Raw genomic sequence first — 60783 nt, 5'->3', positions numbered from 1 at the left:
ATGTCCAAAAGTTTCAAAACTTTATAAAAACAGACATTTTAGAATAAATAAATATATAAGTGTAAAAATTACTAATATACACCTAATAAATTCGGGCCTCGGGATAATATTTATTAGCGTCTATACTACCCATCAAACCGAGGTCCATTGGTGCTCATATCAATTAATTCAAAGTACAAATCTTTACACCCGCACATATTTTTCAAGTTCAACTGCTTAGTACGGACGGACTTTCAAGAACACTCATGTAACAATTTGAGAGCAAGCTTTAAATTTGATTCATAACTCTAACCAGAAACACAGTAACAACCAACCATAATTGCACTCCATCATATGTATTTAAGAAATTCATACCTTAATCTGCTTTAAGGAAAAAAAAAAAAGAAAAAAGGAGGCCAGTGCAGCATTCATTATTTAATATATCAACTAAGCTTGCATTGGTGGTGAATGCACGGTAAATAATTGCCAAGCAACTCAAAAAGCATGTTTAAATGCAGTCACGAGACTCTTGTTGAAAGACATTGTGTTCTGTTTTCTTTTTTGGTGTCCATCATAAATGTAACTAACTAATGATTTTTCCCTTTGGCGGTTAACATAAATAGGGTATGGTTTTGACTCTTACTTCAAAGCCTTTTGACTAAATTCAATTCAACTACGCTTCTGAACAAATTAAACACTTAAATAGTACTAAAAACGTTATTACTTCAAAAAAAAAAAAAATTATTTAAAATTCAGCTCTTAATATATTCACTTAATTTTCAATTTTAATCAAACAGTACCTTATCATTCACATTAAAATTTGAAATAACTCTTGGCAATTAAATCCTAAAATATTAAACTTAAACAAAAATAATTTATCCATACGTCTCATCTGATAAATTCGACCTCAATTTTGACCTACACCTTTGCCAAACGCCAAAAAAAAATTTGAAAAAAATATTTTACCTGAAAAATAAAAATATTTTCTAAAAAAAAAATATTTTACTGCAAAAAAGAAGGGAGCAAAAATTGTCCTTTTTTTTTTTTTTTTTTTCGGAAGTTTTAGATACGAAGAGTGAGAGGCTAAGAGCGTACCCAATACATTTGTAAAAACCATTTTACCAACTCCTTTCCTCATAAAATGAGTTGGTTTCTAGTGTCTTTGTACCTTTTAAGTATAAATTTTTTTGTTAAAAAAAATTTTACTTAAAAGGTGATACTATCAGAAATGGTAGGTTCACTAAGGTTGACTCTTTCTTTAATTTTTAACAATAATTTTTTTCTTTTTTATTTTTTAAGGTAAGAATATTGAATTTAATGATTAGAGGAGAGGATTGGGTCCCCAAGGAGCAACCCAATCACTCAAGACACTTGCTTAACAATAAATGTTGATAGTTCTTAAATGAGGTTTTGAACACTTTTAGATAAATTAAGCTGATTTAAAAGAATATAGGATTATGTGATTTCTTCATAAGGATATTGCTAACTCCTCCTGTTGCTTCATGAGTCTTTGAAGGTTCTCATATCATATGAAAAGGAATGAATGTGAAGCCACATGCAATTTGTTTATCTGTACGTAGATATATTCCAAGTCAATAAATTGTAGCATATCATGATTGAATTTCACTTCATATCAGTATGTTGCAATTGTAATTAATTAAGACCTGCTATTGATTATATATATATATGTGTGTGTGTGTGTGTTTTTACTCGCCAAAGAAACTCCCACACTTGGGGAGACTCCAACCCTCTCTGGAAGGAGGAGTATTGGATAACCATTAATGTGATTGTCATTTTGGAGGTGGCCTTGACATGCTGGCAGTCCAGATAGAATTTGAATTTTTGTTACTTTCTGATAAGAAGCAAAAGGAGAAAACGAAGGGTGAAAGGGTGGCTGTTAGAGAGAGAATGTGTTTCCCGTACTTTTTGGCACTAGTGAAAAACCCAACCATTCATTCCTCAAAACAAACCCAAAAAACACTCTTTCATACCAACCACCCTTTTGTTTCAAAATCAGACATGCACCCACGTCCCTTTGCTCAAAAAAAAGAAGTAATACCTCAAAAACTACTCAAACTACCATTAATTGGGATAATCTTGAAAACCCTTTTCCATTTCAATCTCTATCCTCTCATTCCTGATACGTTTTCCTTTTATATTTTTAATTTTATTTTAATTTTTTCAGAAAAATAGGAACCTTTTTATTTTTTTATTTCTGAAAAGGGACTTAATTCAACATTGCCATGAAAACTCTTACTATGTTTGATACATGGTTCAAATACGTACAAAAAAAAAAATAGTCAAAATCCGTACCATGGTTAGAGAGGAACACAGCATTCAGAAGTTTCGGTCTTTCCATTTGAAGAGGATGTTTGAGATTCCAGGACGACAGGCTCATAGTATGATCCTTGAGGGTGAAAATGGTGGGGATGAAAAGATGCTGTCTAGAAGTCAACCTGCAAAGGCTGCAACATTGGAGCCCCAGCAAATAGGATCTGTGTTTAGTCGGTCTACTGATAAGGCTCCAATATCGCGATTGAGCAGGGAAGGGGTAATTACAGGAAGTCCCCGGAACCGGCCACATTCAGGTATATATATATATATATGGTGGTACTTCCATTCATGCGTTTATCATATATAATTACACGTATATTTGTTTATAATCACCATCTACACCAAGAGCTTAAACCACTCTTCATAATTTGACAAATACGTGCATCAATTAGCATGGATCATTAGTTATTAGGAAGTCTGATGACGTTGATGTAGGACAATTTTATTAGATTTTATATTATTTTTTTACCTTTTTTATAATTCTTAAGGAATTTAATTTTAGGTTTTTTTTTAAAATTTCCTTCTACAATTAGTTTCTTTATATTTTTAGTTTACTTAATCAATTAGTTTGTTTTTTGCTATTAATTTCCATTATAGTTTTAGAGTTTTATTTGTTACTATGTGCAGAAAAAAATTCGACCTTTTTTTTTTCCTAAATTAAAAAAAATAATAATAATATTTCAGAATTCTTTATGAATTTATCTCTTGTTTTATGGATTTAAAACACCCTACTTTGTGGATTCAAATTGTGAACGCTTTTATAGCTTCCGCTATGTCAGATGTTCATCAGTTTTGAATTTTGATATTTGTTGTTTGGGTTAGATTTGGAATTGATGAAGGAAAGGTTTGCTAAGCTGCTGTTGGGAGAAGATATGTCAGGTGGTGGGAAGGGTGTTTCATCAGCTTTAGCTTTGTCAAATGCCATAACAAATCTTGCTGGTGAGTTTGAATTTGTCCTTAATTAACTAGAGTTGATCATTTTCGGTACTACAGTCTTTTATCATAAGAACTAAAAAATGGTAAAAGACTACAAATCATGATATTTTCTCTTGATTATTTCTGATGTAATACAGCTTCTGTTTTTGGAGAACAAAGGAAGTTGGAACCCATGTCTCCAGATAGGAAAGCTAGGTGGAAAAAAGAGATGGATTGGCTTTTATCAGTAACAGATTACATTGTCGAATTGGTCCCTTCTCAACAAAAATCTAAGGATGGAACAAATATGGAGGTCAATATTCTCTCTCTGTCTCCCTCCCTCTATGTGTTTGTACTGATCTTCTTCTTGTTTCGTATTCTAAATCTTAAAAGATGTCATAAACTATCACTGCACCATCATGTTTGATCACGATGCTACCTTATTATATACTAAACACAGTTCCACATTCTGATCTACTTATAGATAATGGTGACACAACAAAGAATGGATCTGCTCCTGAACATCCCAGCCTTGCGCAAGCTCGACGCAATGCTTATTGTAAGAATCTGCAACACCTGCTGCCTTATATGTGTGTGTATTTACTAATCAGAGATGACCATAGTTCTTTATGATCTATATCATCTATCAATCTGATAAGATGAAATTGAACAGGGCTGTCTAGATAACTTCAAAGACCAGAATGAATTCTGGTATGTCTCGAGAGATGCTGATGAGTCTGAGCAAGGCAGCCAGAGAGATGACAAATGGTGGCTACCTACTGTGAAGGTTCCCCAAGATGGGCTATCAGATATGTCGCGAAAATGGATGCAATTTCAAAAGGACTCTGTGAACCAAGTACTCAAAGCCTCCATGGCCATAAATGCTCAAATACTATCAGAAATGGAGATCCCTGAGAACTACATTGAATCCCTCCCTAAGGTATAAGCTGAAAAGAAAATTTTCAAGAGACTAGTTCTAGGAAAGTTCACTAGTTCAGTACTAAAGATTGGCTGATTTTTTACCCCTCTAATATATATATATATATATATATATATATATTTTCTTTGGTAGAATGGTAGATCGAGCCTCGGAGAATCAATCTATAAGAGTATAACAGATGAATTCTTTGATCCTGAGGATTTTCTTTCAACCATGGACATGTCAACAGAGCACAAAGTTCTCGACTTAAAGAATAGAATCGAGGCTTCTATTGTGATTTGGACAAGGAAAATGCACCAGAAAGATGGAAAGTCTTCTTGGAGTTCAGCTGTGAGAATGGAGAAGAGAGAGCTCTTTGAAGAGAGAGCAGAGACCATTTTACTCCTACTCAAACAGCGGTTCCCTGGAATTCCTCAATCATCGTTAGACATAAGTAAAATTCAATATAACATGGTAAGAACAAGTAAGAATGCAAAAACATCTTGTTTTTAACGAATAGTAGTGTTTACTCTCTCTCTTTCTTTTTAAATTTTTTGTTTTGTTTTTGAATTACACAGGATGTGGGATATTCAATCCTAGAGAGCTATTCAAGGGTACTGGAAAGCTTGGCCAACACAGTCATGTCTCGTATTGAAGATGTTCTCTATGCTGACTCTCTTGCTCTAGATCCATCACTGGCAATGTCTGAAAGGAAATCTTCAATGGCATGCTCGCCAATGGCAGTACTGGGGAGTTCCCCGAGCCTTAGCGAAGAGCCAGAGAAGCTGGGTACTGCTGCAGAGACACCAACTTCAAAGACACTATCTGATTTCATGGGTTGGAATGCGGATAAGGGAGAGACGGAAATGAAAATGAATCAATCAACAGATGACTTGGATGATTCCGTTAAGGATGAACATGAGAAGTTCATGAGCAAACTTGCTAACATTGTGACCCACAAAAAAATGTCTTACATTGAGAAGCTCGAGAACTTCGGTGGCCTAAGAAGTCCAACCGCTCGCCATTAGCAGTGGTAACGTAGAAGCAGAATGAGCAAGGAGAAAATGAAAATTTTAAAATAGAGGAAAGCTGAGAGACAGATAAACAAGCAACTTAGTGTAGGTTTTGATTTTTGAATGTAAATATTCAGACCCACTGAAGCTGAAGTGAGTCATCTATTGGGTTAGAATCACTTTTGTTGTTCTTCCTTCCTGTTCTGGATAGGGAAGTATAACTAAATATTGGGTTTGATGCATATTAGATGTCCTTTCTAGCTTAATTGATTTTTAGCTTCTGTATATTGTTCAATGTTAAACATCCATATTAGGTCTCTTTCATTTGTTTTTCAAAGATTCATTGCCTTTTAACCCTTTTGACTTCATGTACCCCCAAGAAACAATTTAACCCTCACACCAGCACCATCTGCAAGGAGTTAAGGAGTTACTAAAATGCAACAACTTAATTCACATTATATCGCAAACTTGCCTCAGCATATACACGATGTTCATAATGCTGACAATCTTTCCACTTACACAAGGCATACTGACCTTCAACTAAGCTGATTTAATAAAAAACAGGATGAGAAAGCACTATTTCAATCACCAAACCTCAGAGAAATGATCAAATGGAACCTCAAAGAGACTTCAAATTAATATTTATGTTGTTCTTTTACTCCTCCGAATTAGTGATAAGATATCACTATTCTGCACTGTTTTCCAATTCAGCAAGTGACGTTTATGCTTATGGGTACCCTGCAACAAAAAATAAAATCAAGATATTGAGAATAAGAAGTGGATACATATGCATCTACATCTACGGAGCAATACCAACAGAACAGTTAATTCACCTCAAATTGAAAAGGAATTTGAGATTTTGGATTCAAACACAGGCCATCACGAACAGGCAATACTGCATAAAAGAAGAAAGAGTATGAAGATTAGAGAAGCAATTATGGTATTCCCAACCTCCTAAGGTTGGGAACGTGACCTCAAGTTTGATGATCAAAATAAACAAATTTATAGATGTTCACAATAGACAAATTTATAGCTTCTCACAGGCAAAATTGTATTACCTGAAGATGAACTAGGCTCTTTTTCATTGGCACCTATTTTTGCCGTTAAACCTTTAGCTAGAGACGACTTGTGATTATATGTGCATAAAAAAAGTGGCACTTCCTCATGTGATTCAAATCCATGCCTTTTTATAGTTTTAGCAGCAATTGGGCTATTATATTTCCTGCAACATAGCAAGTTTATTAACACCATGATAAAAACTCAAAACTCATATATCATTATTCATACATAATATATTTGTCATTATTTTTACTCCAAAGAAGCTTAGAAGTTTGATTACACTAGGTAGTTCTTTTCCATATTGACTCAATTTAAGTTATCATTGTTCCAACGTCGTGCAGGAAATATATTACATGTATAACAAATACATTGCAATCCCAATGAAAAGATTTGCTTTCTCAGGCACAATGTACTTAAACAAGCACCCTTTGTATAAGCATTAATGAGGACGAAAAGATCTTACCTCGAAACTTCATTTTGACCTGGGATTGCTGATCAAGGAAGGAAAAAAATAAATAAAGTGGCATTCAAATATATAAATATATATACACACACATATATAATATGTAGTAAATTATTATGCAGACAATCTATTAGCAGCAAACTCGTATGTTCAAATTACGTGGAGAGATATAACGTGGGTGATATCTTGGCACATCAGACCTCCAGCATAATTTGGTTATTGCAAGCTTGTGACCATATTGTTGGCATGTCGTGAGTCTCTATTGAAAAAAAAAAAAAAAAAAAGAAAAAGAAAAAGTGATTTGATAGCACTATGATAACAACAATTAAATTATGTCACGGGCTGTGCCGAAAATAGTGATTTGATACCACTACGATAATTAATCAACAGAGAGAAACTAACTTGTTTCAAGCAGTCCATTCGAAGCTCTGTTTGTGTGGCGACATCATTCTTAGAAAGCCCGTGGTCTAGATTAGCTGAGACATTCCCGAGATGATCAACAACTGTGACCATAGCCCTGCATATGTACTCTTTTGTGTTCTCCACAACACTGCATTATATACATGAATATATATTATCAAATGAGCATTGCCATAGAAATTGAAAATGACTAAACAAAGCCACTAGAATATGATCAATTAATTTGCTCTTATAGGGTTCACATGATGTTATTTTTGCATTGTTGAATTCGGGGAAAGAAACATTTCCATTAAATAACAATAATAGTACTATTTATAATATACTAGGTTGAGTTAACAGTTTATGCTCTTTTCAAAGCTCAACTTGAATTGAGGTATTGAACTGCATTTGGATTGAGTTAAATCCAAGTTGCATCCAAAATCTAAAGGAAAGTGGAGTACTGTTGGAGGCCGTTACAACTACTGATAAGCTTTTGAAAAAATTAGTATAATTTAATCGCTAAATTTAAAATAACACCACCAGTTTGTTCACTGAATTATGGTTTCAACGAGAAAAAAGATCCAATGGCTTTGAAAGAATTGAACGAGGAGCCGTATTAGGTGAAAATCTCATATATGATTCTCTAGATTTTTCTTTTCCCTGTTTTTGTACTTTATGCAACTTGAGAATCCCAAAATAGAAATGGAGTAGGACAAACGTAATATTTAACACAACCAGCAGCCCTAGCCTAGACCTAAATTTCATTTGTTATTCGTATAGTGAAAGCTTTTCACCAATCTTCATCCGTGAGCAAAACTGTGTATTTTATATGGTACGTGTGTGATTTACAATTTTCTGTTATTGGTCGTTGTTATATGTTGTAACAATGCCTGTATATGATAAGCTTTCTAACCGTTACTGTATGAACAAAATCTTTTATACATGTGGGTGTACACAGAGAGAAGAGTAGCTTAAGCTGTTAGTAGACTGTCATGGGACATAGAGGGTGTAGTACTCACATTTTCTTCTGTTTGGCATTTAAGAAAGTTGCTTCGCAGTAATCCGCAGCATAGTGAAGCTGAGAACGCAAGTTTCTGAGTTCCTACAATCAGTCAAAATCGAAATGAACTTAACGTGCAATTAAAAAGTAATTAATAAGCAAAGAGAAGCACATTGCTCTGAGTTTGGAGAAAGGATATATATATGTGTGTGTATATATATATATGGACACTAACTTGAAGAGACTTGTCGAATCGTGTGGCCTCATCCAGTTCAGCTTCTGGGTTTTGATAGACAGATAATTTGGAGTCCTGCATTCTCTCGCTCTACAATTGAAGATGGAACTAGATGACTAGTTGCGATATTTTTGTTGTGGCATGCCTATATAATATAGGTGTATATATATAGAGAGGGGGGGTTGGTGATTGGAGTCCCGTGAGTTTCTCTCTTTGACAATCTAGTGCCCAACCTAGTAGCATCAGAGAGAGAGACACACACAACCAAACACATTAAAGAGAGATTCTCTGTCCTGTTAACAGTGTGTGGGCACATCCAACAAACTCCAGAAGAACCATTGTCAGCCCCGTGATTTTGTCCTTGTTCCTTTTCCCACTCTCTGTGTGGAAAAAAAGAAGAGATTTTTTTCACTGATAATGATATATAGTAATACAATCATTAGTTAATATGACTCAAAACTAATTTCTTTTGAATCAACCACATAACTTGATTTTCATCCTATAATCAAATAGGGAAATAAAGAAGGACCATTTGTCACATGACTATAGCGAACTTCTGATATTTCAATAACAAAATGAAACCAATTAATATATAGTCAATTAAATGATTTTGATTATTTCTTTGAGTAATATCCATCATTCGTCGCCCTACAACAAAACAAATATATCTGTACATTCATAATGTTATGCTCACTAGGTGTATATATGTACAAGATATAAGGTGTATCTAACTAAATTATGATCTTATGCTATATGGTCTACATCACTATATACCCTCCATGCAATGTAAATCAAACCTCTTCAATCTTTTTGCAGGGCTTCCCCTGTTTCTAGCAAGCAATTTGCTTGACAATAGCTATAGATCTGTATATATCTTATGATGATTATCATAAATCTACGGACGATGTCTGAAAGAAAATGTACACGTATTACAAAACATGAATGCGTGCCAGCATTGTTTAGAAAAATAAATTTTACTGGAGCATGTAACGTCTTTGGCACAGGCATGTAAAGAATAATTGCATCTCAGAAATCTGACAATACATTCAAAAATCTTGGCAAAATTTATTATTTAAGTAAATGATAAGTTAAGGTAACATCAAACAAAAATATACAAAGACACAGTACAAGAATACTATTACTTGAGGAGTAGTTACGACAGTCCATTCCCTCCCCTCCAAGAGAGATTTTTCTCTACCTTTCAAAAATTAGATGGAAAAAGAGTTGATCTTTGACTGTTAATCCTGAGTGCACCAAACACCAACAGGGGAAGTTCATTCTTCTGCATTTGAAGGCCTCAGGGATTTCCAGCCAGACAATTTGCTGAATGGGCTTCATAACCAAGCAAGGAGAAATCAGTTCAGAATTCATCGTTCCACTGCAAGTCTTATTTGAGGTCCCGAAATATCACAGCTGTTCACATTATATTTGAAAATCAATTACACAGCTACCGTGCTCCTCTGCAGCCTCAATTTCTGATACGATTGTTGAATGATTTGAGAAGATGGATGTCGACAGAATATTTCTGAGATTCCTATAAATTTCCTGAGGCGGATGTTTAGTATTTTTGTGGTTGCCAATATTATGTGGTGGTAGTATATCCTGAGTTCTCGTTTCAGCGTCTGAGTTTGCATGTCCTTTCTCATGGTGAGGAAATTGCGATCCTACTTGTCACAAATGAATACAGATTACCAATATTTCTAATTAATATAGCTTTAAGAGAGAAAAAACAATAAATTAATATGGATGTCATAATTCATAGACATGTAATCAATCAAGCACCATGGTCTGACTATGTGATGTGCATAATGCATAGACGTGAAAACAGAAACCTGCCCAACACTTCCCAAGAAAACAATTGAGCAAATGGTATTTAAGTTGCGATGTAATATCACACATTATGCACAAATAAGCAAGCAGCATTGTGTGGTAATAAATCATGTTCTAGCAAGAACTATAGTATCAGAAATTTTACATCCGGAACATCAATCGTGAGTCAAACCCGCCAAGCACACAAAACCAAACAGAGAAAACAGGAAACTTTTGGAGGAACAATAATTTTGGGATGGAAGCCTCTATATTGTCCATGATTGGTGATAGGGAAAAATAAACCTAACCTATCTTGACCTAACGATAGAGGCAACTAAGTGTTGACCAGCCGCCACATCTCTTCTACTTTCGAAAGATAATATTTCGTTATCAAGGATAACGATTTCCATTGGATAAGTTCCATGGGATAATGACAAATCTTATCTAAGATTTCCATGGGATAAGGATTATTTTTTTTTTGATAAGTAAAATATATTGAAAAACGTTCAAAAGGGGAACGCGTCCCAAGCTATACAAAAACATAATGGAACCTATGAGCTCAAAGAGCCCATGAAGTCAACAATATCCTCAAGAGAAGAGTAGTCTCTCCTCTGACCTCAACAAAAAAGAGTACAAATAATAAAAAAAATTTAGCACTCCAATGGAGGACTCATTCCCATCAAAAGATCTACCATTCCTCTCTTTCCAAAGGCTCCACCAAATGCAAAAAGGGGTCACCCTCCAGAAAACTCTCGCCTGAGCCCCCACCCATTGGCTCCTCCAAACATCCAACAACTCCTGAGAGGTCCGAGGCATGATCCAATGAATACCAAACAAACCAAAGAGCAAACTCCAACAATCATGAGTCACAGGACAATGCAACAAAAGATGATCCACTGACTCCCCATTAGCTTTACAAAGACAACACCGATTAACAATGATATGTCTTCGCTTCCTCAAGTTGTCCAAAGTCAAAATCTTACTCCAGGCTGCAGTCCACACAAAAAAAGCCACCCTAAGAGGCGCCTTAGACAACCATACCGTCTTCTAAGGGAATGAGGTACCATGAAAACCAGAGTGGCACACAAAAAAGGATCGAACCTGGAACATCCCCTGAGGAGAAAGCACCCAAATCAAAGAGTCAGCACCAGTACCCTTTACCTCCTGTCTGTAGAGAAGAGCCAAAAACCCAGTGACATCATCCAGCTCCTAATCCTGAAAAGCTCGCCGGAAGCGCACATCCCAAGCCAACCTTCCGCTATCAAGGCAATAGCAATCAGCAACCATAGCATGTTTATCAACAGCGATCTTGAAGAGCCTGGGGAACAAAAGAGCCAATGGTCTATCCTCACACCATGAATCCTCCCAAAATCGGACATTCCTTCCATCCCGAACTTTGAATCTAATATATTTGGAAAAGACATCCTAACCCTTTCCAATGGCCCTCCACACCCCCAATCCACTAGCAAACCTGACTGGTCTAACTGACCACCCTCCTTTCTCTTCCCCAAAGCGACACGAAATAACCCTTCTCCATAGTCTGTGTCTTTCACTGCCAAATCTCCAAAGCCACTTACCAAGAAGAGCACTATTAAAAGGGGCCAATCTCCTAATTCCAAGCCCTCCCAACCGAAAAGGCCTGCAAACCTGCTCCCATTTGACAAGATGATACTTGAACTCCTCTCCGCGACCCCCCCACAGGAAGTTCCGTTGGAGCCTCTCAATTTTTCCAACAATAGAGACTGGAATCTGAAAAAGCGATAGATAGTACGTTGGGAGGCTTGACAGAGTACTCTTCACTAACGTAACTTTACCACCCTTTGACAGATATTGCTTTTTCCAACCCGCTAATCTTCTCTCAACTCGCTCAATCACCGGGTTCCAACTTCCCACCCTCCTGGCCGAGTCCCCTAGCGGCAAACCCAAATAAGAGATAGGAAAGCGTTGCGTCCCACACCCTAAAACAACAGCTAGAGTGTCCACCTCCTGAACCTCCCTGACAGGAACAATCACGCTCTTCCCTACATTAACTTTCAAGCCAGAAATAGCCTGAAAGCAAACCAAATCACATCTCAGACACCTTAACTGTGACACCTCTGCCTCACAAAAAACGACGGTGTCATCCGCAAAAAGTAAATAAGATATCTCCAACTGCTGAGCTGAGCCAGGGCCAATCTTGAAACCCCTGATAAAACCCAACTCTACCGCCCTTCTTATCAACCTACTAAGAGCCTCCATAACAATGATAAAAAGGAAAGGGGAAAGAGGGTCCCCCTGCCTCAACCCACGAGAATTGCCGAAGAAACCCGAAGGAGACCCATTCACCAACACCGAAAACCTGACAGTGGAAACGCATGAAATAATCCATTTCCTCCATTTCTCACCAAAGCCCATCCTCTCCAACAAATAGAACAAAAAATTCCAGCAGACATGATCATAGGCTTTCTCGATATCTAGCTTACAAAGAACACCAGGAGCCCCACTACAAAGTCTAGCATCCACACATTCGCTAGCAATAAGGACAGAATCCAGGATCTGTCTACCCCCAATGAAAGCATTCTGAGACTCAGAAATAACTCCATCCAGGACCTCCCTCAATCTAAAGGCAAGGACTTTTGCATTGAGTTTGTAAATGCACCCAATCAGACTAATAGGTTTAAAATCCTTGATATTAGAAGCGTCACCCTTCTTAGGAATAAGAGCAATAAAAGATGCGTTAAACGATTTCTCAAACCACCCCGTGGAATGGAACTTATGAAAAGTGCCCATAATCTCATACCGAACCACCTCCCAGCTCTCTAACAAAAATCTCATCGTGAAACCATCAGGGCCTGGAGACTTATCACCATTGTAACTCTTTTAAGCCTTCAGCACCTTCTCCTCCGAAAAGGGACTTTCCAACCCATCCCTTTCCAAAGTAGAAATGGAATCAAAGTGAAGACCATCAAGACGTGGCCTCCAATGAAGAGGCTCATAATACAGCCGTTGGTAGAAAGAGACAATACCTCTTCGCACCTCCTCCTCCGAAGTCAAGACCGAACCATCCACACACATCCGCCCAATATGATTACTCTTCCTATGAGCATTAGCAGTTCTATGAAAAAACTTTGTATTCCGGTCTCCCTCTTTAAGCCACAATGCCCGAGATTTCTGGCGCCACGAGATTTCCTCCAAAAGAGCAAGCTCCACACATTCTGCCTGACAAGCTGCTCTCATACTACGTTGAGAATCAGAAATGACACCCTCCCCTTCCAATCTATCAATCTTAGCAATATCAGTCAAAACCCTATTCTTCCTCCACACCAAGCTCTCAAACACCTCCTTATTCCACCTTTTAAGATTATTTTTCAGGAGTTGAAGCTTTCCTGCAAGAATATGGCTCGAGGTACCCACCACCAGGTTCTCCTCCCACCAAAAGTGCAAACATTCCTGGAAATTATCCACACGAAGCCACATGTTCTCGAATCTGAAAGGAGTGCTGGGAGATCTCAAGCCTCCACAGTCCAAAACTAAGGGAATATGATCCGATGTCACCCTAGCCAAACTGGCTTGAACAATGTACGGGAACTTCTCCTCCCATTCACTGGAAAAAAAATAAATCTGTCAAGGCGAGAGAAAGTTGGAGCTTCCCTTCCACTGGACCAAGTGAAGGAAGCTCCCTTAAGAGGGAGATCAATAAGCTGGTGTCCATCAATAAAGTCAGAAAAGTGCATCATAGCCTGAGTCCACGGACCATCAGTAGATCTCTCCGCCGGGGATCTAACCACATTAAAGTCTCCTGCTACACGCTAAGGAAGAGACCACCTCCCTTTCACCCCGCTCAACTCCTCCTACAAACCATCCCTCACACCATCGTCAACCGGCCCATACACCCCAGAAAAACCCTAAGAGAATCCATCCTCCTCCATCACAAAGGCACATGACAAAGAAAATCTCCCTCTGCAAACATCCACCTTTGCCAACCATCTCCTATCCCACATGATAAAGACACCTCCTGAGGTCCTGACAGCATCTAGCACCTCCCACTCGACAAACCGGTTGCCCCACAAGCTTTTCACCACATGATCAGACATAAAATCAACCTTTGTTTCTTGGAAACACACCAAGTGCACCCCCCATTTCCTCACCGCCATCTGCACCACCCTTCGCTTGCTCGGATCATTTAGACCACGGACATCCTATGATAAAATTCGAAGCTTCATAAGGAAGCAATCACCCCCTTTCCCCTCTTTCCTCTCCCTCCTCCCTTAGCATTACCTCTCCCTCCTCCCTTAGCATTACCTCTCCCCTTCACCCCCCCAATCACCCTATCATAATTCACCTCACAACACAGATTCCTTAACTCCCTTTCTCCTTTCCCCGGAGTTAGGTTCTTCTTCTTCCAACTCCTTCGTCTGGAAAATTGAATCATCTCCCTTTCTCTCCCCTCTGCCTTGGCCTGATGGATTGCTAAGGCCTGATCACGATTACCCTTGCAGGAGACTCCCAGCAGATCACTAGTAACCCCAATATTAGCCTTAACCCATTCCATTCCAGTGTCCTCACCTTCCTGCCGATGAACCCTGTTGTCCACCTCCTCTGGATGAACAACAGCCAAAGGGTCAACCACCCCCAAAATTACCAAGCCCCTTCTCCTCCCACAAAATCATACCAAAAGAGCTGCCCTGTTTCAACCTGCTCCCATCTGTCACATCTCCCTTGGCCTCCATTGCCTCCTCAACAGGTGACAGCCAGTCCTTTCCATAATCCAACACACCATTCTGGGTGAACGGGACCGGGTTACAATCAACAGTTTGATCATCATGCGAAAATCTGTGTTTCTGTAACTCCTTAACTAACAGAGAAGCTGATTCCTCATTGAGAGAAATTCTGATATCTTTACCCATATAAACAGTCACCACTTTAGGCACAGGACCCTTCAGACAAGCCACTGGGTCTCCTTTTAAGAAAGAACATAACCCTTTCGATCCACCCAAAAGAGACTTAATCGACCTGCCCATCTCCTCCCCTAAAGAATCATACTGAGAGGCTGAAGAAAACTCCGAACAAGTCTCAGCAATCCCGACACAAAATCGATCAAAATCCCTGTCACCAGACAAGTAAACCGTCCCATCCCTTTCTGACGACCCAACAATCCCAAACTCCGAGCCAACCGTAGAACTCAACCCTTCCACCGAATCAACCTCAGGAACAGGCGCCAACCTATGCTGTCTCCCATCAAAAATCTCCCCCCCCCCCACCCCTTCCTACTCAACAGCTCATAAGAAGGAGTAGAAGCAGAAATAGGAACAGATGAAGAATTCCGATCTTGAAAAGGAACTGACATACCTCGACATGGATGGGGATCCCTACGCGTAACCCACTTATGTTTGTCATTTCTAGTCCACTTCTTACCAGGTTGCTTTAAAAGGCTTCGAGAGGGACCATCCTTCTTCATGGAGGCACAATCGCCTTTCTCGTCATCACCTAAAAACCCCGACTGAAGAAGCTCAAATCTGTTACCCGAAAGCCGATTCTGACAACACGACCCATGCCGGAAAGTCTTCGGACAAGCCCCAGCCCCTTTCGTCATTTTTGAGCTTACCTTCACCCATTTCGCCTTCTCCTTCGTCGACCAAAAACATGAGGTCGAATCTCTCTGTGACAAGGCTTTGAACCACTTCTACAGATGGGTTAGGCTGCCCACCTTGAAGAGAGATTGAGAGTTGATTATTCGGGCCCCATTTAACCATCCTAGCCTTAACCAAGCTTGACTTCACCTGAGATGGTCCAGAAGAAAAGAGAGGCCCAGAACGCTTAGATCGTCCATCCCGCTTAATGGACTTAGTAAAAAGCCCCGTCCCAGAGGATGGCCCAGGCCCACCCCGTTCAAAAGGGTCCTTCCTAGTCACTTTCGACCCCGCAGCATGAGCCCCACGCAAGCTAGGCCCAACACTATCCGGCCCAACAAAACCTGAATTCAAAAAACCTTGAGAAGCATGTGACTCGGCACGAGGAAGGGCAGCTGTCATCCGCTTATAACGGGCATCATTTTTCCTCCAACCACGTGTCCCAAACGTAACCTTCCTACTACCACTCGCCTTGAGCGCGTGGCGATTCATTCGTCCCTGACCTTGAGCCCGACTGTTCAACACCTCTACCTTTTGGAAACCTGGTTTAGGACCAACCCCACCTCCATCCCTGAGAGACGAACGAGGGACGCTAGCGGACGCCGCCGGTGAACTCGAATCAGCTTTTCCAAAACGTGTTTCAGTCAGCGGAACCATGGTCGGATCAATTTCTTCAGATAACGAAATTCTGAATGCCCACCGTCCATCCTTCACAACGATACTCGCCGGAATCACACCGCCGCTAGCCACAGTGAGCACAATTCTTTCTGTGTCACTCATCTCAAAGGCCTCCACATCCCGAAATCCGCCACACGCATCGCTAATGGCAACGAAGAGCTTCTGACACCAAAGATGCAACGGCAGACCATACAAAATGACTCGCCGGAAGTTGTGCCTCAATCTCAATCCAGAGCACCTGACCCTATAGTACCAAGGATCGATAAGAAGTTGAGCCTCACCCCAAGTTTTCTTGCCCCAGTCCAGAACCTTAAAAGCCTCCAACACCGACGGGAATCTAAACAGCAAAAGCCCGTTCGGTAGAGAGTTAACCCTAACTCCTCCCGAAATCAGCCAAGTCTTCGTAGCCCAATCTTCAATATTTTCCAAAGACCCCACTTCTCTGTCAAATCTCCCAACAAGACAAGCCTTGAGAACACGTTCAAAAAGAAGAAGTACTGAGAGAATCCACCTTAAAAACATGATCCTTTGAGGAAGGAATCCGTTCCACCTCCCCTTTCAGATCCAGGCGAGGAAGACGACTTGGGAATAAGGTACGACGAAAAAACTATTATTAAATTCCTACCTTTTTTTTGGACCTCCGGTGACTAACTTGATCGTCGGAGAGCTCTTAGCAGGCACCACACCGGTTCCGTCAAGATTCATCGATCTTCTACTCCCTTCTTTGCAGGAAAACGGTGTCGTATCGGACCGCGTGAATTTCACCCTCAACAGTTGGCGCCGTCTGTGGGAACGATGATTCCCTTAAATCAATTACTCGGTTGGGTATATGCACTTGCAGTCCGGTATGGTAACTAGAACAGAAATATCGTTGCAGGGATCCAGTCAAAGAGAAAGGTCGGGTGAGCACCCAGACGTCCCGAATGACCAGGAACGGCTTGCAGCGTTAGAACTACAGGTCCAAACTCTGCATTAGAGTATGGACCGGTTGATCCAACAAAATGCAGAGATCCTGCGACATCTTATCCCAGCGGGACCACCACCTCAACAAGAATTGTCTGACCCATGTCTTCCCAATCTGAATGATGGGGAACAACACGAGGAGGACCGAGAAAACAATCCTTCTCACAAGTTCGAGGCAGAACAAAGCCAAGTCGGAAACTGACACAAAGAACCTCCTTCCCCGCCTCCGCGGAATCCCCAGTCTCAAACAGGCACAACCTTTTGTGTTAAGGAAAAGATAGAGAAAGTTACCTATTTCGACCTACAGATCGAGGATCTCAAGGCGAAAATGGAAGATGTAATGCAGGCTATGAAAGGGAAAGGTCCTGCCGCCATAGATGACCTGGTGCAGAGGACCAACCTGCCATTCAGCCCCGCCGTTATGAAATGCCCCCTGCTTAGCAAGTTCAGGATGCCCTCGTTCAAAAGCTTTGATGGGACCAAAGATCCCCTCGATCACCTGGAGACCTTTCAAGCTCTCATGCATTTGCACGTCGTGCCAGATGTAATCATGTGCCGAGCTTTTCCCACTACACTTAAGGGATCGGCAAGAGTTTGGTTCAACAAGCTGAAGCCAGGAACCATCAACACCTTCAAAGAACTGAATAAGCAATTTGTGAGCCACTTCATTACAGGTCAGAGGCATAGGAGGCCGGCCATCTACCTGCTTACCATGAAGCAACAGAAGGGCGAGTCGATCCGGGAATACATCACCCGATTCAACATAGATATGTTGCAAGCAGAAGAGGTGTACGACAAGGTGGCTTTGACCGCTTTCATAGGAGGACTCTAAACCTCCAGACTCTTGTTCAACTTATCCAAAGAACCTCCCACCAGCATGGCAGAATTGTTGATCAGAGTGTAGAAACACATGAACGCTGAAGATGCCATGAATGCACGGAAGAGAAAGGTAGGAGAGGACAAGAAGATGTCAGCCCCTCTCACCAGGGATGAAAAAGATACCAGCTATAAGAGATCATTCTTTAGCCAAAGCGATATGACATATAGTGAGGAGGACTCAGAGGAACCAAGGGCCAACAACACATTATTCCCTCATTAAAGGGACAAGAAACCGATTACTTATTCTACACAGAAGGGTGAGATAATTAAAGCTTCCTTCATTTACTAGAGAGACGAGACGACTACCTCTCGTATTAAATGGGTCACCCTCCTTCTGACTACACCTTTTTCCCTCATAAAGGAACGAAGGGTCAACTTCATCTTCTTCCCTCAGTAAAGAGACGGAGGGTTCACTACTCCCTTATTAAAGGGTGAGCTCACAACGCTCGAGCAAATCTACTTCCTTTATTAAAAGGGGCAAGAAAATAATCATCAAGCATGCTTAACTCAATAGGACTTGGCATTCCCGACGTTTGACAAAAATCTAATTCCCTTACTAAAGGGACGAGCTGAGTGAAGCTCGTAAAACCTAATTCCCTTACTAAAGGGACGAGCTGAGGGAAGCTCGTAAAATTTAATTCTCTTACTAAAGGGACGAGCTGAGTGAAGCTCGTTCACTTATTATAGGAGTGATGATCTAAGTAAAGCTCGTAAAATTTATTCCCTTGCCAAAGGGATGGGCTGACTGAAACCTATGAAGTTTACAACTAGTTTATTGGATTTTCAAAAGAAAAATCCAGTTTTACATCACTAAGAGTCATTGACCATAGGTTTGAATCCACGCCCTTCCAAAACAGAATCTTGATTTGGTATCTGTGTTAATTTCACCATTGGGAAGAATACCCAAGGGAACATTACCCAAGGGCAGAGTACCCACGGGAACATTACCCAAGGAAAGATTACCCGAGAGAAGATTACCCAAGTGAAGATTACCCAAGGGAACATTATCCAATGGCAGAGTACCAACATTACCCATGGGCAGAATATCCACGGGAACATTACCCAGGGGCAGAGTACCCAAGGGAAGATTACCCACGGGAACATTAGCCAAGGGAAGATTACCTAAGGGAAGAGTACCCAAGGAAAGATTATCCAAGGGAATATTACCCAATGGCAGCGTACCAACATTACCCAGGGGCAGAGTATCCACGGGAACATTACCCAGGGGCAGAGTACCCAAGGGAAGATTACACATGGGAACATCACCCAAGGGAAGAGTACCTAAGGGTTAAAAAAAAAAAAAAAAAATCTACTATTCAATGAACAGTACCCGCAGGCAAAAAAAAATCTATTGTTCAATGAACAGTCCCCGGGGGCACTGTTCCCTCGGGGGCAAAAAAAAAACAAAAAATTAAAAAAATTCTACTGTTCAATGAACAGTACCGCGCGGGCACTGTTCCGTTTACATTCCCAAAGCTAGACGAGCAAGCTTGGGAATGGAGGGCAACTGATAGGGAAATATAAACCTAACCTATCTTGACTTAACGATAGAGGCAACTAAGTGTTGACCAGCCGCCAGATCTCTTCTACTTTCGAAAGATAATATTTCGTTATCAAGGATAACGATTTCCATTGGATAAGTTCCATGGGATAATGACAAATCTTATCAAGGATAAGATTTCCATGGGATAAGTTCCATATGATAAGGATTATGATATTCCCTTATCAAGAATAAGGGAAGTGAGGATAAATAGGAAGACGACTCGAGAATAAGGTACGACGAAAAAACTATTATTAAATTCCTGCCTTTCTTTTGGACCACCGGTGACTAACTTGATCGTCGGAGAGCTCTTGGCAGACACCACATCAGTGCCATCAAGATTCATCGATCTTCTACTCTCTTCTTTGCAGGAAAACGGTATCGTATCGGACCGCGTGGATTTCATCCTCAACAATTGGCAAATACATATATGTATAAAATACTGATATGGACGCATGCCACATTTCTTGGCAAGTATGGACCAACAGAGAGTTCTGGCATGTTAAATATACTAATGATTTTAACAAGTACAACCTGGTTACTTGATCCAGGAATATTAAACTTGGAAGAAACAAGCAAAATGGAAGTGGGCCTGTTGAAATGGAAGAGAAGGTTCCATGTAACCAACTGTAATGTTAAGGATAAGAAATCTGTTTAATTGAAGTTGATAATTACCTTCATGTATGGTAGTGGAAGCTTGCATTGCCATGTGTGAGCTAGCACGTGTAACACATAACCATGTTCTTTCCCCTTCAGAGTCATGTTCAAATACAATTGGAATATGCCAGTGACCTTTCTCCGATTCCTGCTAGGGTTAGCAGATTAGGTCATACTACAAGTACATTTCTCTTTTGTCAGATTTAAAGGGTATATATATATATGTGCTCCTAGCCTCCTACATTTGAGCTCAGTTTAGTATATGCCCATATCTTCCTGTTATTTGTTTACACAAAGAACAAAGCAAGCCAGGAATAAAGAATATTGACCTGAATTACAACAGAGCAAGGAGGAGGCATGTGAAACACTGGGCCGGTATCTGAGAAACTGAAATGCACCTTCCATTAAGAAAAGAAAGATATCTTATTATGGAACTGCACGAGTAAAGCATTCAAGAATACAAAATATTATGGTGACAAGAACATTCAGAAAAATTCCAAATTTTTTTTTTTAATTTTTATTTTCAGATAAATGTGTTCTGAAGAGTTTTCAGTCAAAAATATAAGGATCAGTTTCAATGACTGACTAAAGAAAATCAACTGGTAAAATGGCTAGTGGTACTTCATTTTGTTTTAGTTGTCCCTCTGGTTATAGTTTGTGCTAATGCATATGACCCATCGAGAAAAAGGGGGTGTGCGTTTTATAGCACATGGTCTTGACAAATCAAAATGCTCAGAAGATAATATTGGAGCTAATTAGTTATTCAATATCTTTTCACTGGCAATCTCAATCAGTTTGAATCAACTCCTAGATATTAGAAACCAAAATATATGGTACTGCCAAGCCTATAATATAAACTACATAGCTTATTATAAATTTCTAGCACTAAAATATATTACTTACTTGATGCCTTTCTTTCCATTTGGGGAAGAAATCATTCCCTAGAAGTTGGAATAAATGATCTCTCATCTCGTCATTGGTCACAATTAGGCACTTGAACTTTATAGCTGCATACAACCAGTACCTGAAGGCACAGGTTATTACCCATGGCAATTCAAATGCAGATGAATCACAAAAAGTAAAATCAATTATGTGAATTGAGCCATTGAAATAAAAACTAATTAGCATGGACCAACAAACATAAATTTTGGGAGGAAAAGAAGTTACTGCACAGATACATAAAATGTATCTAACCAATCATCATTTGATCCAGTGGGCGTAGCATAAATTGCATCAGCATTTCTCCACTTCTCAATTAGTGCCTTATTTACTGGTTCATCCATCTTGTCGCCAGTAATACGTCTGTTATGCAAAATAATGAGCGGCCACTTTTTTGAAGGAAGCATCTGCCGTATTCCATTCACAACGGCATTGACCTACAGAGTCCTCCATTCATATAAGGAAAAAAATATAATAATAAGACTGATGGAACGAGTATTCAAATTTCTGCACATTACGTCCATATAACCCATTAAGTAACTTGCCTTAGAGGGTTTGAATTTCCTTTGGCTGTAAAGGCCAACATTTGCTGCATCTACAACTGCTTCAAATGGTCCATAATAGTCCAGCCATTTCTGCAAAGAACAAACTTATCTTTTTCACTTCACCAGACCGGCATATGGAAGTGCAAAAATGAGATCTATTAAGGGACGTATCATACTTGAAATTTCTGAAAGTTTGAATTTTTCTCTCTCTGTAGGGCTATCGATGCAACTGACTTGGCAAAATTTTCAGTTTCTGTAGGATCAAGGTCAATAATGGCTAATTTTTCACCACAGCATTTACATAGGCCATTAGCTCCAACAGATGTGCGTGAAACCGTCCATTTTCCTTTACCGAGCCAACCCTGCCCATGCCAGCCTCCACCTCCGTTTGCAATTGCTTCCCTTATTAATCTTTGATCCCAATTTCTTTTCCCCACTCTTGAAGCTTTCTTGCTCTTAAACCATTTCTCAATCAAATCTGCAGTAGAAGGTGACACTTTCCTTACATTTGTTCTAAGTTTATGCAGCAAGTAATAAACCTTGTCACTCCTACCAGCTTCTGTACTCACTCTTAAGAGTAAATCCAGTTCAGGTTCCTCTGGATAGACACCATACTCCAGCATGTGCTCTTCAACAGAGAACGCCTTCTCAACATCACCTCTATTGCAGAAAACAGAAAGAGCAGGACCATAAGACCGCAATCTAGGGTTTATCCCCAATGCCTTCATTTGCTTTACCATATCAAATGCCATGTGACCATCACCCATCGACATTGCCATTCTAGCCACAGATGTCAATGTTGCTTCATTCAATGGGATTTCTTCCGAAAGCATCGTCTCATAGATTTCAAAACCGCTCTGCAGTGCAAATCTCTTGACATTTACACTTACTTGAATTCCATTATCTTCTTGGTCACCACTCCCATCTTTTATATTTGAGGAATCATCATCACCCTTTGCATCTAAAGCTCGAGGGCTCTGCTTCATAGAATCATTAGAGATTTGGCTTAAGTCGTGCTTCTCATCAAAATCATTATCCAAGTCATCTTTTGCCAATTTCATTGGAAAACTATTAGTATTCACTTCTGCTGTATCAGAATGTCCACGAAATTCTACCAATCGCCCATTGCTTGAAACTCGAACATTCGATTTGCTTGTAACAGAATTCCTCTCACCCATTTCCTTTAATTCACCCAAACCTTTGGGAATCACATCAGAAAACTCGATAGAGGAGCCCGCCATACTCAAACTCCGACTACCATTCCCACTTTTTGCAGGCTGAACAACACCAGTAGCCGCAGAAGAACAAAGATATAAAAGCACAGTATAATGGTACTGCCCCATCTTTATGCTTTCTCTCCTAGCCGAATCATACAGTTTAATTGCACCCATCACATCCCCTTTTTTAGAACACATATCCAACCCAACCCTCAACATATCTCCTGGTGAATCAACTTTACTTTTCTTAGACCCTTTTGCTGTTTTCCCATCTCCCAACCGATTATCATCACTTTTTTTAATTTTTTTCTCTATTTTCTTTCTATCTATTAAATTACCCACCGGCTTTAACATTTTTCTGACTAAATTTGCATCTTTTGACCCCATCGAAGAAGACCCAGAAGAATTTGCCCTACTTCTATTTCTAGAACTTAATCTTTGCTTTGCTTGTCCACCTTTCTTGACCCTCTGTTCTTTAATATCCTTCACTATTGAACCGACATTGTTTTTCACAGATTTTTTGTCCAACCTTCTATATTTAGTCCGAAAAGGAGAAAACCCAGAAAAACATTCTTCAGTAATTTTGTGGTTCATGGTGTTCTTCGATAGTTCTTCGTCTGTGCTAGACAACTTGGTGTCTATGTGACTGACATGTGCTCTAACTACAAGTGGTGAAAGAATTGGCTGAAGTGTGTGTTTGGTTGGTGAGAAACTGAGAAAATGAGATGAGAATTGGAATTTAAAGGTATTAAGAGTTGATAGGCACTTACAGAGAGTGATTGGGAAGAGCTGTTTCTGCTGCAAAGGGTTGAAGGTAAAGGAGGCCATGTGTGGCCGTTAGAAGAGCTCTCTATCATGTCTGAAATGGGTTTTAATATAGATAGAAATTAGACATAAAACAAGACTGGTGCGCAACTGATAACTTCAATTTACATTTTTACCCCTGTATCTATTAGTTTGGCCGTTTATCGCTTTAATCTTTGATAATAAAGTACTAAGGAATATTAAGAATTCATCCAAGACAACACGCTCAAACAAAAATTATTATATTTTGTTCTTGTTTGCCACCAATTTTTTCCCATTATTTCTTTAGTGACCATTGCTTATGGTTAGAGTATATAACTCACTTGTATTTTTTTTCTAGTGACCATTATTTTTCCGGTAAATGTGTAAGACACACTTTTATGTCTAAAGAAAAATTATTTTTCGATCTCTTATTCTTTTTTTTCCATATGACATTGAAAGTTAAAATTTACGCCCAATCTTTCCCTTCAAAAAACATTGGTTAATTTACAAGTAATTGATTAGGAATATGTGAACTCCGATTACTAAGAGATAAAAGCATGAAAAAAAAAAGGGACTGTGCAGGTCTTTAAAACCAATTCATCTGCCGATTCCACTCCATTAAGTTACCGTATTTTGTAATAACCTTTTTTCTTATTTTCTTTATCAGAGGTAATTTACTAATAATTAATAAAGAAAAAGGTGGTTTCCATAGTTAGGTTAACCCCTAACGATGACAAGCAAAACACTGTAGTATTGGATAATAAGGATATTTAGGCATGTTTTTCAACAAGACATTTTCAATACTTCTCCCAAGTGCAGGTCATGGCATAATTCACTTGACCCAAAAAAATTAAAAATAAAATAAAATACATCCTAGGCATAATTGTCCGTGACTCTAATTGTTATGCAAATTCAAACATGAAAAAATGGAGAATTTTAGCATTTCAAACTCATAATTGCCCTAAATCATTCGTAGTTGTCTTAATCCCACTGCTATGGAGTTGAAGATGGCAGAAATCAAATGTCCTCGGTGCGTTCAAAATGGTTGCCTTGCAATACAGAGCGATCAAGGCTTGAATCGCTTGATGGAGCAGAGAGTAGAAGCCTACCAAATGGTTTGTGACTTGTGCTCCTAATTCTGCACCATACTTAAGCAGATTGGAATCTCCCCCCTAGGCCCTAACTAGACTCGCACAATGGCTGTGGCTAACAAGGCAAGTTTCATATATAACTGCTTCAATTCAAAGTTAGTGTCTTCTAGTATAATAACATAACATGAGGACCAAAAAGCTCCTGCTTCTGCTATGAAAAAAATTTACTCGCAAAAGAAGCAAAACACATCCGCCATCAACCTTGTGACAAATTAAATATGCCAACCAACCGATTTATCACATTGAAAGAAACATAAAATCGATGCGATTTTCATACAAAACAGGTTACAAATTAAGTGTATTCTTAGAGCTGTGGTGTTACTCAGGTTACAAATTACTTTGGAACCTCTTCTAAAAGATAATTCATCAAACTTCCTTATTAACAAAACAACAATTTATCAAGCCTCTCAAAGAAACTAGATCAGTAAAATTATGAAGGGTGGCATATTGCTAGTCAACACCAATACAGGCAGATGTTCCTTCACGATACAAAGGAAACCATTCAATTCCTTTATCTTTGCAGTAAAAACAATACAAAAAGGCAACAGGAGACCTACGTTCCTACTCAAAGAAAATCCGCCTCACAACTTTCTGCATATAGACTGTCATAAAGGTAGTGAGATGCCTGCATCATGAACAACATATTATTATGATAGATAGTCTCAAATGTTACTTAATATTGTGAAGAAAAAAAAAAAGGTACGCCAAATAAATTAAGACACAAATTCAAGTAGTTCAGTTTTAGGATAAAGAGGCCAATTTTCCACAACATGTACTTAATGTGGAATATGCTCAAATCCTATCAATGTACCAATTTGATCAATGAATCACAAGGTTTTCACAAAAGACACGAGATTGGCAGAGGATTAAAACAAGGATTGGAGAACTTTTCAAATAGCAAAACAAATTTTGGGCCAACTACATACAACATTTTGAAAATAGTTGATTGCGAAGTGGATATTTAATGAAAAAACTTTTCTTCATCCACCACTCTTACCACAATAAAAAGGTCAAAGTAAATCTAAATCCTGGGAAAAAGTCCTAGTTCTTGCTTACAACATTTTAATTCCAAAATATCCAGTTTTTTTTTTGATAAGTAAAAATGTATTAGAAAACGTTCAAAAGGGTAATGCGTCCCAAGAGCTGTACAAAAACCAAAAAAGAGAAAGGGGAAGTCCTATGGACCCAAAGAACCCAAAAAGTCCACGCTGATGAAGAATATCCAGTTTTGGACAGCAAGAATGATGAAGAATATACATGAGCCTACAGGCTTCAAAAATTTAGCCAAAGCGTGAGATTGCAACTTTGTTATTGAAAAAAATATTTTAATAAAAGGTAGTTGCAAAAAGATACTCTAATTTAAAAGTATTATTATCTTAATTCAATTAAAATCACAGGCAGAGGGTAAAAGAGATGTGGCAAGGAATAAAAATTGTTAACTAGAAATGTGCATCCAATGAACCGATGAATGGAAAACATCAGCCTCCACCAATCAAATTGAAGGAATGCTAGTAAGATCAGAAGAAAATCCATATGATATGTAGCGCGATGAATAAGCAGCAATATATATTTAGTAAATATTAGAAATTAGCCGATTATATAAGATTAGGTAGCAGCCCAATAATAAAAAGTCTTATCCCAACAATTGACAAAGGCAACAAAAATTTTCTTTGCTTTCAATATGTTAAACATCCTGTCTTCCTTTGACCATAAAGTAACACTTTTTCAACCATAAAGTAACACTAATTCTATTATAGCATTTCAGACTTCATCTCATCTCCTTTACACTTGCTCTTCATACTCACAAACATCATCTCAAGGTGCCATTAATTCTCTTTTATTGTGTCCAAAAATACAAACTCTCTCACTTGATGTTCAATATATCACCTCATGAGTCTGCTCCAAGAGTGTCCAAAATGCATGCATTTCTAGTTATGTCTTTAATCGACCCTTCCATCGCCCTAAAATTGAATTCCATTTATGCACAATACAACATCTTAATCCACAAAACATTGCTACTCAAAAAATTCCTTTACAGATCTTCCATTTCAATAAATTGGGACAATCATGGCATCCAAAAAACACATATCGACCAATAAAGACTCAATTTTTTTGTTTGAGGAGGAATTATAAAAAAGCTGTCATTTTTTTTCATTATTATACAAACCTAATGTTATTTTTTGGTTTTAAATCATGCTAAACCCAAATAAAAAAGGTTTTTGAAGATGCTGACTGGTATTTCGCGTGAATCTACTTCTAAGACCAACGGTTTATTGAAGTCTAGTCAAATTTCAAGTTTGGTATACTTTTCCTAACATTTCCTATTTATTTCAAGTTTCAACAGAATCCTGTGCTCAAGTTTTTTGAACCCTCTGTTTGTTGCATCATTTTCAAGACATTTTTTTTTTTTAATTCAAATTGCATTTTCACCTCTCAAGTGATTTCACACTGCTCATGTGTATCTATTTCAGCATGACTCCATATATTAGGATAATGTCAAATAATTTATTAAAAAAACATACACACATGTACATAATTAGGATAGTTACGATAGTATTAGGATTAGATAAGATGATTGGGGTTGGTAAATGGTAGTTTTTAGCAGTTATCTTTTATTATTATATGTTGGTAGTCTGGTAGATGCCATATGGTATTCACGAGCACCAAGGAATTTCAAATAAGCTGGTTCCACCTTGAAGTTGGCTTTCTCCCTTTCTGTTCTATTTTTATTTTATAATAGGGATGAAAGTACTCATCACTAGGTATTAGAGCCAATCAACTGTGAGCCATGGCTACAACACTCAAGATCGTAAACCCAATTCAAGATGATTTAAAGGAGATCCAGTGTTGGTCAACAAAAAAGAGCAAAGGAAATCATCACAACAAAGGCTTGAACTAATGATTGAAGTAACTCGATGTATCAAAAGAAGGCTTCCATAAACTAGGAAAACTTTATCAAGAAGAGAATGTTACGTTTAGCAAAAATCAAAATTGAGCATCGTGAAGTTATAGAGCTGTTTGTCGCTTCAAAGTGCCATAACAAGAAGTATTGTGACATGTTAACGGCACTTTCAGTGCTGCTTAGGAAAGGAATTCCAGTACCTTTTTGAAGATGCAAAGATTTTTCTATCTTTTCTTTTTACAGAATCTTATCACATTTTCAATAATCAAAAATCCAATCCCCCTTTCATTCTCTTCACTGCCCTTTTATAGGCAACTACCAGTGCTGCTGGTCTATCTCTTTTGGGCCTTCTTTCCAATGGGCTCAGTCCTCTTCAGTGGATCCAAGATCGGCCCATTCCGTGGTGCTTTTGTATGGGCTATACTTCAATTGTTTGCCCCGATCCAATGCCAGTGAACTACAACCTACCCATACCACTTAGTGTATCCTCAACTGCCCCCATAATTACTCCCTATTAATTAGGGGGTAATTATTAGAGGCTGTTAATCATGACCTGACGGCTTGAGAAGATCGCATGGGAGAATGGATGGTTAGATTTGGGGGTCGGCACTTCGAGATTCAAAAAACTCCTCGCTTTCCTGACTCCTCGGCTCTCGGGCCCACCTTGTCTTTATAAGCCTCGTAGATGTTCTATCGATTCTCTTTACCATCTCCATCTCACTTTTTTGTTGCTCGAATCTTCTCCAGCGATTTCTCACAAAAGCTCATTTTTCCAGTGACCTTGCAGTACCCTTTGACGTTGTCACTTTCTGAGGTTAGTTTCATTTGCCTTTTTCTTTCGGAAGACCTCTTTTTCTTCCTTAAAATCTTCATTCATTCTCGCCATGACTGTAGATCTAGATGTTCTTCGCATGAGACTTCACCTTCCTGACGATATACAAATTAGAAATTGTCCTAAAGAGGTGAATATTAGAACCGGTGCTGGCCTTCTTCCCGGCAAGGTTCTGTTTCCACACCTTCATCTTAACCTCCTTAGGTTCCCTTTGCATCCCTTCTTTTGCTACGCTTTTAATAAACTGAAACTTTCCCCTTTGCAAGTAAACCGAAAATTCCTTAGGATTTTATCTGTTATGTTGCTTCTGATCCGTGACAGAGGTCTAGATCTGGACCTCGTAGATCTTCTCCTCTGTTATAAGGTTAGCAAAATTAGAACTGGTGAACCGTTTTACCACTTCTACCCCATTGAGAAGAGGTCCATCTGCAAAGATAAGATCAAATCCGAGAAGGGTTGGAGGAAAAATATAATTGGGGTTAGGGGAGCCTGGTTTTCTCCAGCTGCAGAGGATTTCCCTATCCCGAGCGCTTTTGGAGAGTGCTCTGTCCCTTCTTATAAGAAATACAAAACCCATAAGAGTGACTGTCCTTGCGAGATTTGCATTCCTCGTTTTTGTACTTTCTTGTGCCGTTCCTTAGGCATTCCTTGTGATGATTTGAGCTACGGTGTGTGCAGGGATAGGGATAACTACCTGAAGCAGTACGTTCTGACCGACATTCCCTCCTGCTCGGACCTCCTCACTTCAGACAACCTCCTTGCTCTCTCAGCCCTCGACAAGACAATGAGTCAACTCCAGATCCCTTCCTTTGGCAGGAGAAAAACTGCCCCCAGGCCCGTTGTTGCCCCTGCAGCAACTTCTTCTCCAGCTTCAGTATCTTCCTCCGCCACCATTTCTGATACCACTCCTTCCACCGATCCGATCGTGACGGTTATTGACCCGATCTCCAACACAACGATCGCTAGTCCGAACGTGACCCCCTCTGTCAGTAACCTTCCCAGTTCTACTACTGCTTCCGCACGGGAAAAGACAAGAGGAAAAAGGCATCAGCCTGATAGTGCCCTCAGCCTCGATGACGTTCCTTTGTCATAGAGGGTTAGGCCTTCTGGGCCGAATGTGTCCGTGCATCCTCTAACCAGGCCTCCTCTGACCAGGCCCCCTACCCGTTCTGGGCATGCCTCTGCCTCAGGAACGGCACCATGGAACCCTCGCTTCATTGGAACAGACGGATCGTCCGTAAAGCCGAATGAGACCATGTTCAAGGATGGTCAGACCGCTATGGCATACTACAGGAGCATGTGGACTCCTAAGGACAATGAGGTAGCCAAGGGTCTGTCTCAGAGAGAAGTGTTCAGCCGGTTTCCCCTATCTGCCATGGAGGTAACTTCTGCCTCTTAGTCAATGAATCTTCATACAGTCTTTACACTTGATTTCTTCTAACCATTTGCTCGGCTTAACTAATTGTCATGTATATCTCTACAGACCCTGTACGGGATGATGGCTATGCAAAAGCAGGTTGAGCTGGTGAATGCCAAGGTTCGCACGCTTTCTGACAGCCTTGGTGCAGCTAACAAGGAGGACGATGCTTTGGCTGCTCAGAAGACCGGGTTGATGGTTCAGCTCGGCAAAGTTGAAAAGGAGAGGGACTCCCTGAGGAAGGAGACGGACTCTCTTCAGCATGAGAGGAATGCTTTGCAGCTCGAAAAGAGCATCTGGCACACCGAACGAGAATCCCTTAAGACTGAAAAGGAAGAACTGCTACGCCTTCTGAGCAATGAGCAATCCGCTCGGATGGCCTTTGAGAAAAGGGCTTTGGACGAGCGCAATGCTTTCCTCGACACCATTAGTAGGGTAAATGGTGGTATGCTAGCTCTGCATGCTCAGTTTTCCAGAGTTGGGGCCCTCAGATATGCTCAGGGGTTCCGAGAGGGTTATGCCGATCGTGTTCCGAGTGAGGGTCAGACTGGTTCTACCCCTGATGAGGTTGACAGGGAGCTGGAGATTGATCCTCCGGGTATTTATGCCGATCCAGACTCCACCCCTGCTGAGGGCATATTTGATGAGTGCCAAGAGATTGCCTCTTCCCGGATCACTCCTATTCTTTCTACCGCTCTGACTTTGGACGTTCTTCCTCTATCCACCGTGACTCCATCTGTCACTGCTGCTTAAGATAATCCTCGGCGGAATGATTCTTCCAATGCTATTGAGGATAGGACTCAGCAGAATGATTCTGTCATTCAGCTCGATACTCCTCCCCGTAAGGATGGTAACGCCAACAATGATGAGGAGGCCGTTCAGCACCATCAAGAAGCTGACGGGGCAACTGCTTCTAGTTAGAACCTTTTTTTTTTTTTTTTTTTTTTTTTTTTTTTTTTTTTTTTTGCAAGTTTCTAGCGTTGACCGGCTAGAATGCCACTTTCTACTTTCATTCTTTTATTTTTTGGCAAGTTTTTTGCGTTCGGCTCATAGTGCCAGCTGCCACTTACTTTGCTGAGTGGTTGGCGCTCGGCTAAAATGCCACTTGCCACTTTCACTCTTTTATATTTTGGGCAAGTTTTTGGCGTTCGGCTCATAGTGCCAGCTGCCACTTACTTGCTGAGTGGTTGGCGCTCGGCTAGAATACCACTTGCCACTTTCACTCTTTTATATTTTGGGCAAGTTTTTGGCGTTCGGCTCATAGTGCCAGCTGCCACTTACTTTGCTGATTTTTAAACATTCAATTTTTTCACAAGAAGATAGCTCTTTATGGATTTCAAAATTTCATTCATTCGTGCATACACAATTTGAGAATGATCAATGATAAAATTGGAACTCAATTTTCTATTGATAATACCTTTTCAGAGACGTAGCATTCCATGGCTTGTTGACCAGCCTTCCGGCCATGGTTTCTAAAGTGTAAGCTCCCTTCCCTAACACTTCTGCAACCCTATATGGGCCTTCCCAAGGTGCCACCATTTTTTTAACCATTCCTACCTTCTTCTTCAGAACCAGATCACCCTGTGCAAAGTCTCTATGTTTTACCTTTTTGTTATGACTATTCATAAGTGTCTGTTGGTAGGATGCAAGCCTTACTGCCGCTGCATCTCTCTTTTCCTCCAACATATCGAGGTTGAACCTCAACATACTGTCGTTATGCTCTCGGTTCCATGCCAAGCTTCAGATAGTTGGAACCAGGTGTTCGACCGGTATAACTGTCTCGGTACCATATGCCATGGCGAATGGGCTTTCTCCGGTAGGTCGCCTTGGGGTCGTTCTATAAGCCCACAAGACGTTCGGCAGTTCGTCTAACCATTTTCCTTTCTTATGTTCAAGCTTCTTCTTGATGCAAGCAAAGATTGTTCTATTCGTGATTTCTGCTTATCCATTAGCCTGGGGATGACTTACTGCCGCCAGCTTTTGATTAACTCCATATTCCTCCAACAACTCACTTACTTGCTTGTTGTCAAGGTTGGTGCCATTATCCATGACAATTGACCTCGGAACACCAAAACGGCAAATAATATTACTCCAAATGAACCGTCTCACATGAGTCTGAGTCACGCTCGGATACGGTTCTGCTTCCACCCACTTAGTAAAGTAATCTGCAGCCAGCAACACATATTTGTTCTGACCTCTGGCAGTTGGCAGAGGACCAACCACATCCATCCCCCATTGTGCGAAAGGCCATGGTGTGGCCATTACGTGCAAGTCCTCAGGTGGTTGGTGGATCAGTGGTCCGAACCTTTGGCACCTATCGCACCTTCTGGATAATTCTTCTGCATCTCGCGACATGTTCGACCAGAAGTACCCTTGTGTCATTGCTTTGTGCGCTAAAGACCTTCCTCCTGAATGGTTTCCACATACACCCTCATAAATAGCTCGCAGTATCTGCCGAGCCTTTGTGGGGGTGACGCACTTTAAGTACGGCCCGGAAAAAGATCTTCTGTACAACTGGATATGCACTATGGCGGACTTTGCAGCATTCGATTTGATTTTCCTAGCCTCATCTCTTTGCTCAGGCAGAGTACCATCCCTGTGGAGGGAAAAAAACTCCCTCCAATAAGAAGCGTACACGTCATCACTACACATATCTACATTCCAAGGACATATAAGGCCCGTCATGCTCAAGCCCAAATTGAGTTTATTTTTAGCCCAAGACCATTGTTATTTGTCTTCCAATCTCCATAAAGCCGAATCAAAAGGTCATCAGTCCAACTTGTTAATATTTAACATCCGGTCCGTTACTCAAGCCCAGCCAGATCAAAGTATGTTCAGCCCAGTTATTCAAGAATGCACAAGTCCTACCAGTTGAAGGATTTACCGTAGAAGGAAAATTCTGAGATAGGAAGTTCTGTACAAGGCAAGTTCTATGTATGGAAAATTAGACAATGGAAAGAACTCTATTAGTAAAGAATGTTTATATAGAAAGAATTAGAGGACAAGCAAGGCGAGTCCTACCATAATTTTACAATCTTTTGTATATAAATAGAGGCTTAGACCTCCAATAAAGGGATCAAGGAATTCTACGCTTCGACATATATTGTTCTTGTTTATTTTTACTATTGATTGAGTGAGTTGTTTAATTTTGCACCTACACTTTGGCGCCGTCTGTGGGAATCGTATAAAAATATACTCCCACTTGTTCTTCAAATCAAATCCTTAGTCGTATCTGGAATGTCAAACAGAGAGTCAGCAATGAATCAACAGATAGAATTGATGCAAAAGATGCGAGAGGAGTTCTTGCACCAATTTGAGACACTCCGGCAAGCAAACGATACGAGTGTCGCCCAGATAGCTGCACTTCAGCAGCAAACTCATACGCTGCACACGGCAATGGCCAGGCTAACGCCACAACCACCACCAGGCGATGCTGCAGCACCACCCCCCATCCAGAATTTACCTCCAGTTCACGAGCCTCCAGCCAACGGGGCTCGACCTAATGAGGTTCAGCAACAGCAAGGGACGAGGTCCGAGGCGGTTGCTTCGGATAATCTCCCGCGTCGCACACAGGACGAACAGGCCGAGTCCAGCCATAAGCTTACGGTATGGTCCAATGGCATTCCAGATGGCGCACGCGTACAAGATGCCTTCGACGAAAAAAAGCTATTAAGAATTCAGACACCAGCCGAGATGGCTAGAGAGCACAAGAACTCCTTGGTCAAAACCCCCTTTACTGATGATGTGTACCTTGTGGAGAGACCAAGGAAGTTCACTATGCCATCCTTCACCCAGTTCGATGGGGCAGGAGACCCCTCTCAGCATCTCGATCATTATGCGCAAAAGATGGCACTGGACGATCATAACGATCCGTGGATGTGTAAGGTTTTTCCTACCAGTTTAACCGGAGCAGCGTTAGAATGGTTTAAGAATAGGCCACACAAGTCTATCCCTGATTATGAGACCTTGTGCACTATGTTCTTAGCCCAGTATTGCGGAAATAAGAAGCAGAAGAAAAGTATTGCCAGCCTTTTCACCATAAGGCAAAGGAAGGGAGAAACTCTGCAAGATTTCTTATCCAGGTTTAACATGGAAGCCTCGGAGATAGCAGATTGCCACCCTGCCACGACAATCGAAACATTTAAGTTGGCAATGATCCAAGGAACCAAGTTTCACACATCCTTGATCAAATATTCCCCCCCGGATATGCAGACTTTGAACGCTAGGGCACAAATCCACATTCGGTTGGAGGAAAACGTAGCCCACCGTGCACAGCACGCTACCCTCGTCACAGTGGAAAACAAGTCTCGAGAGAAAGCTGCAAGCACAAGGATGCAGAAGGTTCCTCATGCCGCCACACAAGTCACCCAAGCGCCTGAGAAGAGGCAAAGGACAGAGGACAGGCTTACCCCTCTCCGTACTACCTTAGCGCGCCTGTTCCAAGAGAATAAGACGAGGTTCGCAACTCCTCAGCCCATGAAACAACCCTTGGAGCAGAGGGACAAAAGCAAACATTGTGCCTACCATAGAGACTATGGGCATACCACCAATGACTGCAGGTCCCTTCAGCGACAGGTAGAAAGCATGATAGCGAGAGGAGAGTTGGTGGAGTATCTCACCACGAAGGAGCACGTAAAACCTCGGGAGGTTAACCCTCGACGGGTAGAGGGCGGTCAGGTAAAGGTTATCCATGCCATACACGGAAGGTCAGAGGATGATGAAGAGTCTGAAGAGTTATACAGATCTAGGTTGAGAGAGGCTCATAAGTTACGAAGATTGTCTTCGGTAAACACGATTGCGTCAGGCAGCATCAACATTGGATTCGGTAACAATGATCTGTCTAGAGTCCAGCGCCCGCATGAAGACCCCTTGGTCATCAGCCTCCTAGTGGTGAATTATATGATCAAGAGGGTGCTGATAGATCCGGGAAGTAGCGCCAACATCATTACAAAAGCAGCCTTCGATCAGCTGGGGGTTTCACTATCGTCCATCAGGCCAACTTCCAGCCCCCTAATGGGGTTTGATGGTACTAAGGTGAATCCGCTTGGGGTGATCGATCTATCCGTTACTGCAGCAAAGAGGACTCTGAAGGAGAACTTTGTCGTGACGGAGATTCATCCATCTTATAACCTCATTATGGGGAGAGGTTGGATCCATCGTATGAACGGAGTCCCCTCTACCCTTCATCAAGTAATGAGGTGTTTATCCCCAGATGGCAGGGAGGTCATCGATCTCTAGGGAGACCAGGTTGCTATAAAAGAATGTTACATGCTAACACTATATGAAGCAAAGAAGGCGTCGAAATCACCTCAGTCAGAGGTGAATCCCAAAGACGCAATCAAATAGCAGTTACAGTACCCTCTGCCCAAGTATCTCAAGGTAGAGGAAGAAGCCGAGGCTGAAGCACCTACCGAGGAGTCCCTCGAAGCTATAGAGGTAGTCCTCGGAGACCCTCAGAAGGTCACCTACATTGGCTCATCTTGCACAGCCGAAGAGAAGGAAGCATTGATCAGGGTCATTCGGTGCAATTCGGATGACTTTGCCTGGGATCACTCGGACATGGTAGGGATCGATCCTACGGTCTCATGCCATAGTTTGAGGGTTAACCCAGAATTCAGGCCAGTCAAGCAGAGGCACCGACGGTTCGCACCTGAACGGAATCGCATAATAGCCGAGGAAGTAAATAAACTATTACAAGCAGGATTCATTCGAGAGGTGTAATACCCACAATGGCTCTCAAATGTAGTAGTCGTTCAAAAGAAGAATGGGAAATGGAGGGTATGCGTAGATTATACCAACCTTAACAAAGCTTGCCCAAAAGATAGCTTCCCACTGCCCAAGATTGATCAAATGGTGGATGCTACGACAGGCTATGAGAGGCTCACATTCCTCGATGCATACTCCGGCTATAATCAGATTCCCATGAATCCTGAAGATGAGGAGAAAACCGCTTTCATCACAGAGACGGGCACTTACTGCTACAGAGTGATGCCCTTCGGCCTAAAGAATGCCGGAGCCACCTACCAGCGACTTGTCAATAAATTTTCAATAATCTACTGGGGAAAACAGTTGAAGCCTATATCGATGACATGGTGGTCAAAAGTATACGTAAAGAGGATCACCCGAATCACCTCCAGGAGGTCTTTGATACTCTCAAGAGATACAATATGAAGCTGAACCCCACCAAGTGCTCCTTCGCCGTCTCTTCAAGACAGTTCCTCGGGCACATTGTAAATAAAAGAGGAATAGAAGTAAGCCCAGCTCAGGCAAAGGCACTCATACAGAACCAAGATGCAAAAACCCGCAAGGAAGTGCAAGTTCTAAGTGGCCGAGTTGCGGCCCTCAGCCGGTTCATATCCCGATTATCTGATAAGTATAAACATTTCTTTGATGCTATTCGATCCAAAAACAAAGATATGTAGGGACCTCAGCAGCAGGAAGCTCTCAATCAATTGAAAAGCTACATGACAAAACCCCCAATCCTTTCTGCTCCAACGCCCGGAGACACTCTTATCCTGTACTTGGCAGTATCAGCTGTAGCAACAAGCGCAGTGTTGATCAAAGGAGGAGGCAAGATTCAGCATCCAATCTTTTACACAAGCAAAACAATGACGGATGCCGAGACACGGTACAGCAAGACGGAAAAGATAATCCTGGCGTTAATTTATGCCAAGAGGAAACTTCGACATTATTTCGAATCTCACAGCATAGTGGTACTTACAAACCACCCTATACGGGCTATCCTAGCTAAACCAGACTTGTCTGGTCGAATTACAAAATGGGTTATTGAACTTAGCTCTTTTGATATCACCTATGCACCAAAGGTATCTCACAAGGGGCAGTCAATAGCGGATTTCCTACTGGAATATGAAGATCAATCTGAGGAGCCGACACTTCAAGAGCCGTACTGGGAGTTACGGGTTGATGGCTCTTCCAACCAGAAAAGGGCAGGGGCCGGGATTGACATTACAACACCCGAGGGTACCAAGCTGCAGCAGTCAATTTGGCTAGATTTCCCAACTACTAATAACAAAGCCGAGTATGAGGCGTTGCTTGCCGGACTTCAGCTAGCTAAACAGCTACAAGTACGGTGCTTAAAAGTTTTTAGTGACTCACAGCTTGTGATCAATCAAGTGACAGGGCACTATTATCCCAAGGAGGAACGTATGAAGTCATACAAAGATGCTGTAGAGAATGCCATCCGGGAGTTCGATCAAATCGAATTCCATCAGGTACCACGAGATGAAAATGCCGAAGCAGATCGATTGGCCACAGCCGCATCATCTTCAGACGAAGAGTTGATTCGGCTTGTTCCAATCGATGTCCTCGAAGAACCTAGCATTAATCCCCGGCAAGAGGTGATGGTGATCCCGGAAGGTCCACGCGAGCCATGCTGGATTGATCCAATCGAGGCCTACCTCAAGGAAGGAGTTCTCCCAAATCAAAAAGCTGAGGCAAGGAAGCTTAGGCTTACCGCGGCTAAATACTCAATCATCAATAACCAGTTATACCGAAGGTCATTCTCCGGTCCTTATCTCAAGTGTTTAACCCCTACTGAGGCTCTCACAATTCTAAAACAAATTCATGAAGGGGATTGTGGAAATCACTCGGGACGAAGATCCCTTGCACACAAAATTCTAACCCAAGGCTATTTTTGGCCATACTTGGCTCGGAATGCCGAAGAATACTCAAGAAGATGTGACAAGTGTCAGCGCTATGGTCCAATAAAGCATCAACCTACCGAAGGTTTACACGCCATGGCTAATCCATGGCCGTTCGCCCAATGGGGGATTGATGTAGTAGGACCGTTACCCAAAACCGTGGAAAAAAATGAGCATGTGCTTCTGGCTACGGATTACTTCACCAAGTGGGTGGAAGCTGAAGCCTTCTCTAGCGTCACCCACGAAGAAGTAAAGCATTTCATTTGGAGCAACATTATTTGCCGGTTTGGGGTACCAAAAGTCATCATAATGGACAATGGTAAGAACCTCGATAACAGAAGTACAAGAAAGTTCTTTAACGAACATAGAATCTTGCAAAAATTGGCTGCAGTTAGTCATCCACAAGGCAATGGGCAAGCTGAAATAACTAATCGCACGATAATTGGGTGCTTAAAGAAAAAATTGGAGAAATTGAAGACAAAATGGTACGAGAATCTCCCCCAAGTGCTCTGGGCCTATCGAACCACTCCAAGACGACCCACGGGAGAAAGCCCATTTGCTATGGCATATGGATCCGAAGCTGTCATTCCTACCGAGTCAATAATCCCAACCCTTCGGACATCCTTGGTACTGGAAGGGAACAATGAGCAACAACTCGAACATAGCCTTGATCTTATGGACGAAAAGAGAGATGCCGCAGCAATTCGGCTCGTGGCATACCAACAGCAGGTGTGTAACAGTTATAACAAGCGTGTCCGGTACCGTAGGTTCTTGGTAGGCGATTGGGTTTTGAAGCAAGAGACAGCTCATGTAAAGAAACTGGAACCTAATTGGACTGGACCCTACAGGGTTACCGAAGTAGTGGGGAAAGGAGCATATCGTTTGGCCGAAGCTGACGGACGTCCCATTGCGCGTCCTTGGAACGCAATACATCTTAAAAGGTATTTCCATTAAATAAGTTTGTCAATTTTGCTACAAATTCTTCACAAATAAGGCTGAGTATGTTCACAGTCAGCCAAACTTTTCTTTATTTTGCTTCTATATTCAGTACAATTCTACTCTATTTATTTCTTTCTATAAAAATGGGGGCCATACTACTGATCATGCAACTTTTATGCATGCAACTTTTATGCATGCGTCGCCTTAGGCAATTTTTATGCATGCAGCAAAAACAAATCAGGTATTAAAAGCCTAAAAATTATATTTATTATCCCAAAGGTACTGTCAATAAAAACAAAATACATGGATTTACTTCCTCTTCGGATCGAAGGGAGTAGATTCAAAAGCATCCACTACAGTAGGACTTGGGGTAGGAGGAATTGAAGCCGCAGGGGCAGAAGAGCTAGGAGTACCCTTCAGGTGCGCCTTCACCATCTCGGCAAAGCGGATTTCAGCTTCCAAAGCCTGTGGCCCTTCATCATATGGGAAGTGCACCCCCACCTGTTTGTCAAAAGCGTCCGGATCCATTGTCCTAGGGCTTGAGCCCTGATTATAGCCAGACCGGAACGCTTTAGCACTAGCCAGGTGTGCCAGACAGGAGTAGCGCCCCTGCATTTGCTTCCCCGTCTTGAAGCAAGTAGTAAGAGCCTCGGTCAAGCGTTAAATTTCGGCCTGAAGAGAATCCACCTTAGCCTCAGAGGCAGCCAACTGCCTCTTATACACATCCTTGGCTTCAGAAGCTATCTTCAGATTGGTAGAGGCAGTGGTGGCTCTCTTCTCTGCATTGTCAAGATCCTTCTCCAGCTTCTTGATGGAGAGGGATTGGGCTTCAGTAGTGGCGCAGAGGGCCATGGTATGGTATAGACCCTGTATAACAGAGGAACAAATATGAGCATAAATGGAAACATAAGTAAGCAAGAGTAACATAATTTTGAAGGAGCAATACAAACCTCTATGGCCCGGACCGGGGCAGAGGGGAGTAGCTGTTCCAATCCCATTTGGCTGATGGCTTCCTCGTCCTTTGGGAGCCACATCCCTCGGGCCACAGCCAGTGCAGCTGAAGGGTCTGTGATCACAGAATCCCCTGAATGCAGGACTGACTTGTCAGCCCTGGTGAAGGAAGGAGTCCAAGGAGCTCCAGTTTCAGCCAGAACATATGCCCTGACTTCATCTTCAGGTTCGGCCTCTCCAGCCTTTTTCCCTCTGCTTTTAGAAGGGACCTTGCCCTTGCCAGAGGATGGGGGGTTGGGGCGAGATTTCTTCATTGGTGGTTCCTCAGCCTCCACCTCACCCTCAGTAGACCTAATAACGACCAAGGGTTGGGCATCTTCGGCTTTCTTTTTTAAAGCCTCAGCCCTCCGTATCTCCTCCTCAGTCATGGGGAAACTATCAAAGGATGGTAGAGACAGATCCATGAGGTCTGCAGCAACAGCACTGGAGGCAATATCCTTGAGGTTTGAAGAAGTTAGCAGGTCCTCGATAGGCGAGGGGTCACTCCAGACTCGTTCCTCAAGAAAAGAAAGTCTGTTCCTTGCTGCGGAGGATGGGAATGTAGCTGAAAGAACACCAAGAAACTCATAAGTACGGCGAAACATTAAGACTTAGCAAGGAAAACAGCCAGAACACTTGGTATGAAGGGAGGTTAAGTATTCTATACCTAATTTCCCGAACTTGCGCGGGATGGGGAGCGTAATTGATTGGGGCACGAACCATTTTCCTTTAACTATAACCATCCTTTCTTTCCACTTCTTCTCGGATGAAGGAAGGTTCGTGCATATCCTCTGATGAAGGGGAGAGGTAAAAAAGAAGCGACCAGGCTCGGTCCCATGCTTAGATATATTATAAGTAAGCAGAAGGTCGGCAAAGGTCAAATCTAGAGCCTCTAATTTCCGGCGCACCAACAGTGCCGAAAGGATGCGAAAGAAATTAGGATTTACCTGAAAGGGGGCAAGACCTAACTTGTTGAAAACTAAATGATAGAAGGGGTGAAGAGGGAACCGGAGGGCACTAAGATGCCCTACCGAAAGAAGCAACTCACTCTCTTCAATTCCCTCGCCGGAGGTAAAATCGGCACCCTCGGGATATTCTACAATTTCTACTCCCTCAGGAATATCAAATTCTTCCATTACCGAAGCAATAGAGAACTTGATGCGGCGAATAGAGATGATTGCTTTCCTCTCTTCATGAGTAAGAACATTATCAGAGCCTGAGGTAGATGTCTCGGCTGGAAGGGGGGAAGTACCTAATTGATTCAACGAAAGACGATCTGTAGAAATCCTAGGAGGGGGAGCCCTAATGCGAACGGGGGAAGATGAAGGTGTGGATTCAGAATCCCCAATGTCTATACGTTCGGGAGTAGATGAAGTACTCATAATGAAAGATTGAAGAGAAAGATGCAAAAAAAAACTAACCTGACAAGGCGATGGAATGAAGAACGCAGGAGTGCAGCTAGGGCGAATGTAACTCTTGCAGAATCTTATACGACGGAGTAATAATGAAAGTCCTCGAACCGTCTCTGAAGCAAAGTAAAAACCGGTTTCAATTCCCTCTTTAATGGGAGCCGTCACTCAATTAAAAATGAAATTTGGGGCAAAGTGTGGAGGGAAAAAAACTCCCTCCAATAAGAAGCGTACACGTCATCACTACACATATCTACATTTCAAGGACATATAAGGCCCGTCATGCTCAAGCCCAAATTGAGTGTATTTTTAGCCCAAGACCATTGTTATTTGTCTTCCAACCTCCATCAAGGCCGAATCAAGAGGTCATCAGTCCAACTTGTTAATATTTAACATCCGGTCCGTTACTCAAGCCCAGCCAGATCAAAGTATGTTCAGCCCAGTTATTCAAGAATGCACAAGTCCTACCAGTTGAAGGATTTACCGTAGAAGGAAAATTCTGAGATAGGAAGTTCTGTACAAGGCAAGTTCTATGTATGGAAAATTAGACAATGGAAAGAACTCTATTAGTAAAGAATGTTTATATAGAAAGAATTGGAGGACAAGTAAGGCGAGTCCTACCATAATTTTACAATCTTTTGTATATAAATAGAGGCTTAGACCTCCAATAAAGGGATCAAGCAATTCTACGCTTCGACATATATTGTTCTTGTTTATTTTTACTATTGATTGAGTGAGTTGTTTTATTTTTCTTAATCATTATTGGTTGAGCGAAATTTTGCACCTACAATCCCGGATGTAAGTTATGATCGGATCAATCCAGCTTGGCTCATATGGAATAACATTCACTTGCCAATGATCCGAGCCCGAAGGTTCTTCAAAAATAGATGGCTGGTTTAATATTCCTACTGGAATCACCCTTACCAATGTTTCTCCAAAACCCGAGGCACTACATGCTAGCCGGTCGGCATCCTCGTTATGCTCTCTCGGTATTTGAATGAATTCAAATTTTTCAAAATTTTTGGCTTCCCGCATAACAGCAAAACGATATGCTTCCATTGTTTCATCTTTGGTTTCATACTCGCCATTCACCTGCTGAACAATTAATTGCGAGTCACTAAAAACTATCAAATTCCTGACCTTCAGCTCCTTGGCAAGCTTAAGTCCTGCCAGTAGTGCTTCATACTCCGCTTCATTGTTGGTAACTCTGAATTCAAGCCGGAGCGCTTGATTCAAGGACGTACCTTCTGGCGTCTGCAGTTTGACCCCAATGCCTGCACCCATCTGATTTGAGGATCCATCGACAAAGAGTTTCTACAAGCAACCACGAAGGTCTTCCTCCACGTCCTCTGAATCACATTCTAGTAAAAAATCTGCCACCGCCTGCCCCTTGATTGCCATTCTGGGTTCGAATGTGATATCAAATGAGCTTAACTCTATGGCCCACTTCGTCATCCTTGCTGAGAGGTCCGGTTTGTGCAGGATTACTCTGATAGGGAAAGTAGTTAGAACGATGATAGGATGGGATTCAAAATAATGCCTGAGCTTTCTTTTTGCATGCACTAGCGAGAGTATCACCCGCTCTGCCTTTGAATAACGTCGTTCGGCCTCAGTCATTGTCTTGCTAACATAGAACACTGGATATTGCTTCCCCTCTACACAGCGGATCAAAACACCACTTGTCGCGATGCTGGATACCCCGAGATATAAAAATAGCTTTTCGCCCGGTTCTGGAGCTGACAGGAACGGAAGGTTCTGCAAATACTCTTTCAGAGCAGTCAATGCTAGGCGCTATTCATTCCCCCAAACTTGTCTGCCATGGCTTCGTATTGTGTCAAAAAATGGTTTGCAGCGATCCGACAATTTGGAAATGAACCGGCTCAGTGCAGCAATCCGTCCCATAAGTGTTTGCACTTCTTTGACTGTCGTCGGCTCGGCATTCTTGGTCAGAGCTTCTGCTTGGGCAAGGCTTGCCTCTATGCCTCTATGATTAACCACATATCCCAGGAATTGGCTGGAACTTACACCGAATGAGCACTTGGGTGGATTGAGCTTCATTCCATATTGCCTCAACACATCAAATACGTCTCGTAGATGTTTAGATGGTCAACTTTCTTCTTACTTTTTACCACCATGTCATTAATGTAAGCTTCCACGGTCTTCCCTATTTGGCCCTTGAAAATTTTGCTAATAAGCCTTTGGTAAGTTGCTCCGGCGTTCTTCAGTCCGAATGGCATGACCTTGTAGCAATACGTCCCGCGTTCGTTAACAAAATAAGTTTTCTCTTCATCAGCAGGATCCATGAGGATCTGATTGTAACCTGAATAAGCATCTAAAAAGGTTAAACGCTCATACCCAGTAGTAGCATCCACCATTTGATCAATTTTCGGCAGCGGAAAGCTATTCAAATTGGTGAAATCAATGCATACTCGCCATTTCCCATTCTTCTTCTGCACGACAACAACGTTTGACAACCAATCAGAATAATACACTTCTCGCACAAATCCCGCATCAAGCAGCCTGTCAACCTCCTCGGCAATGATCCGATTGCGCTCTGGAGCAAACCGTCGCTGCTTCTGCTTTACAGGTCTTACATTGGGATTAACATTCAAGGAGTGACAGGATACAAAAGGATCGATCCCAGGCATGTCTAGGTGGCTCCATGCAAATACATTGGCGTTTTGAGACAAGAAATTAACTAACTCCTGTTTCTCCTCCATGGCGAGTTGTTCCCCCACTCTGGTTGTTCGTTCCGGTCGGAACCGATCGATCTGCACATCAATCAGGGGTTCTTCGGTCAAGTCCACTGGCTCCTCCTCCCCACTCTGCTTGGAGGGAGGCTCCTGTAATTGTTATCCCGGGCTTGCTGAACAGACGAGAGCTTTCCCTTTTCCAGCATACTTCAGCGTTACTGAATAACATTCTTTAGCTGCAACCTGGTCCCCATGAATGTCAATCACCTTGGTTCCGTCTGGCCCCAGGCATCTCATTACTTGATACAGAGTGAAAGGAACACCTTGAACTCCGTGGATCCACCCTCTGCCCATCAGAAGGTTGTAAGAGGGATGAATCTCGACAACCACAAAGGTCTCCATTAGAACCCTTTCTGCAGCGTGTACTGCTACCTCCACCGTACCGATGGGCTCCACTCGTTTTCCATCAAACCCTAGCAAAGGATTCCCAGTGGATTTGAGCCGATCCGGCTTGATCCCGAGCCGATCAAGTGTGTCCCTCGGCATGACGTTCGCACTACTTCCAGGATCAACCAGAACTCTGCGTACCAAACATTTGGCTACCGTCAAACTGACAACCAACGGGTCCTCATGAGGGATCTGAACACGCAATAAATCTGTTCTGTCAAACTTTATTTGTGTTAATGCGCTCTGTTGGTGCAGAGAGTTTACACTGCCTATCCTCCTCTTCATCCGTGCCTGGCGAAGGCGTGTTCGAAGCAGCTCATCTGACTCTTCGGTAGGCTCAGGCCGGCCGTGAATTGCATTGATTACTTGAACTGGTTGCGTATTGTGAGAGTTCGACTTCTGACTCCTCTTCACGTGCTCCATTGGTCGGTTCTGTTCCACCACCGGACCTTGAATATAACTTGCGAACTCCCCTCTGACTATCAGCATCTCTACCTGTCTCCTTAAGTTCTTGCATTCATTAGTCTGATGGCCAAAGTCAGAATGAAATGCACAATGCTTAGACTGATCCCTCTGTTCGAGGGGTTGTCTGATTGGTAAAGGAGATCGGAACTTATCTTTATTTTCTTGGTACAACCTTACTAAGGTAACTTTCAATGGAGTAACCAACTCTTCCTCCCTAGGCCTCTTCTCAGATTTCCACGAGGGCTGACGCTGTGGCTGAACCTGCTTTTGTCTGATCTTTGCTTTGGTTTTTTCCTCTGTTGATATGACGGATGTCTTCCGAGCCTTAGCCACCTCTTCTTCTTCCAAGCGCACAAATCCATCAGCTCTTTCATTAAGTTCATCCATAGTCTTCGGCGTATTCACTACCAAACTTGTGTGGAATGGAGTGCCACGAGTCATAGCCAGTATAAATGCTTGAACCGCCGTAGAAGGATGACATTCAATCACCATACTCTTAGTAAGGTTAAACCTGGTCAGGAAAGCTTGGAGACGCTCATCCTCATACTGCTTCATTGTGAATAGGCTCGAAATGTCCTTTGCTAGACGCTTATTTCCATAATATTGGCTTATGAACCGATCGCACAAGCTTCGGAAACTATCCACTGAGCCCCTCGGTAGGTTCTTGAACCAATTGAGCGCTGGTCCAGCAAGACTCGTAGGGAAGCACTTGCACATCAATGAATCATTCTCAGTGTTCAGAGCCATTTTCAACTGGATATGATACACATGATCGATCGGATCGGTCGTTCCGTCGAACAGGATGAAAACGGGCATGGAAAATTTCCTCGGACTCGAAGCATTCAGAATTTCATCGGTGAACGGTGAATCAACTATTCGAGCTGCTGAACGGAGGACTTCATTTTCCCTCTAGAACCCTGTGATTGCTCTCTGATCTACAGATCTCCTCTCTAAGCTACGATAGTCGAACGTCGCCACGGAAGGCCGATAAGTCGGATCGAATGATCTGTCCTCAACAAACTCATTGTGCCACGGCGATATAGCTTTGTGACGAGGCTGGGCGTTTCTTGATGTGGATCGAAAGTCATAGCTTCGTTTCGCTTGTTCTGTTCACGCTGTGGATCCACATGAGTTGATCCTTCACGATTATCAACGCGACTAGGATTTGGCGGCAAATCGTTTGGCCGGACTTCCTCGCGGTGAAGATCTGTCTGATTGTTCCCTAACTCCTCGCCGGGATGTGCCGCATCGGTACGTGCAACTTCTTCTCCTACCGGGAGCGGTCGCGGAATCACCGAAACTTCTTGACGCTGCATTTCAGTCCTTAGATCTGCATTCTCTCTCCGGAGAGCTTCGATCATGCTCATCAACTCGTCAAGTTTCATCTACTGGACGTTCTCTACCGTATTGGAGTTCTCACCCCCTATCATGATTCCGGAGCGAAGCAAAGGCATGAATTACGAATTCTTAACTAGATCTGAGCGTTACCGATGCGAATTTCGCCAGATCCGGACTCAACTTTACCGAATCGTGGTCATCGTTTGCTAGATCTGAGCTTTTCTAGCTTTGAATTCACCGGATCTAACTGCAATTGAACAAATCACAGTTGCGTAATTCCGAAGCAAATGCCTCAAAATCAACAACAAGCAAGAATCTTCTCTGAACAAACCACAATCTCACTGATCTGGATTCAGCTTCCAGAAATCAAACTTTGAGTTCACGAATTCGCTTGAATTAACATGATATTGATCAAGCTCGAATCGATCTTCTTCGTCGATTCCCACAGACGACGCCAATTGAAGATGCAAAGATTTTTCTATCTTTTCTTTTTACAGAATTTTATCACATTTTCAATAATCAAAAATCCAATCCCCCTTTCATTCTCTTCACTGCCCTTTTATAGCCAACTACCAGTGCTGCTGGTCTATCTCTTTTGGGCCTTCTTTCCAATGGGCTCAGTCCTCTTCAGTGGATCCAAGATCAGCCCATTCCATGGTGCTTTTGTATGGGTTATACTTCAATTGTTTGCCCCGATCCAATGCCAACGAACTACGACCGACCCATACCACTTAGTGTATCCTCACTTTTCATATATTAGGATAATACAGAGAATTCAAGTCCCTATGGGACAAATGGATCTGTGAGTTTCTCACCAACGGAAAAAAAAAAAATTTGATGTAAGTTTTCAGAATAGGACTTCAGCTCCTTGGAGACTCCTTGCCGCTCGAAGCGAAATTTCTCCCCCTATATGCTATTTCTATTTTGGCAAGTATTAGTGAACACTTCCCAAATTGCCCCCAAAGAAAGAAAAAAAGAAACAAACAGCAACAATAATATATATAAAAATTCACAAAGCAACACCATGTAATAAAATCATGAAACACAAGGGTAATCAACTGTCGTGATCTTGTTGTGGTACACCACATTTCATTAATAAGGCAAGAAAAATGAAAGAACGCACCTTGAGGAATTAATCCCCAGCATTGAGAATCTGTGGACAAGCTCGACCTCAAGCGAGCCGAAGCTATAGCACTGTGCGATGGCATCATTGATTCCAAGCTGCTCAACTCCACCGGTAATCTAACCACCCCAAACATATATAATTAAAGCACATACACACACATGTACTGATATACGTAATATACAGTGTTTTCATGTGCATAGATGTATACAAAAATATGGAATGCGATTGATAAAGTACAAAAACCCGATGCTTAAACGTCAAACCTATATATGCGTCTACCGGAAATGGAGGGCCGAGACTGAGAGGTCGATTTGATGAGTGATGATGTATTGGCTGATTTAGACGCATTTTTATTGAGTTTGAGAGCCAGAGGTTTTAGACGAGATGATAACCTAGACAGCACCGTCGAAGACGCCATTGAAGAGCACGGTTTGTTTTTTTAAGAGGTAAATTACACGGACTCTGCTTGTCCCTTGTTTTGCCTCATTGGGCTGTTTTTTGTGACCCAGCAGTACACTAGGGCTGTTCGGCCGAAGGCCTCTATGCAATCACTTTCTATATATCAGTTGCTTAAAATTTTGGTAAAAAAAAAAAATGAAATTGGGCCTGTTTCTCGGTCTAGTTGCGTGGGTTTAAAACTTTAAATGCAACATTTTTTATTAATATGTTTTTTTTCGTTTGTTTTTTTGGAAAAAACACTTTTTACTCTTTTGATGTTTTTGGGACCTTGTATTATTAATTTTGAAGATCTTGTAATTGTTACATGTTTATTTATTTATTATTATTTTTTTACAAGTATCGTATTACCCTTGTGTTGTTTTCTATTGAAACTTTGACTTTTCTATTTTCTCTAACCACTGCACAAAAACACATAACCCCCTAATATCCTTGTTGTTCGTGCGCACCTGTCTCCCTAACATCCTTGTCATTCGTACGTGCGTGTGTGTCCCCGTGTGTGTGCGCGCGTGTGTTTGTTATTATTACTAAGATCAATATATCATAATATGTATTTTGGTTCAGAATAGATGAGTGAGTTCGTTCATTGAAAAAAAGAAAATTTAAAATTGAAATGCAGGGACTCTAGTGCTTGTTAATAGTCCTATCAAGTTTTTTTGGGTTTATTACTTTCTCACATCCAATTACGATATATTTATACACACAACTTTCACTAGTGTTTATTGAGAGCAATTCCAAGCATTGCTCAAACTCCCCACCCGTGGAAATTGGCTAGAGCCCTGAAGGGTTATTGAAATTGTTCCTATACTAATATTTTAACAAGTCCGTGATACAATCACACATTTCATGTCATCCTTACTCATACAATAATAATTTTTGAATTATATATTATTATTTCTATCTTATATTGGTAGTCCACAAATTGCACGTCCACTTAAAATCTTTTAAAACTAAACATAAACATTTAATAGGAGATGAAATGAGTTTTTCCTTATTAAAGTGTTTATCAATGTATCACGTATAATTAATAAATAAATTAAATTGTTCCGAAGCAAACACTAAATTTGTTATCACATTTAAACTCTAATTAAATCCTCGCCTATTGAATTGGTGTCTTGAATTTAAAATAAAATAAAAAAATTATTTCAAAATTTATATTAAATTTTATTTACTCCTAAATTTAATGTACAGATTCTTAGCATTAGACTCTTTATACCTAACCATGTAAAAAATAAAAAAATAAAAAAAAACTATGCACCTCTGAGCGCCCATAGAGCACTAACACGGGGATCCGTGCCATCTCGTTTCGGTGACCAATAAATTGCACTTTTGATATATAAATACTAGTTATGGTTCCTAATTATCTTCATAAAGATAAGGCCGGACCCATATCTGGTACTCGTGTTTCGTTGCAAACTTCCAATTTTTGATAACAAACTGTTCAATCACGATCGTCTTGTTTTGATGAAGCACCGAACGATTAATACTAATGCACATGTAAATGAACAATACATTGTCACCAGAAATGAGAAAACCTCGGGTTTTAGAAATGTTCATACACCAATAACCGCAGAGTCGTTGCGTGACTCATCAGTCAAGTTCACACTTTGGGCAATAAATATCACCCTATATAATACGAATCCCACTCTCGCTCTCATCAACACCATTTATCACCACCATTATTCTCTTCTGAATTATTCACTGAAGAAACCCTAGCTCTGTTTCTTCATCTTCTATCGCGTGAATTTTAATGGCAGAGGTTCGAGTGACTATGGAGGTCGGGAGCGACGGTGTTGCGATCATCACCATCTCTAACCCTCCAGTCAATGCGCTGGCCATCCCAAGTAAGCCGTCAAAGATCTCCGATCTGCGGTTTTCATGCTGTGTGATGGATTTCCACTCTAAATTATATATTTATAAATTCTGTAATTGTTTGTTTGTGTTGTAGTTATTGCCGGTTTGAAGGAGACATTTGACGAGGCGATGAGGAGAGATGATGTGAAAGCTATTGTTTTGACTGGTGATTTTTAAATTGACCTGTTTCACTTTTGAGTTTGATGTGCTCTTTACACTTATTGATATGTTAGGTACAAAATTACAAATTTTCTCTGGCTATTATATTTGAAGATGCCATTTCAGCTGAGCCATAGTCCATCTTTATTGCAACAAAAGAACTTTTCCCAGAAAATGAATTCTAATACTTGGCGTTAAGATGAATTTTTCTCAAGCCTTTGCAGGAAATAGAAACTGTTTTTCTATTTTCTTTTTCCCAAAGACTTTTTTTTTTTTTTTCCTGAAAACACAACCAATCAAAGAAAAAAGGGCCATATTAATGTGCCCCCAAAAAATTAATAATAACAATAACTGGCTACCCTTGTGTCATTCTCTAATAAATTTTTAATTTGCCAAGTTTGGGAAAATTTGAGTTAATTTTGCATATATATAGAGAGAGATAGTAGCATGGAGAATAATTTTTGGACTTTGAGGTTATGAAAGGATCCTCAGTCTAGTTTTCACCCATACAAACATGTGGCATTCTTATTGCCTGAATAACTATTAGGGAAGTCAATGGTTGGTCACACGTAGTTGAAAAGACCAAGACAATATCAAAACTTGCACCTGCCTCTTGTGATCTTTGTTGCGTGGATAGATTTCCATCCATGATATGTAATAAAATCATGACCTTATACATTAATCTCTTACTAAAACTATGACCTAATAGTGCTTTTGCTTCCAATTGCTATGACTTATTGAAATTTACCTGGTATACTAATTATGCAGCGACTATTATCTCATTGTACATTGTACCTCCAGTGACAAAATTTATTAGTCCTTAGTATTGTTTGGATCTTTATGAACATACCAGTATATTTATATAGGTCTTTAAGTTTTAAGAAGGCGGATTTTTGCTGCTGTTTGAACTCTAGTTTCTGAAGCATGTTTTCTTTACTTAATTTGAAGGCAAAGGTGGGAGGTTTTGTGGTGGTTTCGACATCAATGTTTTCCAAAGTGTTCACAAGACTGGTATGAGTTAACTAAAAATACTTATTGCGGTTGAGCTTTTAAAATTTGGATCTGATTATTGAGAAAAAAAACTCTGTTGTTTGGCCTCGCAGGGGATATCAGTCGTTTACCAGATGTATCCGTTGAACTTGTGGTCAACACGATTGAAGGTCTTTACTCGTATTAGGGTCTTGGGAAATTAGGACTTACATTTGAAACTTTATCTGAGAATGAGTTTTTGTTCATTTCTCGTGTCATTTAAGCATCATTTTTACTTATCACTCTGCTGATCTTTCGGCTTTCATAACCTCAGATGCCAAGAAGCCTGCAGTTGCTGCCGTGGAAGGACTGGCACTTGGAGGTGGCTTAGAATTGGCAATGGTTTGTGGTCTCTATGAGTTGAAACAGTTTTGACAACTTCATTTTCTTGACAACTGTTTGTATGAATGAGTCATCCCAATTAACTTTGTGCAGGGCTGCCATGCACGTATTGCTGCACCAAAAGCTCAACTTGGGTTGCCAGAGCTGACACTTGGAGTTATGCCTGGGTTTGGAGGTGCAGCTGCTGCTGAATTCTATTTTTTCTATATATCTTTAACTTTAGGTCTAGGAACAACTGATGTTATGTGTGTGTGTGTGTGTGTGTATAGTCATTAAAAGTTGACTGAACCCATAATCTATTGGTTACTCTCTAAGGAACACAGCGGCTTCCAAGGCTTGTTGGGCTGCCAAAGGCTATTGAAATGATGCTGGTAAGCCTTCCCTTTTAGTTTAATAAGGAAGTTAGAAGTTCGACAAACATTGATCTAAAGGTTCTAAAGAACACCATGTATGAACACCATGTATGCACGCATTCTCTTTGAATTATCAGCCATAAGATTTTGGTTGTTCATCTAATCAAAGAGTATTTATCGGCAAAACAACCATGAAAAAGAACTAACAGCGAAATATGCTGGAATGAAACTACTACGTGTGTTTAGTGTCTAAAAAGTTACTTTAGGCTATTCTCTTTGTATTAGCTTCTGTATAGAAGTGATCAAGTTTTCTTTTGCATTAATGTCAATCCTCTATTACTAATAATTGTTTGCAGTCATCTAAACCAATAATGTCCGAAGAAGGGAAGAAGCTAGGTCTTGTTGATGCTGTTGTGTCTTCTCAAGAATTGTTGAGCGTAGCTCGACTATGGGCTTTAGACATTGCGAATAGACGCAAACCCTGGATGCGTTCTCTTCACAAGACAGACAAGCTTGGTTCCTTGTCTGAAGCGCGTGAGATATTGAAAGTTGCAAGACAACAAGCCAAACGGACTGCTGCAAACTTGCCTCAGCACCAGGCATGCCTTGACGTGATTGAGGAAGGCATTGTTCATGGAGGGTATAGTGGGGTTTTGAAGGTATTGTTAGCCTTGGGGCTTACTTTAGTCATTAGGAAGTTGAAAGTTGGTTTACTTTCAAAACGAATTTCTGTGCTGTTTTTCAACTTCCATGGGTTTTTGGTTTTCTTCCTATTGGAAGACAACGTTTATTTATCTCCTCAAGTCATTGGTGAATGTGATTACTTATTTTATAGGAGACTGCTTGAGCTTCACACCATGCGGGGAACCATTCTGAGTTTTCTAAGAGTGACTTTTTAGTTTGTTCTGCTGTCTTTTGAATAATTATTATACAAGCTAATATGCTATGGAATATTTTTTTTCAGGAGGCCAAAGTATTTAAGGAGCTAGTCATATCAAATACTTCAAAAGGTCTTGTTCATGTATTTTTTGCCCAACGTGCAACATCAAAGGTAGAATAGCCTTTAAAATCAACGCACTACCAATTTTGGCGCTTCACATATTTTTAATTTGCGTCATCTCATCCCCCAATACACACACACACCTATGTATAGATAGTTATGTGTGTCTTGTTTGTATTTGTACTGTGGGATCTACATATCTTAGTGAAATCTACCATATTTGTGATGGCTATGTCACTTACTTTCATGTATGTGGATAAGAACTGTATTATTAAGAAATTTTGTGAACCAGAAGTAAATTTCTCTTTTCCATCATCCGAAATTCTTGCCTAGTTCACAATTCACACCCTAAAAATGTGTGGTGGTGCAGGTACTTTGCACATTTTGAAATGTCTATGTACCAAAGTTCCATTTTCACAACAAGTTATACTTTCCTGCGAAAGAAAAATGAATTACACAACACAAAAAGCTTTAATGTATAAGTTTCTGACCATATGATTCTACATAGGGTCTGAGACTCCAAATCTGCCATGTTAAACAAATCAACATTGCGCATGTGGATTGTGTGTGTAAACATATTAAACATGTTCATCTGTTATGTACTTGTTATAATTTCTGCATTTTTAATAATCGCGATTATATGAAATTACACACACCACACATGTATATATGCATGTATAACTTTTTAAATATATATATATAAGACTTTATGAAGGAAAATATATCAAAGGTTTTCTGTCATTTTTCTCTTTTCCAAAGTTTTCTGTTTAAGCTCCTGTTCTAGACTTCCATAGATATTGGTTTTTCTTGCTATGCATGTTCTAATCACTGTAAAAAACTCCAATTTTTTCTGAATGATTTGTACTTTTTTATTTTCTATTTTTTTGGTCAAACAAATGAAACCTGAATTGATCTTGTAAATTGTTATAGTTCCTAATTATCTTCATTATGGAAAATAACTTCTGTAACCATGGAACTAATCAACCTCATGAATGCCCTATGTTGCACCCAATCCTCTTCTTCCTTTCAGATCCTCGGATACATTATTATGCTACCACAGTTACTATTTAAAAGGATTGGAACATTTTATGGATGAACCATGTTCATTTGACTTTCCAAGTACTAATCACTTGGATTATCACGTGTTTTATATGAACAAGCTTGTTCTAATTATATGATCCATGACATTTTCCCCCTAAATTGTTGGATAACTGTTGAATGAGTTCCTCCTTTTATGAGCGTGTACCAAAAGATCCTGTAGGTATAGAAGTTAAGTACATATTCCGACACCTCATTATAACCATATTGGCGTGTTGCAATTCCTTATCTGCCTTGTTTGTGCAAAACTGCAAATTTCTAGCTATACTATCAATGTCGTTGATCTGTCTTATTATTAGATCTTTCCATTTCAAGGTTGAAGATTACTCAATTGGTTCATTATTGTGAAATAACTTCCAACTTCAAGCAGGTACCTAATGTTACTGATGTTGGCCTCAAACCTAGGCCTGTAAAGAAAGTTGCTGTAATTGGTGGAGGTTTAATGGGTTCTGGCATAGCTACAGCTCTTATATTGGGCAACATATATGTGATTCTCAAGGAAGTTAACTCTGAATATCTTCAGAGGGGCATTAAAATCATAGAAGGTAGTTGCTTCATTTGCAATGTTTGTTAAGAGTAGTATATTTCATTTAGTATTAGTATGGCTTTCAATTCGTTGGTGGGACATAGTATGAAGAAATATTTCATTAATGTTTTACTGAATATCATTAAGAAAACTTTGTGCGCTATGCTGGGATATTTTTCATTATTGTTGGGCATGGTGCAGTGGGAGATCTTATTTTTCCATTAGAAACAAGTGATTATATATTTTAACAAGTTGAAAATTGAAATCCCAACCTTAACATAGCCATTGTACATGGTAGATGGGTGTGATTCAAACTCAACTTTTTTTTACCTGATATTTAACCATTGAGTATTTTGCATTTGAGAGTGTTATGATTGACATACATTACAGCAAACGTCCGAGGCTTAGTTACAAGAAAAAAATTGGCACAGGATAAGGCGGACAAAGCCCTCTCAATGCTTAAAGGTGTTTTGGACTACTCAGAATTTAGAGATGTAGATATGGTCATAGAGGTATGGTCCCTCCTGAGGTTTCAGTTTCTTAGGCAAAGAGGAACTTAAGAGTTCTATGTTATCAAAAGAATTCTATTACTCTGTCCGCTTCAGTTCCCCCCCGCTGTGATACTAAAATTCCTATGGATGTTTTCTTTGGTTCATTGGGAGTGTTACAGGTTGTTTGATATGGTTTTCAACATTTCTCGAATTGCAGGCTGTCATTGAGAAAGTTCCACTGAAGCAAACAATATTTAGTGAAATTGAGAAGGCTTGCCCTCCCCATTGCATTTTGGCTACAAACACATCTACTATTGACCTCAACTTAGTGGGGGAAAAGACCAGCTCTCAAGATCGCATCGTGGGGGCACATTTTTTCAGGTTATAAAATTTATAATCATTGTGATAAAAAGGGATTAGAGAGCCATGATCTATTTTTGGGTAAATTACACTTACCTCCCTTGAGGTTTGGGCAAATCTCACATGGGTGGAGCTTTTGAGGTTTATTACTCTGACCTCTCTTAAGACTATAAAAAGTCAATTTTACCCTTATATTTAATATATTTTTATAATAGAAAATATATTATAAAATCTTAAAAAAAACAATTTTCTATCTCATCTCTCTTATTACTTTCTCTCTCCTCTCCACCACCGTTACCCCCTCCTGTAAGGGCCAAAGGTTTGATCTGACTGGTGGTTCAGATTGTGGTAGTCAGCCTCTGGTCTGTCCATCCAGCCCAATTGTCCAACCCGGCCTTGTAATCATAAAAATAAAAATAAAAATAAAAAATTTGAGAGAATTTGGTGGTAATAAACCACCAGGAGAAGAAACTGAAAATTTGAATACACCCTTAGATAGGAAAAAGTTAGGTTACAAATGAAATTTGACACTGGATGAAACTTGAAGCTGAAACCTTGAACTTTTTCTCCTTTCACTTATTAATTGTTGCCTTCTTTTCTTTTACTGTGCAATTTGTTGTATGAACTTAATAACATGTATTGATGTTCCAAATATGGTAAGAAAGGATTTTTTTATTATTTTACCTTCACTGTTTATTTCTCACATGGTTCTTCGATGAACAGTCCTGCTCATGTGATGCCTCTCCTGGAAATCGTGCGGACTGAAAAGACTTCTGCACAAGTAATTCTTGATCTCATGACAGTTGGAAAAATCATAAAGAAAGTACCCGTTGTGGTGGGAAACTGCACTGGCTTTGCTGTCAATCGAACTTTCTTTCCATACACTCAAGGCGCGCATATTTTGGTCAATTTGGGTGTGGATGTATTCAGAATCGACAGGCTAATCAGCAGTTTTGGCCTCCCTATGGGTCCATTCCAGTAATCTTCTTCCCTTAATCTTATGTGATATTGGAACCAACGATCCCATACTGGATTCAAAAAGTAAGAAAAAAATGGAGGAAAAGATCCAAGTCCTAGCAGTCTTTCTAAAAATAGGTGGTCTGTGTTTCCTGTGGTATGTGTTTGATGAGAGTTAGCTTCCTGTCATCTCTATTTTATATGCCATTCAGCATTATTCTCAAACCTTACCTCATTTATGTGCCAATTAGCACATGTATATGGTCAGCCTGGCTGATTTATTTATTTATTTATTATTTTTACCTGCACTTGACTGTGTTAACAACGGTGGCCTAGGCAGTGCTAAAATGATACGATATTGACGTGTGTTGTAGTGTCATTGGTGATCATAAATTTTCACTTTTTTGGAGGTTGTAGAGTGTGTCAGTTTTGTGATTGGGAGTGTTGTAATTATTACAACTGGAATTCGCGAAATTTTCTTTTTCATTTGCTGAGAAAACAAGAGTAATAGGTAAGAGGGCAGAGCTTTTGTGCTCTTGTGAGGCAAAGGGTAAAACACCATGACATAAGGAATGCATATCCCAAATATTTGAATTTATAGTTATTATTTTAAAAGAAAAAGTTAGAGAACATGAGTGACAATACAATTAACAGGAAATGAAAAAAAAAGAAAGAAAGAAGAAAAACATTACATGTAGAAGTTAAAAATAAATTTGTTGTGAAGGAATGAAGGCAGATCAGAGTTGAAGATAATTGGTTTCGAATATCAATATACACATCAAGACAGATAATCTATTATTTAGAATAATGGATACAGAAGTTTGTTGACATCAAGAACTCAGTAATAACAGATCAAGTGTTTGTTAAAACAAATGCAAAATCATGAAGAGATTTGTTGATTGAGCTGCAGAAGCTGGTTGAGAGTTGCAACACGCACCATGCACCATGCATTTCAAATCTAACCTGTTATCAAGTTGTGAGGGTGTGTATGACTGCTTTATATGCTGAATATCAAGCTCAAGTAACTTGAGCATTCTGTTTTTGTTTTCACACCTTGTCCATGAGACTTCCACACACAGAAGAATCCTCAACAGCCTTTGTAGATGACTCTTTTTAGAGTTTTCTTGTAAATTTTTAAAGCATGTGTGCTTGCAATTCTGCATTTGGGGAGGTTTCTAGATGGAGGATGGTGAAATACGATTCTTGTTGTCATGTGGCATCATTCAGGATATAGCTGTTCTTGAAGCTGGCAAGCCTTTTTTAGATATCGACTCTAATCAGCGTTCAAAATTTTCAGAGTTGTTTCTCAATGCATGCATGTCTATCTGGCTACTGTATGAGGTTTTTAACGGATGAAGGAATGTGATTCTTTTGAATTATGCTTGCAGGCTTCAGGATTTAGCCGGATATGGAGTTGCCCTTGCTGTTGGGAAAGAATTTGCTACTGCTTTTCCAGATCGGACGTTCCGATCTCCTTTGGTTGGTCTTCTGGTGGAAAGTGGGCGAAACGGTATGACACAATATTATTACCATCTTCGTCCTTCTTGTTACCTTTTGGGGTATTGCTTTGGACTTCATATGACACTTCTGTTGTTACAGGTAAAAACAACGGAAAAGGATACTACATATATGAGAAGGGAAGCAAGCCAAAACCTGATCCTTCAGTGCTACCAATCATTGAGGAGTCTAGAAGGCTCACCAATATTATGCCTGGTGGAAAGGTACCCTTGCTGTTCATTGAAAACAGATTTTCTGTTGAGATTTATTTCATGCAATCACAAAACCTTTGTTTTTTTTTTTTTTTTCTACTTACCAATAGAAGAAACAGATTTTGTGATTGCATGAAACGAATTTCAACAATTTTCCAAGTTGATGTGTTGTTGGCCCACAAGTGGGACTTCAACTTTGCATACAATGATATGAAAACACAAACAAATGAATTAAGTTAAAGGAGTATCTGATATGTCTGGTGGAATATGACTGACAGCCTATATCTGTTACTGACCAAGAAATTGTGGAGATGATACTCTTTCCGGTGGTTAATGAAGCGTGTCGGGTCATGGATGAAGGAGTAGTGGTTCGAGCATCAGACCTTGACATTGCATCTGTTCTAGGAATGAGTTTCCCTTCTTACCGGTGAGGGCTCTGAGACAACTACTTTTGTATTTTGTTTTTATTTTATTTTATTTTTTTGTTCTTTCTTTTTGGTCATGGCTCTTTTGCCAAGCTCTCACAAAAAATACTATGCGCTCGTCATAATGTCAATGGAAACTTGTCTCTGTGGTCATCTGATGGATCGAGTCCATCATAGGTCTATGCTTCATGTATATTTTTTCTTTTTTGGAAAAGTCACATAATAGTGTTCCACATGTTGAACAAGATCTGATGAAGAGATATATGTCTACCTAAAATAATGAAGAGATTTAAAATTCTCTCTATAGAACTATCAAGGGCTTAGCGCAAGTGGTACCACCTCTTGCTTCCAAATGGAAGGTTGAGAGTTCATGTAATGAGACAATAATGGATCGTCTGTGTGATTTACCTATATGAGGGGGAAAAAATATCTCTGCAGAGGGAATAGAGTCCAAGCTCCAAGGTAATTCTTGAGTGCATTTGTACCCATGGTATCATATCAATATAATCTTGAAACATTATATATATACCCGCAAGTCTCAATGATACGGAACAGATTACTTTACTCCTTTGATATACTGTAGTCCTGGTAATAATTGGGCCTATTAGCTTTTTGGGTGTTTTGGCAATTATTCCAATTTAATGATTAACTTACCAGTATAAATCTCTAGCAAATATTAATTCTTGATATTTGATTAATCACATTTATGTTTAAAATGTTTCAACTCATTTGTAGACCTAATTCTGAATGAAATTCTGTTCCTTTTTTTCTTTTTCTTTTTATTTTCCCGGAAATTCAATGAAATTCTGTTTTAACGAGAATGCTACACCTTTAAATTTGAAGGTAAATAAATAGAGTCTTCAAATTAAGTAACAATTGAACTATTGTATAATACTTTGCTTCTTACTAATAAGTGCATTACTAAGAATGCTAATTAATCTTAGAACTGCCATATTTGTTTAAATAAGCATGCAACTAATCTTGAACAAGATTTAACTGTGTTCATTTTCCATCGTAGGCTGTTAATATTGTCGTGCACATCCAGTTGAGTTCAGTTTACATCATATGAAATGTTATTTTTTATTTATTTTTTCTCTATCTCTTGCACACAACATATTTACTTTTATTCTGGCGAACTCTTCTTGCCAACCAAGCATCTTTGGACAAAAACCAGTATGCAAAGCTAATTTTATCAAGCAAATGTTTCTTTTATTGGCAGTGGTGGTCTGGTATTTTGGGCTGATACAGTTGGGCCTAAGCATATATATACAAGTCTCAAGAAGTGGTCGGAGTTATATGGTAACTTCTTTAAACCATCCAGGTTTTTGGAAGAACGAGCAACAAAAGGCCTGCCACTAGTAAGAACCCTACCTCATTTATTCTTCAGATATGAGAAACTTATGTTTTGTTGTTTTGACTTTGGGGACCATTTTATTCAACATGAAAGTTCCCTTGAGCAGTTCAGTAATAATCTTTTCTATTTATATAATTATTGTTATTTCCTTGAGAAAAACAAAGTCCATTGGAGCTTTATGTTTGATTTCTTCACTAGTTGAGAAGTGCTGAAATTCCGTTTTCTATTTATATAATTATTTTTATTTCTTTGAGAAGAACAATGTCCATTAGAGTTGTATGTTTTTGGTTTCTTCACTAGTTGAGAAGAACAAGGTCCCTCTCTCTCTCTCTCTCTCTCTCTCTCTCTCTCTCTCTCTCTCTCTATATATATATATATATATATATATATATATATATATATATAATTCTTGATTCCTAATAGCCTTTCCATTTCCTGCAGAGTGCACCAGCTTCAACTTCTTCTGCTTCAAGGTCACGCCTTTAGGCAATAAATCTGCACCGGTCTAGTTTTCCATCATATTGAGTTTTGTGAAAAATAAATCTGTTTGTTGCTCAAAAAAATATATGAAAGTTCTAAATGCAATAAGAATCCTGTTTCAAGAAGTGTGCATGTTTTATTCCTTCTAACGTTCTTTCCAGTCCTAGTGACACATTGATGGCTAAAATGGGTCATTGTATCCTACAATGAAATTATTTTTTGAAGTCCATTACATGTGTGGAAGAGTTTCAATAAAGTTAATTTTCCATTCAGGAGAGATCAGGGATATGGTGGCAAATGCCCAAAATGGATGAGACAACTGATATATTTTATTTACTCGGTTCTTGGTACATTACACTTTCAGCTTTTGTTTTCACCATTCAACTGTGTAATATTGGATTGTATGTCATCACTTTGTGCGAGGTTTGATAAAAACCCTATTAGGAAGTGGAAAACCAAACGACGATGTACTTGTGACAGGTGAAGGAAATGAGTGACAAAATTACTGAAATTGGTAATCGAATTAATTGATTAAAGAATTGGGAATACACTTTTATATGTACATCAGAATAATGCTATTCTAGGAAGCTAATAAAAAACTGATTCTTAAAAATCAGGGATTGCAATAACTAATAAATCTCTAGCTATTAACAGCCTGTAAATCTCTAGTTATTAACAGTAGCCTGTACACAACTAATAAATCCCTAGCTATTAACAGCATTTACACAACTAATAAATCTTATTTTCCCATACTACCCCTCAAGCTGGTGAACGGATGTCATCCATTCCAAGCTTGCTGGTTATCCTCTGAAAAACGGTACCAGGCAATCCTTTGGCAAGCACGTCTGCTAGCTGTTCTCCAGTAGGAACAAAAGGAGTACA

At 40.3% G+C, this 60783-nt stretch overlaps 5 protein-coding genes across 5 annotated transcripts; 2 read left to right on the top strand and 3 right to left on the bottom strand.

The window, feature by feature from the left end:
- Positions 1 to 2293: 2293 nt before the first annotated feature.
- On the top strand, positions 2294 to 5508 carry LOC132278410 (rho guanine nucleotide exchange factor 8-like). The gene is made up of 7 exons (XM_059780200.1): positions 2294 to 2567; positions 3136 to 3252; positions 3387 to 3541; positions 3713 to 3787; positions 3902 to 4168; positions 4301 to 4621; positions 4726 to 5508. Exons 1-7 carry the CDS (start codon positions 2294 to 2296, stop codon positions 5173 to 5175), a joined length of 1659 nt encoding a protein of 552 aa, XP_059636183.1. The 3' UTR covers positions 5176 to 5508.
- Positions 5509 to 5587: 79 nt separating this feature from the next.
- LOC132277197 (probable protein ABIL5) lies at positions 5588 to 8715 on the bottom strand. Its single transcript, XM_059778975.1, has 8 exons — positions 8317 to 8715; positions 8101 to 8183; positions 7085 to 7232; positions 6842 to 6941; positions 6683 to 6710; positions 6219 to 6382; positions 5994 to 6055; positions 5588 to 5898 (listed from the first exon to the last, which is right to left on the bottom strand). The coding sequence occupies exons 1-8, from the start codon at positions 8395 to 8397 to the stop codon at positions 5803 to 5805; spliced, it is 762 nt and encodes a 253-aa protein (XP_059634958.1). The 5' UTR covers positions 8398 to 8715; the 3' UTR covers positions 5588 to 5802.
- A 642-nt stretch (positions 8716 to 9357) lies between these two features.
- Positions 9358 to 24022, bottom strand: LOC132277196 (proteinaceous RNase P 1, chloroplastic/mitochondrial-like). Its single transcript, XM_059778974.1, has 7 exons — positions 22112 to 24022; positions 21936 to 22025; positions 21646 to 21827; positions 21355 to 21475; positions 20781 to 20849; positions 20470 to 20599; positions 9358 to 9980 (listed from the first exon to the last, which is right to left on the bottom strand). Exons 1-7 carry the CDS (start codon positions 23978 to 23980, stop codon positions 9739 to 9741), a joined length of 2703 nt encoding a protein of 900 aa, XP_059634957.1. The 5' UTR covers positions 23981 to 24022; the 3' UTR covers positions 9358 to 9738.
- Positions 24023 to 25331: 1309 nt separating this feature from the next.
- Positions 25332 to 47858, bottom strand: LOC132277195 (protein NUCLEAR FUSION DEFECTIVE 6, mitochondrial-like). The gene is made up of 3 exons (XM_059778973.1): positions 47572 to 47858; positions 47306 to 47424; positions 25332 to 25714 (listed from the first exon to the last, which is right to left on the bottom strand). The coding sequence occupies exons 1-3, from the start codon at positions 47724 to 47726 to the stop codon at positions 25695 to 25697; spliced, it is 294 nt and encodes a 97-aa protein (XP_059634956.1). The 5' UTR covers positions 47727 to 47858; the 3' UTR covers positions 25332 to 25694.
- A 1369-nt stretch (positions 47859 to 49227) lies between these two features.
- On the top strand, positions 49228 to 60178 carry LOC132277194 (peroxisomal fatty acid beta-oxidation multifunctional protein AIM1). Its single transcript, XM_059778972.1, has 18 exons — positions 49228 to 49608; positions 49713 to 49784; positions 50726 to 50788; positions 50881 to 50937; positions 51081 to 51148; positions 51242 to 51323; positions 51464 to 51519; positions 51858 to 52160; positions 52466 to 52552; positions 53970 to 54144; positions 54516 to 54637; positions 54834 to 54997; positions 55700 to 55954; positions 57322 to 57443; positions 57533 to 57654; positions 57921 to 58069; positions 59287 to 59425; positions 59863 to 60178. The coding sequence occupies exons 1-18, from the start codon at positions 49515 to 49517 to the stop codon at positions 59905 to 59907; spliced, it is 2175 nt and encodes a 724-aa protein (XP_059634955.1). The 5' UTR covers positions 49228 to 49514; the 3' UTR covers positions 59908 to 60178.
- The last annotated feature ends 605 nt before the right edge of the window (positions 60179 to 60783 follow it).

Source organism: Cornus florida, unplaced genomic scaffold (assembly GCF_030987335.1).
Source record: "Cornus florida cultivar Cherokee Brave unplaced genomic scaffold, ASM3098733v1 CherokeeBrave_3.0.0_Hap2_Chr10, whole genome shotgun sequence".
NCBI lineage: Eukaryota > Viridiplantae > Streptophyta > Magnoliopsida > Cornales > Cornaceae > Cornus > Cornus florida.
The sequence above is the reverse complement of the archived record's forward strand: the minus strand, read 5'-3'. Positions and strand labels throughout refer to the sequence as shown.

Coding starts and splice junctions, on each gene's coding strand:
- LOC132278410 (XM_059780200.1), top strand. CDS start 2,294: ATGGTTAGAGAGGAACACAGCATTCAGAAGTTTCGGTCTTTCCATTTG. Junction 2,568..3,135: donor CCGGAACCGGCCACATTCAG/GTATATATATAT, acceptor TGTTTGGGTTAG/ATTTGGAATTGATGAAGGAA. Junction 3,253..3,386: donor TGCCATAACAAATCTTGCTG/GTGAGTTTGAAT, acceptor GATGTAATACAG/CTTCTGTTTTTGGAGAACAA.
- LOC132277197 (XM_059778975.1), bottom strand. CDS start 8,397: ATGCAGGACTCCAAATTATCTGTCTATCAAAACCCAGAAGCTGAACTG. Junction 8,184..8,316: donor GATTCGACAAGTCTCTTCAA/GTTAGTGTCCAT, acceptor GACTGATTGTAG/GAACTCAGAAACTTGCGTTC. Junction 5,899..5,993: donor AAATTCCTTTTCAATTTGAG/GTGAATTAACTG, acceptor TTTTTGTTGCAG/GGTACCCATAAGCATAAACG.
- LOC132277196 (XM_059778974.1), bottom strand. CDS start 23,980: ATGGCCTCCTTTACCTTCAACCCTTTGCAGCAGAAACAGCTCTTCCCA. Junction 22,026..22,111: donor CAAACTTTCAGAAATTTCAA/GTATGATACGTC, acceptor TGTTCTTTGCAG/AAATGGCTGGACTATTATGG. Junction 21,828..21,935: donor GGAAATTCAAACCCTCTAAG/GCAAGTTACTTA, acceptor AGGACTCTGTAG/GTCAATGCCGTTGTGAATGG.
- LOC132277195 (XM_059778973.1), bottom strand. CDS start 47,726: ATGGCGTCTTCGACGGTGCTGTCTAGGTTATCATCTCGTCTAAAACCT. Junction 47,425..47,571: donor TCCGGTAGACGCATATATAG/GTTTGACGTTTA, acceptor TGGGGTGGTTAG/ATTACCGGTGGAGTTGAGCA. Junction 25,715..47,305: donor CTGGGGATTAATTCCTCAAG/GTGCGTTCTTTC, acceptor TTCATGATGCAG/GCATCTCACTACCTTTATGA.
- LOC132277194 (XM_059778972.1), top strand. CDS start 49,515: ATGGCAGAGGTTCGAGTGACTATGGAGGTCGGGAGCGACGGTGTTGCG. Junction 50,789..50,880: donor CCAAAGTGTTCACAAGACTG/GTATGAGTTAAC, acceptor TTGGCCTCGCAG/GGGATATCAGTCGTTTACCA. Junction 58,070..59,286: donor ATGAGTTTCCCTTCTTACCG/GTGAGGGCTCTG, acceptor TTTTATTGGCAG/TGGTGGTCTGGTATTTTGGG.